The sequence below is a fragment of the Alligator mississippiensis genome, chromosome 3 (genome assembly GCF_030867095.1).
Source record: "Alligator mississippiensis isolate rAllMis1 chromosome 3, rAllMis1, whole genome shotgun sequence".
Taxonomy (NCBI): Eukaryota; Metazoa; Chordata; order Crocodylia; family Alligatoridae; genus Alligator; species Alligator mississippiensis.
In genome coordinates this window covers 194,457,383-194,525,603 of record NC_081826.1, presented here as the reverse complement: position 1 = coordinate 194,525,603, position 68,221 = coordinate 194,457,383, and the positions used below count along the sequence as shown (strand labels likewise).

Below are 68,221 nucleotides of genomic sequence, written 5' to 3'. Positions count from 1 at the left end.
GAAGTGGCAGTTTTTAGGTGTACATGGTTACCTAAAAACTGGATGATCCAGGCAGCCCCTTTCAGTCCTAGCTTCCTCTGTTCCTATGCCTTCTCTGCAACAACTGGCTGCACAGGTCTAGGAGCTCTGAGAGCACACATTTGGTTCTGCTGTAGCTAGATTGTATTTCTATGCCCCTATGTGGATTTTAGAAACCTCAGCTTTTTAATTCAGTCCAGATATATCAGAGAAACTGCTGGACCTCACACTGGAGACATGGATGATTTGCTGGGAAAGTAATCTTTCTGAGTAGTTGCAGAAGAAAGACAGCATCCATTTTATTTATTTTTTCATCTCCTGGGATTGGTATCAGTGAAGACATTCTTAGCGGAACACTTGTAATTATATAAAAGGCTTGAATTTGTTTAAAATATTTGTGGGGTTTTTTTTATTTTATCTGACCTGCTTCACTCATCTGACAAGTGACCCCTGAAAGGGTGCTTGGAAAATGCCTTTGTGGCATATTTGGTCAAGCTTTATATTTAGGATACATTTATAAATAGTTTATAAGGGTTAATTAATGACATGTTGCCTATAACTACTGGATTTTAGAGATAGGTAGTTAACTGTATCAGTCTGAAGTCAAGCAGAAAACAGGGTAAATTTGCACCTTTATAGACTAACTAAATTGAAGATGTATAGCATAAGCTTGGGCTCTTTGAGTAACTGATTTTTTAGTTTAGTCATGAAACTGAAAAATACGGGGAAAATAATAAATTTGTGGTCAATCTAAAATTTTTTTTTAAATAAAAAAAATAAGTTTAATTTCTGGTCAAATAAAATGTTACATTGTCAGGTATTTATCTTATTTCCTATTTCTTTTTCTTTGAAAATATCTGCCAAATTCTAGTGAAATTCATTCACAGTTTTGGTCACCCAAAAGCTGTATTCTTGATCAAATAAACTTTTCATCTGAAAAATTCATCCCAGATGTATGTGAAACCTATTCTAACACGCACTGCTCAGGTCTATAGCATGCATGTAATATCTGTAAATCCTTTATAAATGTTTTATAAAGATTTATAAATGCTTTATAAATCTATCCTGAATATAATGGGAACTCATTTAAAATGGCTGATAGTCAAGTACTGTAAACTGATGGGTTTTTTTAAATTGTGCTGTAAGAACTTAAAAAGTTGCTCAGAGGGTTTCAGTGGCTCCAAGTAGAGTAAAAAATGGATTCTGTTTCTGCTGTGGGTGCACTTTGTACAAAGTGGGTGTAAAGTGCTGCCAGTCTGATTGTGGTACTAGTTTACATCTAAGCTGCATTCTGCCCAGGTTTAAATAAGTACACAATATGCAAAAGTGTGCATGTGTGAGTATATAAATGCTCTTACCCTGTTTTCAATTTTTTTTTCTTCTAGTAAGAATACCTATAGCAAAAGGACCAAGGTTAGGATACTACCCAGATTATAGTTCATTGGCAGTGCTTAATGTATACATTGTAGATTATTTGCTACTTCTATTTTCTCTTTAAATTTCTAACATGCACAAAACTTCCATTAAGACCTTGATGCTAAGCAACAGGCTCTTCTGTTACAACAGGCTCATAAAAGCACATTTTCTGGAGCATCCTTTTCATCAGCACTCCCATAGAATGAATCCAAAGAATGAACATGTTATGCAATTTATGCATGGTACTTTCATTCACCATTCCTGAATATTTAAGTTTGCAGAACTGTTAGGAGAGTAGTGCGGTGTGGTAGGAAATCTGCAAGACAGCTATATTCATATAATGCCCAACACAAGAGACCTGAGTCCTGACAGAGGTACCTATACAGTAACATAATATAAATATTAAATCATAATACTGATTGTAGTGTATCTAAAAGGACTGCTGGTTGAAATATATATACCCCCTGACCCAGAGTCTAATTTCATCCCACTTTGGTAACTAAAAGAATCTATCTTCCTATTTTAGTCTTCTGTTTTCAGGAGTCTGTAACTCTTTCATCAGATTACCTTATTTCAGGGTGCAGTGAATCACATCATGATCTTTTACCAGGTCTTTGGTTGGTTGCTTTCATTCTAATTGTCCACATCATATGGAAGTTGGCCTCTACACATATTAAGAATATACATAAAATAAACATTCTTGTGTGAAATTCCCCACTTCTGAAAACCAGAAGTAGATATGATATGTCTTGCTTCTAAGCAATGTTGGGTGCTCAATCCCTTCTGTAAAAAAAATAAAATAAAAACAATACAGATTAAATCAATAAGTGACAAAGCTTTGACAATTAGCCCCTCCAAAGGATCAGTCCTGCAGGGGTGAGGAGGGCAGGTGAGGGGTTGTAAGGTGGCAGGGTGGTTTTGCTAGTTACTTTTTTATTCATAGTCAAGGTGAAGTGATGTTAGGAAAAGGGATACTCTAGTTAAGAAGAGGCTAGCAGAAAATTTCTACATCAGTGACTCTCAGCCAGGTGCCTTGTGATCCCTTCAAGAGTGCTATGGAGCGTCATGCAATGTTAGGGTTGTTGGTTATAGCCGCGTTGCTCTAGGGACAAAGGCTGACAAGGTTCTTTGGGTAGATGTGATATCTTGTATTAGACCAATTAAATAGTTGGAAAAATTGTTCTTTGCAAGCTTTTGGGCACAAAACACCCTTCTTCAGGCATACACACCAAAAATCCATCAAGGACAAAAATACTTGATTACCTGTCGGTGCACACTGCTCACAAGACAACCACTCTCTCTCCAGTCTCTCAGTTCTAATCCTCAAAGGGAATTTACAAAACACCTTTCATAGATGAACCTATGAACTTCACTTCATTAACCTACTGGATATGAAAAATCATGGACTAAATAGAGACTTTGGATTTATGGCACATTATAACCTGCCTTACATCTGATAACCCCAGGTAACCTGTCTTCATTTTACCAGCTACATTCTATCACCAGTTCAACATTCCCCTTTCCCCCCCACCTACCTGTCTCACACTTATTGTCTCCCATTCTCTCTGAACCTCACTGCTACATATTTGCATTTTCACAGACCTGCATTTTGCATAGTGGCTTCCATTCCACCCAGGAGAGCACACAAAACAACACCAGACTCTCCATATGCCTAAAGAAGGGTGTTTGTGCCCAAAAGCTTGCAAAGAACATTTTTTTTCAACCTTTGTAGTTTATCTAATAAAATATATCACATCTACCCAAAGAACCTTGTCTATCTATGCAATGTTAGTACTGTTAGGTGTGCAAACATGATTCGCAGGATAAACCCAGAGATTTCAAATAAGAATCCACAGTGTTAAGGAAGATTAAATAAGGCTTGTTTCTGAGGAATCCTGAGGCAGAGCTTCCCCTTAAAAGCAGTGTTGATTCAGTGATATGGGGTCTTTCTGAGTTCTTTGCAACAAACTGTTCTATTATTTTTTCTGTAGTCAAAGTGTGAAAACTAGCCTTTCAGAGGGCTGCCCTGAGTATACTGAGGAGTCCCTCAAATCTAAAAGGGTTGAGAATCAATGCTCTAGAGGCTTAGAGGTACTGACTAGTTGTTTGAGGAGAGATACTGTTTTTGCATAACCCCTAGGCCTGTTTCTATATTTGTATCTGTCCTCCCTCTTGACAGCAGCTCTTAAGCTGTCTTGAATACTCTTCTATTATTGACTGGCAGTATGAGTAACTGAAAGTGCTAAAGTCGTCACTAGGCATATTGTTTGTATCCTTTGAGTAGAGATTGATAAATGACTCCTGGCCATACCGCACCTCTACCCCCATCTTGCCCATTGCCCCTCACTCCCCATTACTCCCTTTAGTAGGACCATATACGACTCATTTGTCTAAGGCAGACAAGGTTCTTTGGGAAATCTTTTATTAGACCAATTCAAATAGTTGGAAAAATTCTTCTTTGCAAGCTTTTGGGTATAACTACCCTTCTTCAGGCTGAAGAAGCATCTGCAGTTGGTGTGTGTCCTTCCTGGATGGAATGAATAGTAAAGAAGCCAGAGGCTGGTATGCATGCAAAAAAGCTTTATTAATTTTTCTTTTAATAAACCCAATCTAAATTTTGAACTTAAACATAATTTCAAAACAGAATTACAATGTTTCATTCACACATATTGAAACCTGAAGAAAGCTTTCTTGCATGTATAGCAGCCTCTGGCTTCTTTACTATTCATTCCACCCAGGAAGAGCATACACCAACTACAGATACTTTCTTAGCCTGACAAAGGGTATTAATACCTGAAACCTTGCAAAGAAGAATTTATCCAACTATTTGAGTTGGTCTAATAAAATATATCAGATTTACCCAAAGAACCTCGTCTGCCTATGTCCTTAGACCAGCATGGCTACAACCTATACCCCTCATTTGTCTAAGCGTGATGTATGGGTGACATTCAGCTCTGGCAAAGCACTAGTATAAGGCATATGCACCATGTAAGTCCCACTTAAGTAATAGAAGGTTTAAGTGGAGCTTAAGGTTTCTACTATGCCCCTGAACGGATATACATATCATCCATTTCCCTAGCACCTGTCTGTACAGCTGCTAAGCAACCACTTAGAGCCTACAACTGAAACTTTAGCTTTTCTTTCTTTCTTTCAGGCTGCTAAGCACTCTGGGGGATTGAGCACCTATGGTTTTTAACCATTAGTTTTTCAGCATCCCTAAAATGTGTTCTCAGACTGCGGATAGATGGAACTGCTGAGCATGTGCAAAGCCTAGTTAAACCCTGGGGATTTTAAGCATTTTTTTCCTTGAAAAAATAATGAACAGGCTAGTTCCTTAGCAAAGACTTGCTACCCACGTCAGTTATTACGTGGACATCACTTTCATATGTATTGTAGGAACGGCTGTATATAATACGTGTGTAAATAGATAAATACTATACTCATCCCAGCTGCATTCCATTTTTACTCACTACTGTGTACAGATACTAAACAAATCTATAAATAACATATTAATGTCATTATGATGAGCTTCAGAAAGCTTATGTTTATTTATAGTGGAAACAAAATTTCTGTGTTACATAATTATAAAACCAATAAATACATCGCAGACATTATACTCCTATTACCTACAGAACAGATTTTAATTTTTAACACAAAATGCAAAAGCAACTTGGTTGCCTTAACAATGAGCAACTCTAGACGTGATCATAATTAAATAAAAGCACAAGGCATGGAAAAAATCCCCCAGCCTGGCTCAGAAAATCACACCATCCAAATCAACAGCATGAACTCACAACATAAAACCCCAGGCCAAAAGGAAAGTCACAAGGATGCTGCAGAGATACTGTACTTTACACGTTGCATTTATGTTAGAGTTACTCTGAGTGACTCACAGTGAGTCACAGACAAAATTGTACATTAGAAAGTGAGATGCCACCTACACAAAACAGTGTTTTAGGATACTGTCAGCCCTCCCCAAGCCTTTTTCAGAAATAAGCACATAGATTTGTTTGCATTTACTGCTGCAAGACTGCTATTAGCACAGCAGCTAAGTCTCCTGATTTTGGATTCTTTCTGTATATTTTAAATGTGAAGACTTTTTCTTGCAATAATATTTGGAAACAACAAGAGAGCTAAATCCACAGCAGTTGCAAAGCTACTCCCCATCTTCAACATTGGGGAGGAAATCTTGTGGAAGAGATGCTTCATTCAGAATGGTTATAACTTGATAAACTACAGAGCCACTGTCAACAAGAAAGAATAACTGAGAGAAAAAAGCAGCAACAATAAACTAAAACATAAACCTAAAGTCAATGTATTGAGAAGGTCTTTTCCTGAGAATACACACAGCTCAGATAGAGTTTAGTGGGCACTCTCTGAGTTGAGAGTTCATAAAATTGTGGAGGTTTTGGAATTTCTTGAACCCCATCCCTAAAGTGCAAACTGCTTTTTAATTAAAGCTGCCAATGATGTTTTTGACCTCTCCCTTAACACTTTTGAGCACAAGGCATGGTAGCAAAGCTAAAGCCTCATCATCAAGGCATGGTAGCAAAGCTAAAGCTTCAGTGGAGAATTCTGTGGCAGCAAAAAAATGTTTTCTACATAAACAATGTCAGGAGGCTAAGGAAAATAAAGCAATGGTTTTATCAGACTAGGGCTAGGGACAGACATTACGCATAAACTGGTTTAAGTAATCAGAAACTCGTTTAATCCTGTAACAGAACAGATGTTCAGTGCACATAAATCAGTTTGAAAATGACTGAAACCAGTTTGAGATAAACCTGATTGAATGTAGTATCAGACTTAGATGATTTGGCTCAAACCAGTTTATGCAATGTCTGTCCTAAACCCCTTCCTGGTTCAAGTTAAATCAGAGTATCCCAGCATCCCGGCATGCTCTCTGGGCTGGGCAGGGCTCTCTGCTCCACATCAGGGCTGGCCCCTCCCCCTCCGCTCCCTGACTGGAGCTCCGCACAGACTTGCAGACGCAGCAGGGTCTGCTGGCTTCCCCGTGCCCCTCTCTCCCCTTCCTCCTCTCTGCCACAGCAGGGACCATAGCTAGCCTGTAGTATGCTAGCTAATGCCAAGAGGTGTCTGTGAGTCTCTCTCTCCAATTTTACTGGGATAGGCAGACAGAACAGTGACCACTTAAGGCTTTTGGAGCTAATCAACAGGTCAGCCAGTAAACTGTTTAAGAAGTTTGAAGTAATGTGGAGAGAAGCTATTGTTTTGCTAGTCAGGTGTTAAAGACTGTTATCCAATTCACCCACTGCACCCTTCAGCACCAATCAGGGAGCTCCAAGAATGAGATCCCTCTCATGGGTGACTGCTGCTGCCTTAGTCAGGGGGCACACATGCCCCCACAGCAACCAGTCAGCAACTGGGGGGGGTGTCCCTCGTGGCCAATCCAACTGACTGGGGGAGGGGGGCGATGGGGGGACCCTGCACCTGATTGTGAAGCAGCCAATTACTCCAGCCAATCGCTACAGCCGCTGCCGGAAGTGGCTGCGGCCGCTTCTGGGAGGACAACAGCGCTCCATTTCCCAGACAGCACTTGCAGCAGGTGGTGCTCCCACCTGCCCCCTCTGCCCATCGCCTAAGTAGTGAGGGCAGTCACTCAGGGGGTACACATGTACCCCCATGCACTCCCTGCACATCACCACTGCTCCCTCTGCTGCCTTTCCCCTCCAACCATTCTGAAAATAGCCAGCACTGGCAGAGAAGCATGGCCTTTGCTATGGGAACCTGGCTGCAGACTCCCAGCCTGCAACTAGATTCTTCTCCCCACTAGAACCAACAGTGAACTTCTGTTTGCTCTAGGCTACCAGTATAACTCAGAACACTTTGCAGAACATGTTCTGAGTTACAGCTGGGAGCTGCACTTCTGTCTGTACCCGTAAACTGCTTTCAAAGTCACCAAAACTGGTTTAAGTTACACCTGGATGGATGTAGTATCAAACTTAACTGATTTAGGTTAAATCAGTCTATTGAACTGCTGTCTCAGATCCCCTACAGATTCAAGTTAACTCACAGTCCCTCAGCATCCCAGGATATTTTGTACCTCCTCTATAAATCCCCCCTCAGAGGGTGGGCAGGCTAGCTTTAGCCAAGCTGTCTACTCCAGCTGAGTAGGAAGGCGTACTGTAGCCCTCCAGACTTCTGGGCTGGGCCACTGCAGGCATGTGGCTGCATTTCTGGAATCAAAATTGAATGTCTGTTCACTTGTTTGATTATCAGTTTCATCTATATAGTTTAGATTAATCTGTGAAGATTGCACCAGTTCAGCCTCATGCTTTTTGATTGTCTGTACTTAGCCTATTAGTATTGGAAATACCAATAACAGTGTGTAAGGAAATTAGTCAGTCTGTTTAGCTATTCTGTTGCCATTTCCCTCTCGTCACCATTCACTTCTTCCTTTTACCTTCCTTCTGTACTCAACCTGGACTGCTGTGTCTCTTATTGTGTGATATCTAGGCCTACCTGGGTGCCTTTAATATTTAAAATGTTTAAAATATTTAAAATGCTTTATTCACAGTTAACAATGGACTAAACCTGGAAAAGGTACAATGAGCCAATGAAAATAAATAACTCTTCTAATCTGGACTGCATTTTTAACAAAAAAGCAAAGACTTGGCTTCAGTATTATTCCTGTCTTGTAGACTTCTATTCTTTTGCTATAGACACTAGAGTCAGCAACTACTCAGCCAAGCAGTAGAAACTGGGCAACCTCATGGCCAGTAGCCATACCACAGAGAACACTATTAATTAAATGGAGCATAAATACTAGAGAGAAGGGACTTAGGTACCAGAACAAGAACTACCTTCTAAAGACCTAGATAGAGAGACAGAAAGAAATACATAATAGTGGGTATAGATTTAATTAATTTTAAAAATTTAAAAACTCCTATTAAAGGGCTTCCCTGAGAACCTAGAAAGTCATGATTCATGCCCCAGAGAAGTTACATTTTGTATACATAACTGTGGATACAACAGAGTATGGTGGTGTGTCCAATAGTAGAAAGAGTATGGGGAGAAAAAAGACAATGTTGATAGCAGTAAAATTATTTACTTACTCCAAGGGGGAAAGAGTGGCTGAATGTGAATATTCAGAAATAATATAATAGGTTAAGGAAAGTCAGCAACAGGTTATTAAATATAAAATTTCCCCAGCACTATTATAACAGTTATAAATTAATCTTCTATTGATTGGTTATATAATTAGTAACCCCAGCTCTGAGGTGACTCCTCAGTACCTCCAGCTTTCCTCTCTCCAATTCCCTTCCTTAGGAGCTTTTAACATCCTCTGGGCCATCCAGTCATCCCTGCCAGCTGGCCCAGTCTCCCTAGGCAGGCAGATAATCCCTTTCTAACTGTCTGCAGCCCCTGAGCAATGCACCCTGCTTCACTGCACAAATGTTGATCAGTTAGTGCTAGCTTCTGTTTGCAGCAGTCATACTTCATGCCATCAGGGACCTGGAGGGCTGAAACATAAGAATCCCACCTCCACCCCACCATTCTGGGCTCCCCCCTGCCCCCCAGGGCTCCCCTGGTTCCAACCCTCTCCCAGGTTTCCCACTCTGCCACTTGGGATTTCCCCTCTGCTCTCCCCCCAGAGCTCCCCTTCCCCCACCCCTTACTTGTGGCTACCTATACTGTCTGTCCCAGAAGAGCAGGCAGAGAAGGGTTAACCTGCCTGTCTGGGCCTTGCTGCCACCACTGCAGAGCTGCTGCTCTTCTCCAGGCTGAGCCTGGCTAAGACAGTAGCAGCAATAGTGCAGTGGCAGCGGCTGTAGCCGAGCAGGCAGGCTAACCCTTCCATGCCTGCTCCCCTGGGACAGACAGTATAGGTAGCCACAAGTAAGTGTAGAGAGGGAGCTAGGTGATGGGAAGGTGGGAGGGGGCAGTGGAGGCAGACTGAATTCTTTCTTCAACATGAAACCCCAACATAAAGTATCTTTGCACCACCCACAATCTGGACACTGGCATCACCTCAACCTGATTATCACCCAGTCACGAAACTTCCATGATGTAATAATTATGTGATCCTATCAGAGTGCTGACTATGGTACTGATCATTCATTGGTATGCACTACATTCAAATTGCATCCCAGGAAATTGTACAAGAGCAAGAAACTCTCCTTACTACAAATAAATGACACACGACTGAAAGCTGAGGACACATCATCTCAATTCATTAAAACTCTCTCCAGGGCTCTATGATAAGCCGTGTAATACTGCTGAGAGAAATGGGTTTGGTGCAAAAGAGCCATTTGTCAAACTGTCTTGTACCCTTGTGGAAACTCAAATGACTGGTTCGATGAGAACTCATCTGAAATGATCCCACTCATAGAAAAGAAATGGTGGGTTGTCCTTAAATATAAGTGTGAGTGACCCTAGCCACTCCAACTTGCAGGCACTTTGAGAGATCCAGCAAAAGATCAAACGTACAGCAAGATGGTGTGCAAACATTTATTGGCTGGCTACAACTATGCAAATGTATCCAAAAAGCTTGTGACAGAGGCAATATGCAAGCAATGTATAGGTGCATCAGGAAAGCTCTTGGGCCTGTTCTGAGGAAAACTGTTCCTTTAAAATCTTCTGCAGGTGAAGTCATCAATGACCACAATAAGCAGATGGATCAACGGGTTGAACATTACTCAGCACTCTAGTGAAAATGTGGTCTCTGACTTCAGTCTCAGTGCACTTGAAGACCTCTCAACCCTGACAGTGCTTGATCATGAACCTGCTGTAGACAAAGGAGAAAAAGCCATTGATCAGCTTGCTTGTGGTAAAACCCCAGGTGTGGATTGCATATTGGCTGAAGTTTAAAGTGCAGGAAGTCCATCCTCCTCTTCCATCTGCACAAACTAATATGTATGTGTTGGAGAGAAGGTAAAGTTCCTCAAGACATGAAAGATGCAAACATAGACACTCTGTATAAAAATAAAAGTGCTATGAGTGACTGCAATAACTATTGTAGTATATCCTTACTTTGCATCATTGGGAAGCTGTTCATCAAGGTCATCCTGCTAAGACTACAGACCTTTGTGAACAAAGTCAATGTGGCTTCAGATCTGGTAGATCCACAATGGATATGATACTATCCTTGAGACAGCTACAAGAAAAGTACCAGGAGCAAAGGAAACCTCTGTACATAGCATTTGTTGGTCTCACCAAAGCTTTTGATCTTGTCAGCAGAGATGGTTTGTTCTGAATGCTGACGAAGATAGGCTGCTTGCCTAAGCCCCTGAGCATCATCAAGTCCTTCCACACTGGTACGCATGGAACAGTGCAGTTCAATGGGTCACATTCAGAAGAATTTGAAATTGAGTCACATCAAACAGGACTGTGTCCTAGGTCCAGCACTTTTGGGGATTATCTTTGCTGTTCTACTCAAATATTCATTCAGTGGCTGTTCAGAAGGAGTATATGTTTGGACAAGATCTGATGGGAAACTCTTTAACCTTGCTCATCTCAAAGTGAAAACAAACACCTGAGAAGTTCTTGTCCATGAAATGTTCTTTGCCGATGATGCAGAAATTACTAGTCAATCAGAAGCAGGACTGCAAAGTCTCATGGATCGCCTTTTTCATGCTTACGATGATTTTGGTCTGACCACTAGCCTAAAGAAAACAGTTGTCATGGGTCAACAAGTTGATCACCCTCCTAAATTTAGAATAAATGATGACAGCCTGGAAGTGGTTGAAAAATTCACTTACTTGAGGTCCACTGTCTCACAACATCTTGGCTTGGAAGCTGAATTTAACGCTCACATTGGAAAGGCAACACCATGGCTAAACTTCAGAAGAGAGTCTGGAAAAACAGAAAGCTCACTCTGTTGACAAAGATGTCCATCTGTTGACAAAGAGCTATATACTTAGCTCTCTTTTGTATGGCAGTGAAATGTGGACTCCTTACGCCAAGAAAGAAAGAAAACTGAGCAGTTTCCATCTTCAGTGTTTCCGCTGTATCCTGGGCATAACATGGCATGACAAAATCTCCAACTCCACTGTTCTGGAATGGACCAAGATACCTAGTATGTTTATGCTCCTGAGACAGAGATGCCTCCATTGGTTAGGACATGTGAAGCATATGAGCAACGGCCAAAACCCCAAGGACATACTCTATGGTGAGCTGATCACTGGCAAACATCAATTTGGATGGCCCAAACTCCGTTTTTTTGATGTCGCCAAGAAAAACCTTCATGAGCTGCGCATCAATGGCCAATGCTGGGAATCAATTGCTTCAGACTGCTGCAAGTGAAAAGCCACTGTGAAGCAGGACTTACATCACTTTGAGATGGAAAGGATCAATGATGAGCTAGAGAAGAGGCATCAGAGATAGGCAAGACAAAACAGTAATCGGCATGCCAGTGCAAGCTCAACTGAGTTTATACATGAAACGTGCCAGAGGGTCTGCCTGTAGCACATTGGACTCCTCAGCCATTCAAGAAGCTGTGGTGGTACCTGGTAACCTACCAAAGGTGCAATTCCCATGGTCTCCCAAGGCTGATGGCTGCCAATGATGATCCTGCTGTGGAATAAAAAACTCCACAGTAGGGCACGTGTAGATGTTGGAGAGCCTGGCTGGGGCACAGGGCTGCCTGCCAGCTAGGCCTGTACTAAAGTTCCCTTGTGCCCCAGGCAGCCCTTCCACAGCACATTGAGCCAGGGGGAGCACTGGGTTATTGGCACCGGGCTATTGCAGCACTGGGTTGGCAGGCTGACCCCCAGAGCCCTCTGTTAGCAAGGGCTGCTCCACCCTAGCTCGACATGTGCACCTGTATAAACTGCGGAGCTTATTGTTTTACAGTTAATTGCTCTTGGGCGCACATCATGTCCAGGAGCAATTAACTCCAGAGCAATAAACTCCGCGGTTTATTCAGGCACCGTAACTGCACATGTAAATGTGCCCAGTGTAGCTTAGAGTGGCATGAGATAGATAACACAGATCAGAGATCATTCTGCCTTGGAGTGGCATAACTTTGAGATGCCTAACAAATGCTGAAAACTAATTTCAAGTGTTAATATGTGGACAATTCAGGTATCAAGAGCTCCAGGAGCTGCTCAAAATTACCATGTAACAAGGCCCAAAAATAATACTAGAGTTCTATATGGCTTCGTTTTCTCAGCTGTAAAGTAGGGATGAGAATAAGAAGACAACGTCAGGATGTTGTGAGGCTGAATTAAGTAATTTTGTATAGAACAACTCACTTAGTAATCCTCAAACAAAAATTTTATTTGGATTATTTAAATAAAAACATCATGGCAGCATCAGGGCAGTTAGATAGTATAGGAGATATCAAAATACCAGATCTACACCTGCCTCCATCTGTCGAAGCACCAAAACCTATATACATGCCATGACAAATTAAAGTGGGAGCTTGGTCACAGCATACATCTCACCTAAAATCCAAATGTTTCAAGTTTCCTGTTCACAGAGGAATGAAAACCAAAAGAGCAGTTGTTTGCTCAGTCAGTCAGTATTAGGAATAGACTGGGACTCTCCCTTTTTAGCTTTTTTTTTTAAGGGAATATTATTCACTGTAATCCCTCTTTGTATATGTTTACAGCTGAATTTGAACTTCAGAGTAACTCTCCTTGTTACTTATTCATTATTTGTCTTTTGTTTATTATTAATGACTTCTTATGTATTTATTGCTAAAAATCTGGGCAGATCTCCAGCTGGTATACATTGCCTTAGGCCCAATGCAATCAAGTTACATTAAACTGTGGATCTAGCACACAAAGTATGCTCAGCATTCTGGAAAGTAGTGAAGGAGAAGCAATTCCTTGAGAAATAAGTTTACTCAGTCTAGCAATGAACTCTAATGAGCGAACCAACTGAATCCACATGGAACACATTGCAGGATCATGTCCTAAGTAGGATACAATAATCAGCATGAACAACAATGACCAGCTGCATTATTTACAGTTTAGTAGCCTCTTTCCTTCTTCCCTGTGTTTCTTTTCCAGTGCCAACTGGCACACCATGTTCATTGTTTTATAACAACACTTTCTATCCTTCTCTGTTGTGCCTGTACCAACGTAATAGCCTAACCAAAATATTTTCATATGCAAATGCTAATCTGTAGAATAGAAAAAGTACTCAATATAGCAAAAAGCAGTAATGATTGCCATATTTAACCTATGCTCCAGAACCAAGTTTTGAATGGAGATTAGGGCTTGAAGTGTTACTTCTTCAGCTTAGCAGGGAACAGTTTGTATAAACTGAAATGCAGCTTCCTATCTAAAACAGGTTATTTGCAAGCAAAATAGTTTAAATCCTACAACTTCATGGGTTCAAAAGGGGTGGGTCACCCAATTAACAAATTCAGGTAGAAAAAATCACAGAATGCTTGAATGCCTGGTGACATTTTCAAAAATAACACAGTTGATAGTAAACAAAGAAATAACCAAACCTGTATTCTTTCTTGTTGTAGGCAATGTTGGGCCGAGGGAATGGAGAATCATCCAGAAAAAAGGAGGAAGAGGAAGTTCAGAGCAGGCACAGGCTCATCCCCCTCGGAAGAAAGATATACGAGTTCTATAATGCACCCATTGTTAAGTTTTGGTTCTACACAGTAAGCTATTTCTTCCCAATTATCTTACTAGTGATGATATGAACACTTGTATAGCAGGCAGTATTGTTTGTCTGTTAGAATGTCTGTTAGTAGTAGCACAAATTTTCAGAGGATCTCCATCAGGACATTCACAAACAAGTTGTGGAAACAAACCTATGTTTCAAAGCCTAACCAAGACAGATTCATACACAGATGATAATGTGCATACACAAGTAGGTGAGCTTGTACATGATGCAGAGTCATTTGTGAAACAATTAGTGAAAACTTATGCTACTGTGTGTGTATATGTGTGATGGCGAAGCTTCGGTCCCTGATTCGATTCAGCAGAGATTCAGCCTAATTCGGTGGCTGAATCTCTGAATCCAAATTGACTCAGAGGATCCTTTAATCTCTCCGAATGGAATTGAACCCTTTGAATCAATTCAGAGAGATTTGGAAAGATTCGGAGATTTGGATATAAAGACAGCTTTAAATAAAGACAGCTTTTTTTCTACCTACCTATAGGTAGCAGGGGCTCATGAATGCTGTGATGCCGGGGCTCATAGTGTGTCCCACAGGAGTGTGGGGCCTGCCCAGTGCACTTGGCAGCAGACCCAGAAGTGGACCAGAAGCACTTCCGGTCCATTTTTGGGTCCACTGGGGAGCACGTGGGGGGGGTTCCCCCACCCCTCCTCCAGCTTGGTGACTGGTGCCTCTGGGTCTGGGGCGGGCACCCGGCATCCCCCTGCAGCTGATCACTGAGCTGGGGAGGCATGGGGGCCCCTCCAGCGTGCTCCCCAGCAGACCCAGTCCACTTCCAGGTTCACCACCAAGCACATGGAAGGCCCTCCCGCACTCCTGTAGGGTGCTCCATGCACCCCAGCATCGCAGTGATCACAAGCCATGCCTGCTACCTCAAGGTATGTAGAAAAAACTTTTAAAGCTGTGTTTGTGTCTGAATCACTGGTTCTCTGAATCAGCATCGAATCTTCAGATTCAGATTTGGCCGAATTGAATCAGGGACAGTGATCCAAATCAACTAATCAAACCACCGTCCCTGATTCAGACCAAATCCGAATCTGAATCCAAATTGAATAGGGCCCACTTTGCACACCCCTAAATATATACACCCCTATATATATATATATATATATATATATATATATACACACACCCCTAAATATATGTGTGTGTGTGTATACACACACACACACACACACACACATATACATGTGTGTGTGCTGACAAACAGTATACCAGCTGAATTCACTGTTGAATTCAGTGGATGATTTGCCTGACTCAGAGCTCCATAAGTGAGTCATAATTAATTAAAACAGGGAACAGCTAGAGCAATGTAATTTTTTAGAGATTTCTATCTTGCTATATTTTATTCTGGCTAATTTATAGACTATCATTTGCTAAATTGCTGAAATAAGTGGAATAAGAATAAATAAAATATACAGCAATAATAAATGGAAAACCTCACTCACAATACCTTCATCCCAATCTCAGCAAATCACAGTAAAAGGATTCTCTTCCTTTTTCTGAGATGATTGATATAAAAGTGCCTTCTTGCTATGGCATGGGTGGTATATGCACAGGCAGACAAACAACTTTATATCAGCAAAGATCAAACCATGATAGGTAACATATACTAGTAAATAACTTTAATCTGGCAAGTGTCATGGAACAACATACTACTAAACTATAACTCTTAAATATTAATTAGTCTGATGAATCCAAAAACTGTTCATCAGCAGTCCATTATCATATTATATTGCTATGAGCATAATATATGCCCAGAAAAATATTTTCACTGTAAACAGAAAAAATGTCCTGGCTCTCATTTAACTAGTTTAATCCTGAAATGGAAAAGGAAGATCAATACTGAATTTCCATTGAGACCTATTTCTACTATTTTATGTCCTGGGGCAGGTCTCATTCGAGGTCACCTACTAGTGCTTGGCTACGTTCAACTTCAAAAGCAAATTAAGGTGGATTTGGGGTGTGGTACCAATACTTAGTATACTTGAAAGAGAACTCCAGTTTAATGAAGAGACAAGCAACTTCAAAGTAAGGGCTAAAATAGCTGACCTCAGCCCCACTCACTTGTTATAAGTATAGATTTAAAACAACTGAGAATATATCCTCAACTTATTATCATCTAGAGTCTTGCAAGTGAAAAAAAGTTCATGAGAATTATCATCATATAGCATAAAAACTACTCTGTTATTCTATGCCAACCTCCCACACAATCATGATTAAAGTATTTTGGAGTGGTTTAAATAGGGGTTTCTGAATTACTATATTTGGTTCAGTATGAAAACTAAAAATTCAGGTTGGATCAAGTCAAAATAAAATAATTTTATTTCATGTATTTCATACCAAAGCAGTATTCCTCTCCCTTGCAGGTCCGGCAGTTTTGTGACATGCTCCATTCAGTCCAAAACAGATTGTTTCTTTTTCAGGAATATGTAATAAGATCTAGATTCAGTGCTAGAGAAGGTGATGGTGGTGGTGACCTTTATTTTTTTAACTATTTTTAACCAGGAGCCCATTGTTTAGGGCACTTATCCAGGATATAGGAGATATCCCCTTCTCTGTCTGAATAATTTTAAACCCACATCCACTATTGCCCAGAAACATGTCCCAACCACCAGGCAGTAGGGTATTCTGAGGATACCCTATTGCATTGTCAGAGGCATAACAATGTGGCCAGGTGTACAAGGTCAGTGCCACACAAGGAGGCAGTGGTGATTGTGTGGCTGTAGCAGCAGCCTTTTTTTTTCTCCCTCCTCCTCCACCAGTTTGGCACCTGGGCCCAGATGCCCCAGTCACTCCACCCTAATTGCGTCATTGTGCATTGTATTTCCCTCAGTCTCGCCTGCTGGAGCTGTTTCACGTTTATAATTTGTAGAGAGAAAATAAAAACAGCTCATCAACCTCACCGTTAGGGACCTTGTCTGGCAGGTGAAATATTGATCTTTTATACAAATAAGTAGTTATAGTATACTAAGTGGAAAAGCATCAACAGGAGAGATTGAAAGTAACCCACCTTCAAATATCCTAAAGCAGGCAAAATGAGGAGGACACTCTCCCTGGAGGTAGGAGTTGTGGGTTCAAGCCTCCTCAGGCAGACAAGATAATTGAACTTGGGTTTTCCACATCATAGGGAAATTCTCTAGCTACTGGACTATTGGATGAAAGGGGATGCGAGAATGATGGCAGCATCAGTAATGATTTGACTAATATTTTGGCAAATATTTTTTCTAATAGAAACAATTCCATAAATGAAAGTTACTTTCACAAGTAAAAGCTCTGTTATCCAGCATCCCCCAGGAATGGGGGATGCCAGATAGCAAAATATGCCGGTTAATTGAGTGGCCCCGGCCGTTGCTTCTCCCACCGCGTTTGGGGTGTCCCTTCACCCCTCCCACGGCATCACCACCCCTCCTGTGGGCCCTGCAGGACAGGGAGGCAGGCCCCGCACAGCCCCCGAGCCGTAGGGGCTTGGAGAAACCAGAAATGCTACAGTGGGCACTTCTGGTTTCACTTTATCTTACAAGCCAGCATGCCAGTTAGAAGAGCATGCCAGCTTGTAAGATGTCAGTTAACAGAACTTTTACTTTTGAAATGACCAAAACCACTTTTTTCAGCAAATAACCCATTTTCCCAAATATTATCCAGTGTTGTAGCTCCTACCATTGAAATGGACTTCGTTTTTTCATGCTAACTTTTAGCAGTTAGTAAAGGAAACTAAATCCACCCCCTCCCACCTCCACCACACCCCCCAATTAGTAGGAATAGTTGTTTAGAACAGAAGAGATTTTTGTAGTGGGTATATTTTTATTTAAAGGACATTAAGAAATAAGATCATCTGGCTTTTTATATGGTGGTTAATAATGCCACTGCACCTGAGTGAGGAATGAGTCTATCCTAATGTGAAGCCATTCTTTTATATAGATAGGAATGCTTTCCAGTCTAGCCTCCTCTATGGAAATTGGATTTCTGCTAACTCAGCTAAAGTCTCAGACCATAGCACAGGATAGCATGGCTCTCCTTTTTCTTTAGAGGTGTTAAAAAAGGATCAAGAGAGCACTAAAGACCAACCTTTTTGTTAGGCATGTCACAATTTAGCCCCACACCCTCCTTGGGTGCCACTCCAATCCCCTTCTCCTGCCTGATCTGCTGCTCTGTTTTCTGCTTCCTTCCCTGTGCTCCCAATGTTGCTTTCTACTCCTTGCCACATGTGCCACTGTGCTCCCTGCTTCCTTTCCAATGTGCTGTGTACCAGGCAAAGAGGCTGCCCGTGCCACCAGTGACACTCGTGCCACAGGTTGCCCCCCTCCCCACCCCGAGAAACGTACCAATCCATCACAACACTGAAAGAAAGGTAACTTAATTTCCTCTTTTGTTTTAAGTAGAAAAGAGGCAGTGATCCAACTGGCCATCTTAGCTCTGCTCATAATTATGGTCAGTTTAAAGATTTCATTTGGGTGATTTCCAAACCAATGACTGCAAGTGAAGCCAGCACACTGTGAACTTTATGCTTTATCAAACTCCAAGAAGAACTTATAGAAAACTACAGGCTTAATTCTATAAAGTGCTTATTACCTCCTGTGAGATGCTGAACACTTTCAACTCCAACTGAGGTCATTCAGCCCACAGTACACAAATTCCACTTCATCTTGACCTTGATACAGTATAGACAGTCAATTTGAAATAACATTTGATTGACAAAAGGCAAAGAGTGAAATGTAAACAAATGCAATGAAATACCTGCTGTGATTGTTGTCATATGACTCTGTGTCTAGCACTGAAGAGTTACTCTGAGGAGCTTGCCTTGAAAAGCTACTTTGTTATAGAGCTGCTGCTTGAAAAGGGAAATGCTCACAAACACAGAAAAGGGAAGAGAGGGCTGCAAAATCTGGCCAGAACCACATGTCGTTGCTCCATTGACATTCTCTCTATGACTTCTCCTAGTTGACTGAACAGATTAAGGCAGATGATGGAAATATTGAAAGGAGAACCAAAGCCATTTTAAAAATGGATAGGTGGGTAATAAAAAGATTAAATAGATAGTAAAGCCAAAGCACTGGGTCAGAGAGATGGTAATAGCATAGAAAAGAACCAGATCAAATGAAGTATTACTTTCAGTTAGGAGAGAGAAAGGCAAGGTAGTAGCACCTTGGATATAAAAGGATCCAAGTAAGGAGGGCTTTGTATTAAGGGGTGTAGCAGGTCAGGTGTTCTTCTAAAATAGAGGGACAGGAGTTGGTAAGTATGTAATAGCAGTGTATAGAAAGGAAATGAAATAGGGTAGAAATTGGTTGCACAGGTAAGTCAGGAAGTGTAGGGTTAATAATGGCAAGCGGGAGGGATTAGAACTAGGACTGATCCCACCATGGCTACTGGAGGTTCAAATGGAGGTTAACAATGATGAGAGTGGCTATATTGGGAAGTTGTTGTACCTGAGGAAAGGAAACACTAACATTTATTTTATAGCTCCTATTTGGTATGCAGATTTAATTTGTAGTTCCCACAGCCTACAGTTAATGATGATATACTCCTCTCTGTTTACAGAAATATGATATTCACAATTTGAAATTAAGGTTACAAAGCCATCTTGGTGGTACTGAGTTCCCTATTATTATTTATTATTATTGTATGGCTATTGATGCCAAAGGCAGTTTTCTTTGTCTTACAGCTGGCATATATCGGGTATCTGATGCTGTTCAACTACATTGTGTTAGTGAAGATGGATCGCTGGCCTTCTACACAGGAATGGATAGTGATCTCTTATATTTTCACACTGGGAATAGAGAAAATGAGAGAGGTAAAATCAGCCTGAGAGATCCAAAACCAGAAATAAGCTCACATGTTTTTCACATTTTTAGATATTCATTGTTTTTCTCTGAGCATACTGTTGGGGTGGGATTACCACAAACGTATTGTTTTTTTCCAGAAAAGCAGAGGAGGCATTGGCATTTTTAGTAGGTTTTTGAGGGAAACTTGGGTTTCTGAGGCAGGGGAAGAGATTTAAGGATGAGATATTAACAAAAACCCCTCACCTAAATAACATCCCTAATTTATGAAACAGCTTGGGGGTGACTTCCCTTTATTTATTGACATATATTTATTCAATAATTGTCTCAACTAATGGCATGCATTTCCCAAAAGATTCTAAAGGATGCAGAGACAAAGAAAAACATATTTATGATTGCATTAAAATGCTATAAGATATAGGCTGAGCAGAATTTTATCATCCTCTACCCCTCCTCCCTCTCTCCCCATAGCTACTGCTGTGTCCTTTTCACTTGACCTAATGTGTATTTATTACACAGTGATACCAAAGGCCACATTCTGCTCTAACATTAGTAGATGCAGCTTCCATTGAGTACCATGAATGGGGCACATTTATACCCCTGGGCTGAATTTGGTGTTGTATTTGTATTTTTCACCAGTAATTGTATTTTTAAATGCCTTTGAGGACTACTGAAAAAGATATTTTAAAACAGTTGCTTAAAACTGAATACTGCCTTCAAAAAGATTTACAGTAGATTATAGTTATAAATAAAATAAATAGAATTACAGCGTGATGGGGTAGGACATTGGTTGAGTGAATTGTGATGAACATATTTCATTAAAGAAAAAGATGTCAGTAAGCAACCACAAGAGGGCTCCACAGCACTGGTAAACAGCTACATTGGAATTCAGTTAAATATTTTTTGTGAATATTTGTTTCATTTTTTTTTTCTAATCATTCACTTCAGCTGTTCTTTCCACAAATATTCCAGCAAGAATGCTTGTGAAGCTAGAGTTCTCAGTGAATATTGGAGATTATTCATAGAAAAGTAATCTGAAATCCATACTGAAAACCTAATTCTAAGAATTGCACTTGTTCTTTTCAAGGAGCAAAAATATACCATACGAGTCTGCTCAAACATGCTCAAATTCTAAATATAGAATACTCAAAGCAAGCTGCTTGCAAACAAGCTAATGGCAAGGAATTATTCATGGAAACGGTTTGGTGAATGGCTTCAAATGACAAATAAATTCAGGAAAACAGTAACCTGCTCACAGATGATTTTGCAAAGAAGTGGCTAAATTCACAGAATGAATGATTTTCATGCATTATTTTCCCAGCTGTGGAACACTATTGTCAAAGGTTTGTTCAAGTAAAAGCATCAATCTTTTGGATGAAATGCAAATTAAGATCCTTATTATTCATCATAAATTCCATGGTACTTTTATGCAGTTTTTGAGCACTTTTTTGTAGTTTCCATAAATATGAATTTTCTGCTGCAGTACATTTCCAGCTACCTAATTCTGCTTCAAATTAGGATCAATCAGTTTGAGAATTGGAAAGGGATACTGAAATTCTAGTCCCTTCTCATGGATTTGAGCGATATATATTTAGTTTTGTTTTATTCGACCTGCACATAGATTAGAGATGGAACATGATTCCCTAGACCATCCAATTTCTAAAGAGGCACCAGAAACTTGTAAGATATCCATAAACATCATCGGGTTCTATCAGCTCGCTTTGGGACTGTGTGATATACCAATGATTGCCTGGGGCTTTCTCTAGCACTTAAAGTGAAGATGGTTCAAATCTTGGTTCTTTACCTCTTCCATATCTTTTAGATATTGATGTCAGAGCCTGGGAAGCTGTTACAGAAGGTAAAGGTGTGGCTCCAGGAGTACTGGAATGTCACGGATCTCATAGCCATTCTCCTGTTCTCTGTGGGGATGGTGCTTCGCCTGCAGGATCAACCATTCCGGAGTGACGGGAGAGTCATATACTGCGTGAACATCATTTACTGGTACATACGTTTGTTAGACATCTTCGGAGTGAACAAGTATTTGGGACCATATGTGATGATGATTGGGAAAATGGTAAGAGAAGTCTTATTGGTCTTTCCATGCTTTTGTTTGACTGTTTCAGTTCAACTCAATACATTCTTTTTGTATATATTTGACAGAACAGTATTTTCATGTAACCCCAAAAATCAGTGCTTTCCATTATAACTGCAGACAAACAAACCAGAATGCCCAAGGTTGTCCTCCAGTATAGGAGAAGAGGATCTTTCTCTCCTCTGAGCTTCTACCGGTTATTAAACCAGGCTTTTATATTTTTCATGTCATGCTCAAAGACTCCCTTTCAACAGAAAATTTCTTGCATACCTCAGGTTACCCATGCATAAAGTAGAGGATCATAATTCTCACCCATGTTGCATGGGTTTGCGAGGAGGTCTCTGTTGCTGCTGCAGAGCATGGTTCTATCACAGGGGCAACCTGCATCCCCCAGGAACCTCCAAAAGGATCCCTTCCTGTGATATCTGAAAATCCACCCATGTGACCACAGCATCTCTAGCTCATCCATAGTGCACACACCTAGGGTAGGAATGCTGTACACATCTGATACACGATATCAAGAGGATTAAGTTACAAATGGTGTGAAAACCATAACTGAGCTTTTGCATTTTGTTAAATCTCATCAGAAATGTGGCCTTAATTTAGGTTTTAGGTATGTAGGAGCACATTTTCAAAATGCAAAAACTCAGGTCCAAGTGGCCAAAGCCAGCTATAGTTTAGTACACTACTGCATGTAAAACTGCCCATGTACACTGTATGGGTACTTAAGTGACTAGCTCTTTGGGGTCACCAGTTTACGTGCTTATCACGTTTTGTGCACAGGTCCCTGGCTTTTATTTTTAAGAATTGGTTCGTGTATTTCAGATCATTAAACCACACTTTAAAAAATCAGTGTTGAGTACATCTTGGCCCTATGCACCATGAATATGGGCAAAGTAAATATTAATTTTGCAAATAACACATATTCATGTTTTTATTAATAGTAAACCAAATAGTATATTATAATTCAGAAGTACTCTTTTGTAAGCCTAATTTTCTATGTTATATACTGAATCAGACTCAGCTCAGTCAAGTTACATGAAGACTGAGCATATCTCTTCTCTCATATTCAACACATGCCCTTCCCCCCAGTACTTCAAGACGAGAATACCAGAAACACCCCATGATCTATGATACACAAAGACTCAATACAAGTCCCATTATTGGCTCTCTTCCTGCCAGTGTTACAAATGCAATAAGGTCACTCTCTGTTTGGTGCATGGGAGTAAGTCCCCAGGCTGATAGTGTAAAATCAAAGAGAAAGAATGTTTTTAAGAGAGAGAGAGAGAGACCAGACCACAACAGAGGCTGTTTGAAAACTAGCATTTCCTGAAGGATTTTGAGAATCTATGACTTCCACAAGGGAAGCCAAGGAAACCACGATTACATAGCAGGACCTCCCAGAACTGCAGTTACCTACAAAGCACTCAGTAGTTCTGTTCATGCAGCTGTAGATTGCTAGAATGAGAAAACAGGATTCAAAGATAAGAAGAAGGACAAAAGGATCTGATACAAATGATCATTATGTCTGATGCTGTTTGTTTCATAAAGCTAAAGAAAAATGCCAAATAGCTATGTATTCCTCTGTTTTACCATTAAAGCTAAAACAGGCACTCAGTTATGCTCATATTGTTAACAACAGCAGCCTGAAAACTAGTTTAAGAATAGATAGATTGACAGGCCCCTAATGGCTCAGGCTCTGACAGTCCACATAATGATTGATTGACTTAACTGCCACTGGGCCCAATTCAGCAGTGACAGAAATGATAGTGTATATTGTACTTTGGGTGCAGGAGGGCCTAGAAATGGGTAAAAGTAGAAAAACTGATGTAATTAGCATCTCTTTGACATCCCTGCATGTGCACGATGAGTATTACTCTACACCACCTTGTTAATCTATAGCAGGGGTGCTCAACCTCTGGCCTGCAGGCCAAATGTAGCCTGTGGAGCATCACATCTGGTCTGCGGGGCTCCCCACAGGTTGGGATATTTGGAAATGGCATTAATATGGTCAGTTCTCCCCCCCCCCCCCTTTTAGTTGAGTTCAATTTAGCTCTCAAAGCACAGGAGCTGTTATGGACACAAAGTAGAGCGCCTGTTTTATCTTACACCCTCTTGCTATTTAGTTTTTCTACTTCATCCTTAGAATCATAGGATCAAAGAAATGAGGGTTGGAAGGCACCTTAGGAGGTTATCTAGTCCAACCCCTGCTCAAACCAGAGCCATCCCCAACTAGGTCATCCCAGCCAAGATTTTGTCTAGCTGGGTCTTAAAAATCTCCAAGGATGGAGATTCCACAACCTCTCTAGGGAACGTGTTCCAGTGTTTTACTACCCTCCCAGGGAGAAAGTTTTCCTAATATCTAACCCTTGCTGAAACTTGAGAGCATTGCTCCTTGTTCAAAACCAGCCCCAGGACCAACCTCTGGGGCACTCCACTTGATACTGGCTGCCAAATAGACATTGAACCATTGTCTGCTACCCTTTGAGCCTGATGATCTAGCCAGTTTTCTATCCACCTTACAGTCCATTCATCCAACCCATACTTCCTTAATTTGCTTGCAAGAATGTTGTGGGAGACTGTATCAAAAGCCTTGCTAAAGTCAAGGTATATCACAACCACTGGTCTTCCTGCATCCACAGAGCCAATCATCTCATCATAGAAGGCAATCAGGTTGGTTGGGCATGATTTGCCCTTGGTGAATCCATGCTGACTGTTCCTAATCACCTTGTTCTCCTCCAAGTACTTAGAAATGGATTCCTTGAGGATCTGCTTCATGATTTTTCCAGGGACTGAGATGAGGCTGACTGGTCTGTAGTTCCCAGAATCCTCCTTTTTCCCTTTCTTAAAGAATGGGCACTATGTTTGCCCTTTTCCAATCATCTGGGACCTCTCCCAGTCACCAGGAGTTTTCAAAAAATGGTGGCCAGCAAATCTGTAATCACATTAGTCAGCTCCCTAAGCACGCTCAGGTGCCTCCTGTCCAGCTCCGTGGACTCGTACACATGCAGCTTTTCCAGCTAGTCCCTAATCTGTTCTTTCTCCAGTGTTGGATGCTCACCTCCTCCCCAAACTGTGCTCCCACATTCAGTAGTCTGGTAGCTGACCTTGCCTGTGAAGACTGAGGTGAAAAAGGTATTGAGTACTTCAGCCTTTTCTGCATCCTCTGTCACTAGCTTGCCTCCCTGCATTTAGTAAAGGATACACACTTTCCCTGATCCTCCACTTTTTGCTGATAAACTTGTAGAAACCCTTCTTGTTACCCTCCACATCCCTTGCTAGCTTCAGCTCCAATTGCACTTTGGCCTTCCTGACTTCATCCCTGCATGCCCAAGCAATACTCTTATACTCCTCTCTAGTTGTTTGTGCAAGTTTCCACTTCTTATAAGCTTCATTTTTGTGTTTTAACTTAGTGAAGAGTACCCTGCCAAGCCAAGTCTGGTTTTCTGAAGTCCAAGGTCCTTACTTTGTTGCTCTCCTTCCTTCCTTTCCTCAGGATCCTGAACTCAAATTATCTTGTGGTCGCTTCTGCCCAAGTTGCCATTCATTACTACCTTCCCTAACAATTCTTCCCTGTTTATGAGCAGCAGGTCAAGAAGCGCATGGCCCCTAGTTGGCCTCTCCAGCACTTACACCAGGAGGTTGTCCCTAACACTCTCCAAAAACCTGGATTGCCTGTGCACTGCTGTATTGCTCTCCCACCAGCTGTCCCAGCATAGTGATTGAAGCCCCCCATGAGACCCAGGGCCAGTGATTAGGAAACTTGCACTAGCTCTTTGAAGAAACCCTCATTCACCAGTTCCTCCTGGTTTGGTGGTCTGTAGCAGCCCCCCAAAAAACCCTTGTTTTTATGCACTCAGCCATTTCTGGCATATTCATTTTACCCACTCACTGACTGCCCAACTGGTGTGAGTGAAACAAATTTGTAAATCACACGTTTTCTGGCCAATATAAAACCTGTCAGCCCTATTCATATCATGCATACACTTCCATGGGATTTGTGCCTGCTTGCTCTAGGCTGTTTGATTCACTGGCTACATTTTTGTTCAATCTATGGTTCATTTTAGTTCCTTGGGTTATACCTAACATCTTTCATTGCACGCATGTGGGATGCACTGGCCATCATGATGGAAAATTTAGTGGATTAAATATATTGTAAGGACAGAGTCTCAAAAATGTGTAGAATCTGGATCTGCACGTTGTTTATACTTACACTGGAATTTAAATTATAAGCAAAGTTGTAGAAACTCCAAGCATCAGACACCTCTCTCTGGCCTCACTCCTCCACCTATTGCATTGATTTCAATGTACATGAGTAAATTAAAGACTGCCTCTTTATCTGTGTCTGTACAGAACCAATTCTTTGGGTGCTACTACAGGATAGATAAAAAATAATACGCATTGCTGATTATTAAAATATTAAATAAACATTAAACAGTATATGCAATTTTTCAATTAAGTTTAATCAAGAAAGGGAGGGGCACATGTGAGTTAAAAGTGATGGTATAAAACAAAAGTAAAGAGATGAAAATCAAGTGCCTGAGAAATACCTGAATTTTCCATTTTCTACTTCTTTCAGTGATTGAATATGTTCATCAAAATCTACCTCTTTGATTTTTAGACGATAATATAATTACACCCTTTCCATTTGCGGGTAGAATGAAATGGCTCTGACGTGCTGTCAAGAGAGTAAGAAATGAGTTAGCTACCTTTGCATACACACACCAGCCTCCAAACTGTATTTCTTTGTCAACAAGTTAAGAATTGCAGTGGGGCTGATTTTATACATTCAGAGCTCTATTAAGTGTATTGATACAGGACTATAGGCAGACAAGGTTCCTTGGGTGAATTTGATATCTTTTATTAGACCAACCCAAATGGTTGGAGAATAGTTATTAAGCAAGCTTTCGGGTTCAAAAACCCTTCGTCAGGCTAAGGACGCTCCAGCAGTTGCTGCGTGCTCTTCCTGGATGGAATGAAAAGTAAAGAAGCCAGGGGCTGGGCTGGACTGGGCTGGGCTGGGGAGTCAGTTGCCAGGCAGATTGTAATGTATCAAAAATCCAATGTCTATGTTTAGTCCCTGATCTCAAGTATCCAGCAGGTTGATGAAATGGAGCTCATAGGCTCGTCTCTGGGAAGTGTTGTGTAAGTTTCCCTTGAGGATCAGGACTGAGAGATTGGAGAGAGAGTGGCCCTCCTGTGAGAAATGTGCCCCCACCGGTAATTGAGTGTTTCTGTCTTTGATGGATTTCCAGTGTGCGTTCATTCTGGTGCGCAGTTGTTGTCTGGTCTCTCCTACATATCTTCCATCAAGGCATTTGGTGCATTGGATGAGATATATTACATTTCTGGAGGTGCAGCTGTAAGACCCTGGGATGCTGATGGCTCTGTTGTGGGGTGTAGGAATAGTGGAGGTGGTGGAGATGTGTTGGCAGGTTTTGCATTTCTTGTCATGGCACGGTCTGGATCCTTTTGGTGTGTTCTGGGCTTAAGGAAGTTTGCTTCTGGTGATGAGGTTGGCGAGGTTTGGTGCTTGTCTGAAGGCTAGGATGGGTGGCTCTGGGAAGATCTTTTTAAGAATAGGGTCTTTTTCTAATATGGGTTGCAATTTTTTGAGGATTTTCCGTACAGGTTCAAGGGATGGGTGATAGGTCCTAAACCTCTTAATACAGGACTGAGTTGCATTTTACCAGTTCCAGGAGCTGGAACACAACAGGCAAACATGCTAAAGTCAATGGAAAGACTCATCAGATTCAACAAGCTTTAGACTAGGCCCATGAAAAGGACTGAAGATACCTACTGTGCTCCTTATGTATAAAATGACCACACAAAAAAAGAATTCTTGTTTCTATTAGGAAGGGTACGAGCACCATGAATGCTGGTAAATATCCAGGAGAAGATTAAGAGATTTTCTGTGATAGCTTCAGATAACCATCAAATGTTTTGGTTACTTGCCTGAAATGTATGTCCACCTGCCTGAACTCAGAGAGAAAAAACTGGCAATGTGCCTCCCTCCACCTTTTTTCTCTGGATATCAGTAAAGACTGAGGTGTGAAAAACTGCTGGGCCTCATCTTTCATCATTATCTGAACCACTATGGTTTCCACTATGGGCTAGAAAATGGCCTTTCTCAAGAGATTAACACTTCAAGGAGCACAGGAATAGAAGGGCCATCTGTGGTCATCCAGTCCAATTTTCTGCCATCACAGGTAATCCATGTCACATACAATCCCATTCATAAACTGATTGAGCTCTTTCTCAAAACTGTTTAGGTGTTTTGCAAGTATTGCTGCCAAACATGTTTTAGCTCCAAGTGGTTCTTTTATCAATATTTTTATGCAGAACAAAACCCTCCTCCATCACCACCCAGAATGTGGGTCTCAGACGCTCTCTCTCTTCTTCCGCAATAGCATTCCCTTAGGTTTGCACATACCAATACATACAGTAAAATATGCTAATCACAAACTGTCCTTTACTGTTTAAATATATATTCTTTATACTTCATCTCTCTTTAGTTCCCATGTTCCTCCTTTTCCTGTCATTCCATCTCAATATTTTTTTTTCATTTTTTTCATCCCTTTTGTTTTATTTATGCATGTATTTATTAGACTTGCACACAGTCCTTCACCCAAAAAAAGCTTAGGGAGGCTTACTGGGAAATGTATAACTGATAAAATCAGATAAAGTATTTAATGAGACATTTACTTTTATAATAAAAACATCCCAAACAATACCCCAACTTACCTTGCTTGCTAAACACCTGCCCAAATAAAAAGGTTTTGGAAGATGTCCGGGCTTGGGCTCTGATAAACTATGATGGGAAGGAAGTTTCAAAGCAGAGGAACTACTACCAAGAATGACTTCCCACTTGTTCTGTGAAGTGAACTTTGTGCACCTATGATACTTGCAGGAGGTGGCTCTCAGCTGACCATAGGAATTGAGGTGGAACCTAGACCCTTTAGGGCCTTATAAGTCAAAACCAACACCCTGAATTGTGCCCAGAAAAGTATTGGGAGCCAGCGCACACTGGAGTAATGTGTTCCTAATGGCCCAACCCCATCAGAAAGTGAGACATTCCTCAATTCTTTCCTTTCAAGCTCCTCATAGTCTCTCCAGACAGCCCCTTGTCCCACCTGTCCCTTCCCTTCACTCTGGCCTGCATCTCAGTACATACAGAAATGCGTTTATCCTTTCTGTATGAGTTTCTTGCTCTGTCTTCGCTCTCTCCTCTCTCTCTTTCTCCCCCGTTGCAGTAAAGTGAGCTTTCCGGACACATTTTGACCCCTTTTCTCTATTTATTTGAGGTATTTGGCAGCAATTCCAGCACTTCCATATATGTCACTGTAGTGCTGTGCTCCTCTTCAGCCTCCACTAACCTGTCTCATACTCCTCTGTATCTATCAGCCCTTGAACTGAGCTTGTCCACCTGCAGGTGGCTGCAGAGAACCAGGGAGCCAGTTTACAAGGGATGTGCTGTAATGCTAATTTGAAACTGTAAGTGCACACTTCTGTATAATTTCCAAAGCAATTCCCAATTGCAGCTAGAACCACAAAGCACAAAAGTGTCTTGAAAACCTTCCCCTTCCTCCCACGTGTTAACCAAAACTTTTTTAAGCCTCAAAAGTAGTTAGGTCAAGTTTTGGGCAAAGATTTGGGTTGCTTTTTGTTTATTTGGTGCAATTTGCATACTCATGATAAGCACATGTAGGCCATGTCTACATGAGATGCTGAATGTGCAGTTGCTACTGCACAACTATTTAGTACTTGTTTATACTGGAGTACTAATACATACATACATACTAATACATACACTACATACTTTGGTATGTATACTGGAGTTACTGCACATTTGCACCAAGGAATGGCTTTTTTGTGACACTGACTGCATAGTAGATCATGACTACTGCGCAATAGTATCATATCATGCTTCCAGCCATGCAATGTTACTGCACAGTAGTCACAGGCTAGTGCACAGTCAGCATCTCATGTAGACGCAGTCATAAAGACTACAGGACTTTAAAGAGAGCTCTACAGTTGCTCCCCAGTTTTTTATGTTCAGATATGTTGTTACCTTAGTTATTTTTCAGTTTATATAGCACTTACGAGAGATGCTACAGGCACTCCCAGGAGTTTCCCATCCTCTAATGCTTTCCCTTGGGGTTCTCACACCTACAGCTAACCAGTACTTCTTGTGCCTACTGTACGCATTTGGGACACTGAGAATATTCAACTTTTTCTAAGCACTTCTCTGAATACATTCTGCAGCCAATAAGTAGTGATTTTCATACTCTGATGAGATGCCAGACAGTGGAGATACAGAGCTGAGCCCCCTGGATTACTTGTACATCACCTTTTGAAAATTTTCCCTTCCTCTGAGCACTCCATCCTCTGCTAGACACTTAGTAAATATACTAATCTCTATTTCTGTCAATATACCAACTTTGTCACCTTACCAGTGACCAATGTGCCTGTCCATAATGTTGCAAGAGGCTGTTCTGCCACATATTATTCCTGCTATGACCTTAGCCAATGCACCATTTGCCACAAAAACGTGTGCTTCATTTTGCCAAGACTGAGCCATAGGTATCAGTGAAGCTCTAATCATCCCTGACAACTTGGGCAGTCAAAAGGCATCTTATCTTACCAAGCCTATGGGTCCTGAGCATTGAAAGTCCAGATGCAAATCAACTCAGGCAAGAACAAAGAACCCAAAGTCCCCAATCCCCACCTTTGAACAGCTTGTATGTGTAAAGTGGTAGTGTTGAGGTGATATTGTTGCCATGATGGTCCAAGAGATATACAAGAGGGAAGAATTCTTGTGGGTTATATCTTATATTGGAAGAACCACATATCTGGGATAGACACAGGCAAGATTTGGGATATCACAATACCCTTCCTCAGGGTATATGCTGTAATTACAGTGCATCAGAACAGACTCGATTAACCAAGTCTGCTGGAGTGTGCTAAATAGCGTGCTCCAGCCAGCCTCCTCATCTCATGTATCAGTGTCCCCACACTTCAAAATAGCAGTGGGGCATTTTAAAGCTTGTAAAACAAACTTTAGCTAAAGTGCCCCCGCCGCTATTGTGAAGCGCAGGGACACTGATACACAACATGCTATGGGCGCTTTAATTAAAGCGGCTCTCAGACCACTATAATTAAAGTGCCCCCCACCCCTGGAGCATGTGTAAAAACACCCTTAGTGTCTAAACTGATACATTTCTGTGCAGATTTTATAAAGGCCCACAAGAATTCTTGCCTCTATGTAAAACTGAGGTAGTAGTCTCAGAAATAATTTTTGAAAACCACACTCTTGAACTTTACAAACCCTTTTTCAATCATACCATAGTTTAATTGTAGCCAAATACCTTTCTCTAATACTTCCCCCTCCTCTCTCTCTCTCTCTTTTTCCATCCTGTACTATTCAGATGATAGACATGATGTATTTTGTCATCATTATGTTGGTGGTTCTGATGAGCTTCGGTGTTGCAAGACAGGCAATTCTCTTCCCCAATGAAGAGCCTTCATGGAAGCTGGCAAAGAACATATTTTACATGCCTTATTGGATGATCTATGGGGAAGTGTTTGCAGACCAGATAGACCGTAAGCAAGTTTATGATTCTCATACTCCAAAGTCAGGTACCAAACTTTGATCAGGTGATGTCTTACAAGATTGTTTGTATGTTTTCAATAAATGGCTCGGGGTAGAGGACTCATTCATCACAGAAGATGCTCATAAAAAAGCTATTAGCAGTGGCTATTAATACTGGGGTGTCAATTTTAGAAGGTGTCAGTGGCACTTTCTAATGACTTCATAATAAATCTCTAATGATAAATTTATCTCATATCATTTAAGAGATTCTTCTTTGATGTTAGGGGGAAAATCCTAGGTATCCATGATAATTTCATCGGTATAGCTAGGGAATAATAATCCACTCCTTATTTTCATCCATTGATTTGATTTTGGAGCTAACACATTTTACTCAGCTTGATATTGAATATCCACTGTGAAAATTCTGGGCCAGGTCTTTGGCTGACGTGCTGGACTGAATGGAATTGCACTGCTTTACCCTAGCCAAGGGTTTGATCCATTCTATTCCCCTTCCTCTGTGACCTTGTTCACTACCATTGTCACCCCTCATGTTAAATTATGTGATATAACACTTTGCGGACCACAAATATACTATTATAATTCTATTTTATTACTTATTTATTGAAAGGTGAGTGTAAATAGAATGAAGCCACTATCTCAGATGTGCTCTCTTCAGGATTCATTTGCCTGGCAATCCAGAAAATGCCAGTTTTCTATTTAAATTAAATCTCCTGGTGCCACCTGGTGTAGCTTGCCACAGAAAAGAAGTAAGCATGTGAAATGAAGCAGTGCGAGGAATGGAACAAACTAAAAATCAGATATATCATATCTTTAACAAACATTGACATGCAGAAATACTCAGCCCCTTCATTTCTGCTTAAACATGCATAGTTCTTGGCAGCATTTACAAATTAATATCTCTTCCAACAACAGATAGAATATGTTCAATCTACATTCGTACATCAGTTCTTATACTGGATACAGCCATAAGAGAGGAGTGTTTTTCATGATAAAGTGTGTGTTCCTTCAGCACTGGAAGAGTGAGAACAAAAAGGTGTTTTGACTCTTCCTAATTGTTTAGCTCCAGAAATAATCAACATCTTGGTAACTCAATTAATTCCCCACCACCACCAAGAGTGCTCAGATATACAGTATATGCTACTTGAAAGGTCACACAGAGAGCACACATATTTGCATTCTGTCTTCCTCCTGATGAGCACACCCTTCTATACCACCTGATGAAAATGGAATCTCCTTTGCCAATCACCTCTCCATTTCATCCACAAAGGCAGCATGGCATGTGTGCAAGCAAATTAAAAGCCTGAAACCAGGGAATTTCTCCATACATTTAGCTTTCCACTTGGTTCCATCTTTCATTTATTTTTTTCCAGAAATCCATTACGTTCCAAGAGCACTGTAAGGGTATAATAATTGGGAGGGGTGATATTTTCCCCTGTAAGCTGTGGCTTGCTTTCACAAATGGAATTCTGTCTGTCCCTCTACAAGTGGCCATTTATTGATGTTGTACTAAGAAACTAGCATAGTGCAACAAATGTGGCAATCTGGCTGGATAAAAAGATTTTTTTTTTTTTTTAATGAAGTGCTGATTGTAGTTTAGAACCCAGAAACCCAAGAAAGAAAGTAACTTTTACCTCTAAAACAGTGTGGCAGGTTCTATTTCCTTGAATGAGGCCACAGGGCTTACCTGGTGAATCACACAAGTATCCAATGCCTAAAGGTACCAACGTAATTAGTGCTGAGTCGTAGAGAGACACGTGTCATGTTCACTTCAGCCAGGTATAAATGGAGTTGCATTATCTCTCTCTCGCAGGAAGAGGAACTTGGAGGTTGAGACAGAGGAGGTCTGCAGAGAATCCTTGGGCACTTGTGCACGTGACAAAAAATGCCCGTTTTTGAGGTTTAATTGCATCACGCTATACAAGTGCAGGGTTTTATTACAATTTAAATGAGTTTGTTACATAGCAAACTAAACAACATCTGCATGTAGTTTAGTTTGCAACGTAGCTATTTGTAACAATGCAGCCTTTCGACAGCTTGAGCTCGGGGAACAGTTGGATTGGGATGGGTGCTGCCTCTGAGTTGGGGCACCACCCGCCCACTACCCACCCACGTGGGCATCCCTGAGGGGTGCTGCCACCATGGAGGGAAGGACCAGGGGCCCCCACAGCTCAGGGCACACCAGAAGCTCACCCCACAGCTGCAGAAGAGGCAGACAGGTTCTGCAAAAAAAAAAAAAAAAGAGGATTGGGCCTCTTGCCCTTTTTTTTGTTTCCTGGTGGAGCCTGCCTGCACAAGCTGCTGGTGGGCCAGATAGGCCCTGAGCTGCAGAGGGCCCCTGTCCTTCCCTCCACAGTGGCAGTGTCCCCTGGGGCCACCGAGTGCTCCTCAGCTTGGAGGCAGCAGACCACCAGATCCAGTTCTTCCGCAAGCCCACCTGCTGGAAGCCCACAGGGCGCTGCTCCTTGGGTGGGCTCAGGGAAGCCATCTGGTAGGAAGCTCAGGGAAGCTCATCGGTAGCCATCTGGGGGACAGTGATCACCTAATAATAGAATTTACCATAAGACAGCGAGTGGGTAAGGTAACTAGTAGGGTGAAAGTGCTAGACGTTAGGAAAGCTGATCTCAATGAACTCAGGCGATTAGTCAAGGAAGCACTGCAGAGTAGGAGATTTGAAGAGATGGAAGCCCAAGAAGGGTGGCTGTGCCTTAAGGAAACGATCCTTCGGGCACAAAGCAAGACGATCCCCGAGCGAGGCAAAAGAGGGAAAGGGGCCAGGAGGCTTCCCTGGCTGACCAGAGAAATCCAGAGCAGCCTAAGGGACAAAAGGGGAGCACATAAAAAGTGGAAACAGGGAGAGATCACCAAAGATGAATATACCTCCTCTGCTCGTGCTTGTAGGGGGGCAGTTAGACGGGCCAAAGCTACCATGGAGCTGAGGATGGCAACCCAAGTAAAAGACAACAAGAAATTCTTTTTTAGATATATAGGGAGTAAAAGGAAGGCCCAGGGAGGAATAGGACCCCTGCTAAATGGACAGAAACAATTGGTGACGGACAGGGGGGACAAGGCTGAACTCCTCAATGAGTTCTTTGCCTCAGTGTTCCTAAGTGAAGGGCATGACAAGTCTCTCACTGGGGTTGTAGAGAGGCAGCAGCAAGGCGCCAGACTTCCATGCGTAGACCCTGAAATGGTGCAGAGTCATTTGGAAGAACTGGATGCCTTTAAGTTGGCAGGCCCGGATGAGCTCCATCCAAGGGTGCTGAAGGCACTGGCCGACATCATTGCAGAGCCACTGGTGGGAATATTTGAAAGCTCGTGGCGCACAGGCCAAGTCCCAGAGGACTGGAAAAGGGCCAACGTTGTCCCCATTTTCAAAAAGGGGAGGAAGGAGGACCCAGGCAACTATAGACCTGTCAGTCTCACCTCCATCCTTGGCAAAGTCTTTGAAAAAATTATCAAGGCTCGCATTTGTGAAAGCCCGGCAGGAGAAATTATGCTGAGGGGAAATCAGCACGGGTTTGTGGCAGGCAGATCGTGCCTGACCAATCTAGTTTCTTTTTACGACCAGGTTACGAAACGCCTGGACACAGGAGGAGGGGTGGATGTCGTATACTTAGACTTCAGGAAGGCCTTCGATAAGGTATCCCACCCCATACTGGTGAACATGTTAAGAGGCTGTGACTTGGATGACTACACAGTCCGGTGGGTGGCGAATTGGCTGGAGGGTCGCACCCAGAGAGTCGTGGTGGATGGGTCGGTTTCGACCTGGAAGGGTGTGGGCAGTGCGGTCCCGCAGGGCTCGGTCCTTGGACCGATACTCTTTAATGCCTTCATCAGTGACTTGGACGAGGGAGTGAAATGTACTCTGTCCAAGTTTGCAGATGACACAAAGCTATGGGGAGATGTGGACACGCCAGAGGGCAGGGAACAGCTGCAAGCAGACCTGGACAAGTTGGACAAGTGGGCAGAAAACAACAGGATGCAGTTCAACAAGGAGAAATGCAAAGTGCTGCACCTAGGGAGGAAAAATGTCCAGCACACCTACAGCCTAGGGAATGACCTGCTGGGTGGCACGGAAGTGGAAAGGGATTTTGGAGTCCTAGTGGACTCCAAGATGAACGTGAGTCGGCAGTGTGACGAAGCCATCAAAAAAGCCAATGGCACTTTATCGTGCATCAGCAGATGCATGACGAATAGGTCCAAGGAGGTGATATTTCCCCTCTATCGGGCGCTGGTCAGACCGCAGTTGGAGTACTGCGTGCAATTCTGAGCGCCGCAATTCAAGAGGGATGCAGATAACCTGGAGAGAGTCCAGAGAAGGGCCACTCGTATGGTTAAGGGCCTGCAGACCAAGCCCTACGAGGAGAGACTAGAGAAACTGGATCTTTTCAGCCTCCACAAGAGAAGGTTGAGAGGTGACCTTGTGGCTGCCTATAAGTTCATCACAGGGGCACAGAAGGGAATTGGTGAGTATTTATTCACCAAGGCGCCCCCGGGGGTTACAAGAAATAATGGCCACAAGCTAGCAGGGAGCAGATTTAGATTGGACATTAGGAAGAACTTCTTCACAGTTAGAGTGGCCAGGGTCTGGAATGGGATCCCAAGGGAGGTGGTGCTCTCCCCAACCCCGGGGGTTTTCAAGAGGAGGTTAGATGAGCATCTAGCTGGGGTCATCTAGACCCAGCACTCTTTCCTGCTTATGCAGGGGGTCGGACTCGATGATCTATTGAGGTCCCTTCCGACCCTAACATCTATGAATCTACGAATCTATGAAGCGTTGGATCTGGTGGGGTAGTGTCTCCAAGCTGGGGCAACCCTGGCTTGCTAGCAACCCCTCCAGCTGGCCCAGGGGGCACTGTCACCACAGAGGGGAGGACCAGGGGCCCCTCTGCAGCTCAGGGGCTGCTCAGTCTGCAAGCAGCCTGCCTCCTGGCTGTGGGAGACACAGGCTCTGCAAAAAAAAAAAAAAAGGACCAGGTCCCTCACCTAACAGTGACAGAAGCCCTTAAATTGAAACAGTGGGTTTTTAATCATCACAATTAAAAACTCACTGTTTCAATTTACGGGACTAAACCCCCGTCATGTATACAAGCGCCCTGTAACAGCTAGTCCTACTTCCGTCTTTCTGAGAGAGAGAAAGAGAAAGAGAGACTATGGAGGATTTTAGAATTTGCCACTCTCTCTTAGAGATTTTCAGTACAAGTTATATGCGTGTGAAAATAAATTGTCTAGAAAATGTTATCCAGTGGAATCAACTAACTCATGCAATTGACACATGTTGTGTTAACTTTTTGGACACTTATTTTTCCGCTGTTTGGAAATTAACTGCCATATTTTTCCCCACACTGTTCTAAGCTAAATCAGCCACTGTATTCTATTTTAAGTACTATAAAGTATTTGTACTTTCTCAAATGTGATTATACGCCTGTTCTAAACACTGTTGAGTTAACCTCTGAGATATAACCATACTTCACAGCTTGGGACTTTTCAATTTAATATTTAAAATAGAAAAGATTGTTCTGGGGTTTTTTTCACGTGTTTATTTTGACCCCATATTCTGGATGCAGATAGGGTGCTGGGTGCTGGCCTGCTCCATTGTGGCACTGCGTTCTAAAGGGTCCTGTTGTCTACTTGAGAAATGTACAAATATTTATGCTACTCAAAAATATTTTGACTTCTTTTTCTTTTGATCACTTTCTGTTGATTTGTGAAGCATGCCATAACACTGACAGATCCACTATCTGGATCCACTTCATGGGGGGGGGGGGGGGGGGGGGGGGAGGGGAGCCTGTCCATCCATTGGATATGTTATTTTTAATTTTATCACAAAATACTGTGCTCTTAAAACACTAGCTGTGTGTATTGTTCTAATCAAATGCATGCTCTGCCTATATCTATATATGTATGTGTTTTTCACAATAAGTGCTTGTGTTCATTTCATGTGGAAAAAATTATCTTAATTGAAACATGCATAGATGCTCAACAATGCAGCATGGACATCTAATCTCACTTGTAATTCAAAACATGAGGTCAGAACTCCTCACTTCTGGGAGTAAATACTAGTAATATATTATCATTACTATCATATAATAATTATAATATGTTATTATATGTAGGTTCTATTGCCTATGAAACACACACACATACAAGCATACACACATACACACATATGTGTGTGTGTCTGTTTATGAGTATATAACTACTATACGTGTATTGATTGCTGTTTATCAGTCAGTCATAAATAATAATAAATAGAGAAAAGCTTTTAGGACTGTATTCAGAACAGATTTCAATTTTAAAACAAGTTAGAAACAAGAAGATGAAGTTGGCCCAAAAATTCAAATTCAAAAGCAGTTTCTCTCAGCCAAGCACAATCTTCACAATATTGTTTGTTGGTTAAAAAAAATGATACTTTAGTCAGGGAACTGATGATGCGCTATGGATGCTCTTCACTTTTAACCTGTCATTTCTAATCCAGTGAGGATCAACTGATAGAGATAACCAATGGCTAAGCAACCAAAAAGATGGCTAACTTTTATTCTAATGTCCTTCCTGGTGGACATGTATCCCCATTATAAAATTGCCCCTTGCAATTTGCACTTTTTGACACCATTGTTGGCAATCCCAACAGAAACACAAAAGATTCATTTGCCACAGAGAATCAGTTTTCCTCTTACCTCCAGAATATGAGGCGGGGGGATATTATGAGTGCGATGTTGTCCACAGTGCACCTGTGAATAAATAGGAGTTTGGTAGGTAATATTAAATGTGGAGAGATAATAACTATATGACATTTTGATGGACAACAGCCACCATTAAAAAACCAAAATTTATCCCCATTTAGCATTTTTCCTGAATTTAGAATATTGAATAACCTTGAATGCTGTTGATAGATATTGAGGGGGGTTTTGAATAGCAACTATTGTATTTTAGCTCAGTGTCTTACATACTGAATTTGTTCAGTGTGTAAATCAAAACAAGATACTTTTTTCCAATTGAGTTGAAGAGAAAATTGTGTCTTGTAAATAGAATTCTATAGGAAGGATACATTGCTTTATTATATGCCATGGACCCAGTTCTCATGTGCCCAAACCTACTTCACAACTTTCTGACAGCCTGAGAGGGCTTTAAAGTGAGCATAAATTACATTTCCATCTGCCTTAATGTCACCTTATGCTGTGAGGCAGGGGCAAAGGGGCTACTATAAATAGGCCTTGTAGATTTTATCCTAATTTGCATCCTGTCATATTGCATTCCTATAGACCCCTCTTCTCCTTCTTTTGGACTTTTACTTAAGCGCCACCATCAACACAGAACATGAGGACTAACATGGCAATTTTGCACATGACTGAATAAAAGACATCCTTGATCTTCTCTAATTACTACATATTAGCTCTGCACCGCCAACAGATTTATTTTGGTATGCTAGACAGATGCACGGGATAAAATTCACACAAGGCTATGCTCCATTTCAGTCTCACTGTGGCCATGTGCACAGGAGTGATTTTCAGCCTCCGAGCATTCCTTTGACCTTAAAATTACCCTTAGGTGTTTTGTTTTGTTGTTATTTTTAAGGCAGGAAGAAGAGAGGCAACAAAAATTAGAGGGAGCAAGTGTTGAATCAGTAGACTCATTATAAACTGAGACTAAAGGCACCAACCATGCAGGACAGAAGGAGCACTTGAAAGAAAGTTTTAGCATGACCCAGGGTAAAAAACGAATTACAAGGATCACAGTATTATTCGTTTTCGATTGCTAAGCTGAATGCCATATCCCATTTCCCTAATAGTATTTTCTAGGGTTGTGGAGCCAACCTGTGGCATACATGCCAGGGGCAGTTGCTGTGTGTGGCATGTGAGACCCTAGCATAGAGGTCAGCAGCAATTTTGGGCACAGTGCCGAAAACACCTACAACTTCAACTTGTAAGATGTTGGTGTGCTAGGGGTAGCTGACGGGGGAGCCACAAGGGGCCCAATCTTTGCTGTTGCCATGTAGCCCTGGCCCCTTCCTGCCATCCACCCAGAGGCACGTGTGCCAAGCAAAATGCCTTCAAGTGCCACACTCTGGTACCCATTCTGGGGATTGCCTACCCCTGCCCTAGCACTTCAGTCAGTGCTTCCAGTGGAATAGAGGCAAGGGGGCCTTAAGCCTCCAGCTGCATGAAGCAGAGTAGAGGCAGGATGCTGTTATGAGAGCAGGTCCCAAGTGTCACCACCAAGAACCAGATTAACCCTTTTCTGGCCCTGCAGCCACTACCAAATTCAGGGCTTTGGCTCTTCACTCACTATATAAAGCTGTGGTGGTGGCATAGCCAAGGAGGGGTCAACCTGGCTCTTTGCTGTGACACCTGTCTTGGATCAGTGGCCTGCCTCTACCCTGCTCTACTCAGCTGGAGGCTTAACCCCCCTCCTCCATTCCAGCACCCCAGGATGCAAACTATGTTGGGTATGCTTCTGGGGAACGGGGATCAGAGTGACACTTGGAGAGGAGGTGGCAGGGCTGAACTTGTGGCACACCTGCCAAAAAGGTTGGTCACCACTTTTCTAGGATCTAGAACAGCCATGCAGGATCAAGGCCTTCCACAATATCTTCCTTTCTCTGTCACTGAATTCCTGTGCAGCCTTTGGCAAATCACTGATCCTTTCCATAGGTCCATTTTTCTGTTTGTGAAATAGAGATAAGTGCCTACATCACAAGATTGTTTAATTAAATGTAAGTTGCTTTCAGATCCTTGATAGAAGGTTCCGTAGAAGTGTAATGTTTATTATTAACATTGATAAAGGACTTAGCTATTCAAGAGACTCTCTTTTCATAAATTTCAGAGCTTCAGACTTAATCTTTTTTTTTTGTTACTTGATAGTCATCTTTTTGTTTTCATGTTGAAACACATGGCCATTAATGCACATTAAACAGCTCCTTTTAATAAAAAGTAGCACACCTTGCATTGTAACATTCTTATCTATCTTTTAAATAGAAGCTTTTATTCAGCAGGTAATTTGGGTACTAAAGGAAATTCTTGCCTCTCTTTTTTTCCCCCCACCTTCATTTTTGGAGGAAGGAAGAAAGGAAGGGGTGTCGCACCCTGTTGGCAGAGTGATTTGCAACTGGCCTTTCACAAGCCTCATTTCATGCATATTAAAAATGAGCAATGCCCATGTCATGGCTGTTGTAATTATACTAGAGAAGCATGTTCTGGGTGGGAAGTTAGCCATAGGCCAAAATTCTGCAGGTGCTTCAGGTCTGAAACACTAAGAGATGTGGATTACAGCTGTTTATTCTCATGTGATTAGCTGACCTGAAAAGAGGAAAGGCTGGGTAAGTAAGAGGAAGGAATCAAACAGGAAGCTTCTAAAATGAGCCTGGAGAGGGAGAGAAAAGGAAGCGTAGGGAAGGGATTGTAAAAGAGGAAACAAAGGATGAAAAAAGAACTTGTTTCTGCAGATGTCAGGATCTATTGTCCTAAACTTCAGTAAAGTTGTATATGTGTAACTTAGAGCTGGGTCCTGACGAGACAGATTTTTAAAAATGTGGCTCTCAGATGTGGCTCTTGTGTTGCATTGTCATGCTTTCATTAATAGTTAACCTGGTATCCAACTAGCCAACTATACGTGCATCAGTACACACATATATGCTTCATTAATACATCTGTTTACATGTACCTCTGAATCAGGCCTACAAGCGAACAAATGTAAGTGCACAGTTTCATACCAATGGTACAATTTTTTGTTGAAATAAGTTGTCATAGTGATTTAATGCTGCTCTGAAATTATACAAAAATTAATGCATTTATCATAATCTATTTTGAAATGGCCATATAAAACCCTGTAACATTTTCTCATGCCAACATTAATAAGTATCCAAAAACAGTTCCATTTGTGTTATTAATGTTATGCGTAATTGTTTTTAAAGAGTGGCGCAGTGCAGTGCACGAAGTCACAGTTACATTTCTCTGCACTTTTTATGGTGCAAAAGAGTGGAAGCAGCAGAATCATTTAACCTGTGCCATATATCTGTCGTAGTGAAAGCTTGCATGCCTTCACATCCCATTGCATTGCTGCACACCCCTCTGCCACATAAATAGGACATTTCAGACCACAGATCCAAATGCATGGATCATTTTGCCTCCCATTTAGAAAGACTATGTTTACAGACTTATCATGTGTCCCAGATGTCATGATACATTACAGATTTCAGGTGAAGCACGATTAGTAGCTGGGAGGCCATGAGTGTTGTTTACATAATTTAATGCCCCTCACAGGCATTACTAGTGAGCACAGCCTTAAGCCCCTTTGCTCACTTAGGATGGAGAAAAGTTTCATTTTGCTCATTTCATAAATAAGTTAACTGACAGCTGGAGAAGCTCATGCCAGACAGAACTAGGAATAGAATTAAGGTCCTGAAGTATAATACCTCCATCTGAGCGGCTCTACCCTACACAATGAGCAAGTAAGTCTTCTGTATTTCACTAGCCTGTCTTCCATGGGCGACTGGTCTCTCCCAAGTCTGGGGGGGCACCAGTGGGGAATGACTGGGGGGGTCCCTCAGTAGCCAACCAGAAATGGGGGGAGGGAGGGGGGCATCCCCCAGCGGCCAGTCGCCAAGTGAAACTGGCAGCACAGCAGCAGCAGAAGTACCACCAACAGAGCCAATTTCAGGGAAGGCACTAGTGCTCTCCCTGCTCCCCTACCCGTGCTAACCCTACATGTCATCTACGCAATCTTCAACCATTAGAACACACTCCACCACCAAGCAAAATAATAAAATCCAGCAAGCCTGATTTTCAGCCTCATGATGATCTCTAGCAAATCCTTTTACAACCCTCTGGCAAATTATGTGCTATTTTCTCCTTTCTGCTGGGTCATGCAGATGCTAACACTGCTTTAAAAATGGCGGAGATCTATGCTGGTGACCTAAAAGCTATAGTTTATGGCTAGGGACAGACATTACACAGAAGCAGGGGAGAAGCAGGGGGAAGAGTCCCCCTCTAAGGCCAGGCAGCCTTACAGAGCCCCCCTCCCCACCCCACAGCAGTGTGGGGGGGCAGGGAGGGGGGGGGGAGAAGACCCACCCCCCCAGCACTGAACAGGGACTCCTCCCAGCCCTGCACCAGTTGGGAGAGAGAGGAGGAGGAAGAATTCTCCTCTGGGGCCAGGCTGCCCTGTGTGCTGGGACTGTCCCCAGCTGTCAGGGAGCCACTGGGGCTTGCCTACCAGAGCCTGGCCACATCCCTCCTCCTCAGCTCAGCTTCCCTGTGGAAGGGAGGGCTGCTCTAGCACCCCCGGGCTTCTGGTTTGAGCCACTGCAAGCATGTGCTTGCATTTCCTGAATAGAAAGGGAACGTCTATCCACTTGGAAACTGATTCATTCTCTGCAGGTTAGATTAACCTGCAAAGATCAAATCAATTCAGGCCCAGGCTTTTTGAATGTCTGTCCCTAGCCTATGAGTACACGCACATGTTACACTTACATTGACCTAACTAGAGTTAGGTCGATCTAAATGCCCTACTATGCAAACATTCAGGAAGGTTTAAATCAGGGGTGGGCAATTATTTCAGGTGGAAGGCCACTTACTGAGTTTCAGCAAGCCATCAAGGGCCACATGACAGGCAGCCAGGGACAGATATATATTAATTTTCTAAATTTTTAGGGGCCCCATGGGCTGGATAGAATGGCCTGGTGGGCTGCATCTTGCCCACCCCTGGTTTAAATCGTGACAAAAATGACAGGCCTGATTTAAGTTAGTTCATTTGAATAGGCAAATTAACTTAGGTTAGGAACAGGTTAGCCTGATCCAACAGATGTCTGCACACATTCAGAACACAGCTTTAGAGTTGGGAAAACCTAGCTGCTCAGTCCAGCCCTGGAGCTTCATCCTTGGCACTGTCAAATGATTGTACACACCACTCCCAATCTACATGTGATCACAGATCAGGTACAGCAAACATTTATATGTACTAGGGGTGTGCGAAGCAGGCAGTATTCAATTCAGATTCAGCCCAATTTGGGGTACAGTGATTCAATTCACTGATTCAGATCACTCTCCTTATTCAATTCAGCTGAATCTGAATCTGAAGATTCAATTCTGATTCTGAGAATCAGCGATTCATCCATAGACACAGCTTTTTATGTTTTTTCTATGTACTTCGAGGTACCAAGCACCACTTGTGAATACTAAGATGTTGGGGCGGAGGGAGCATCCCATGGAAGCCACTTGGCGGAGGACCCGGAATTGGATCGGAAGTACTTTTGCAGATCGCCCCATGCCCTCCTGGCTCAGCGAGCAGCCACGGGGGGACCCTGGGTGTCCCCCGCCCCAAGACCCAGGAGGCACCAGTCACTGAGTTGGGGCGGGGGGTCCCCTGTGCACTCTGTGGTAGACCCAGAAGTGGACCAGAAGTACTTCTGGTCCACTTCCAGGTCTGCTGCCAAGCCTGCGCTCTGATGGGACACTCCCTCTGCCCCACTATCTCATCTTTCATGAGCCATGCCTGGCACCTCGAGGTATGTAAAAAAAGACATATAAAGCTGTGTCTATGGCCAAATCATCGAATCTCTCTGAATCAAATTGGAAGCTTCTGATTCAATTCAGAGAGATTAATGGGTCTCCTGATTTAATTCAGATTTGGAGATTTGGCCACCAAATTGGGCCAAATCTCCTCCAAATCGAATCAGCGACTGAAGCTTCGCACAGCCCTAATACACACTATGTATGGCATGACTCTGGTACCTGCACATGGTGGAACTTCTGTTTATTTCTAGTTTTCTTTTTAAACAACTGGTTTACATAACCAACAATAAAAAAATCTTCAAAAATAATTTCATAGTTATAAACAAAGTCAATATTATGAATTGGAAGATGCAACATAATACTGCTTCATATTTTGCACATCTTTTTCAAATTGGTTTTTTTTCTGCCATGAAGTAGCAGATTTGAAGGTTGATGGACATACATATTTAAAACAGTTTAGCTGTGCACAGACTACCATGGAATATTCATATTCAGTTATCACTTTAAAAGTTTCCCACTCGAAAATAGTGGACCTAGACAGAAAGAATTTGGCAACCTGGACAGGAAAAACCAAACAGTCGTATAAGTAAGTTCCTTTGAAATAAAAGGGTGTGGAGACTTGTCTTCATGCTAATTCTAATTTGTCCATTGTATTGTGTGGCACAAATTGATGAGGTTGCATTAATAGAACTCTAAATCCTCTGTGAGAGGCTATCTGTTCTAACAGAGGTTGGAAAAATCCTCTTTGTCTAGCTATCAGTTAAAGATGAATTTCTAGTTAAAATCCTCTTTTTATCCTCTCTCTCTCTTTTTAAAAAATGGAATAAACATAGCCAGAGTTGGAACTAAACTTTTGATTTCCCTGATCTGTAGTACAAAATAGACTTTTGAGAAGCATCTTTCAATATTAAAAAGAAGGACAATTTTCTCTGTGCTATTACTCTTCATTATATTAACAGGTGTTAATGCATGAGATCAACTGAGATTTTTTTAATTGTTTATTTCATTACTGTCCTGGAGTCTTTATAAGACCAAGTTATGAATTCAAGCTTTTTTTTCTGGTAATTTGATTTGCATGTGAGCAAATCAACATTTCCCTACAACCAGAATCTTAAAAGTACATTGTTCACCTGAGGGGTGATCTTGAGACATGTTAAGTGCCCCAAACTTCTGTTAAATGGAAGATGAGGGTATTCAGCACTTCACAAATTCACAGCTGAACCCCTGATGCCTAAAGGAAGTTTGGAACACTAAAGCAAACATGAAAATACTAAAGCTAATTGAAAAGATCTGTAAATACCATGTTGTTTGAAGAATAACTTCCTTTGAATTCATCCCAGAGAGAAAAGGCTTTTCTGTATGTGAGGAAGTTTAATAACAAGCATTAACATATGCACATGTCCATGCACGCAATAGAGATTTTTCAGCCAGACACTGAAGAGAGTTGCTGATGTGTGTAACATGGCTTGTATTGTTGATACTGTTCTTTTTATATGGTTGTTCACTTTACATTGGGATAGTATGTGTCTGAAGTAGATATGCCAATCTCCATCTCTCCCACACAAATGTATCAAAGAAAAGATTTGATCATTTAATATCTACACATAGTGCCCCAAAACAAGGTCTCAATGCCACTTGATTCCACATAACTGGCAATACAAAATCATCCAAAGTTGACTCCAGTGGTCTGTGGCAGTGTTTCTCAACTTTTTAAGTAGCAAGTGCCCCCTAACTTCTGAAAATGTTAATAAGTACTCCAACATTCAATTTTCCAGGGAATTTTATATTTACAGGCTAATGCATGCCATATGTTGGGGGAATGACTGTGTATATAAGGCCGTGATATGACAGATGTCTGATCTGGTGTGGATAGGGTTGTCACGTTTTATACCAGGGGTGCACAACTCAAGTGTGTACTGGGGCTACAGGTGATGTTGGCCAAAGCTAGGAGGGCTGAACACCAAATTATTACTGGGGAATTTAATTTTTTTAATTGCATGAAATTTTTTGCCTTAGTTTTGAGAGGAAAAGAGGGTGAGAGAGAGAGAGGAAAAGAGGGTGAGAGAGAGACTGTTGGGGTATCCGCGTATAGCACCTGCCTCTGTCTCGCGTACCCCCAGGGGTACGTGTACCACAGCTTGAGAAACTATGGTCTATGGATCAGTCAGAGTAATCATATTGGAAAGAAATAATATTTGATATAGTAGAACACAGAGTCGTTATGGCAGGATTTCTAAAGCATTGCCCAAGTCCTGCTCCAGCAGATTTTGTTTGTCTGTTTTGCCTTTCTTTTAGAAGGGCTGTGGGAGGGATATGAACAATATTATATGATGTTCACCCTGGAGGACTATCTGTAAGCCCTTTCAACAGTTTTCTTGAAGAACCAAAAATGATGCGTGCTCTGGATGAATCCTAATACATCGCCTGAGACTTGAAAGGCCAACCAGAATAATGAATTGAATCCATGAGAGTGAGATGGGGATGAATAGGAATCTGCCAAAGCATATTGGAGAATTTTATAAAACTGAATTGTGTGCTATTTCCTCCCCCTACTTCCAAAAAATGAATATGGGATATATTTGATGTTTATAAATTTAAGGACAAAACAGGTTGCAGCTCCACTGTTCGTTACAAAAAAAATACTTGAATGTCTTCCACATTGTTCCTAAGTCTATAGTCCAAGGTCCAATAGCAGAGAGTCATTGGCCAGGTACAGACATTACACTTTTATTGGTATAGGTGATTGGAAACTGGTCTATACCTAGGGTGACCATATGTTCTGGTTTTGCCAGGACACTCTGGGATTACGCGGCCTGGTCCCAGCCAATTGGTTAAAAGTCCTCGCCTGGCATCCAACAGGGAGGCAGAGCAGATGGAGTGCCTGCTCCAGTCTGGAGGCAAAGGTGGTGCCTGCTGTAGTCTGTAACAAGGCGAGCAGACTGGAGCAGGTGCCACCCCACCCACAGGACCAGCAGTGCCTGCCCGGCTGCCTGCCTGGCTGCCTGCCTGGTACACCGTTCTTCTCTGCCTCCCTATTGCACTCCAGCCCGGGACTTGTGAACAACTGGCCAGGACTGGGCTGTGGAACCCTGGAGTGTCCTGGCCAAACCAGGACATATGGTCATCTTATCTATATCTGTAAAAGAACAGAAGTTTGGCACACAAAACTGGTCTGTACCCATAACAGAACAGAAGTTGGCACACACAGACTAGTTTAAAAATGATGGAACCCAGTCTAAGATTTGTGCACCCCACCAAAGGGTGAATGTGTTCACTACTGATCTAAACGATGCCACTTACAGAAAACGGTGTAACTTACAGAAGACTCAATTTCACCTCGGGCTTTTGGAATGTCTCTACTTGCCCATTATGAACTTGCCCCATTGTTGTTTTTTGATTCTTTTGTACTGCAATGATCAAAAATAGCTTATTTTACATGTACATTATTTATTACCACCCCTTCTCTCAGTGAGCAAAAGCCCAAATATTTGTATTCAGTGAAAGAAAAATGTTGGCTGTACATAGGAGTAAGCAATTTGGTTAGCTCATATTAACAGCATCTACTTACCACTGCTACATAGCTGTGTTTCAGAAACAGCTGGATAGGTCAATGAAAGACAGGCAGCTGCAACTCAATTTACTCCTGAAATGTCTCAAGGAAAATCTTGATGTTGCTAACAGAAGATATCAAGAGCAGTAGCTTTCATAACTTTGACAAGTGTTTGATCACAGCATGAGGCAAGTGCATTATCAAACCTCATGGGGCAACATCATCCCACTGTGGTTTGAAAGATTTAAAAAAAAACCCTTTATAAATATTTTAGCATGTGTGTAGGAAGCTCTGAAAATTAAGATTCATTCTCATTTGTTTCTTCCCAGCTCCTTGTGGCCAAAATGAAACCAGAGAGGATGGCAAAATAATTCAGCTGCCTCCCTGCAAGACAGGAGCATGGATCGTTCCTGCCATCATGGCATGTTACCTCTTGGTTGCAAACATCCTTCTGGTGAACCTTCTTATTGCTGTCTTTAAGTGAGTAGCAGGCTTTTGGGTACTTTGAGTTTGGAGTGAGCTTTAGGGGAGGTGCTTTGTGATAGTGAGAGTGGCAGAGTAGCTCATCTCCAGTAATGTGATAGCTATGTAGCTCTAGTAATTCACTGTATCTCAAGTATGGTGATCCAGGGACGCTGACAGCAATGAAGACCTCTGGGTTCTAATTTCAGTTATGGTATGGGTTCACATTGTAGCCTTGGACATTGTACAGCTACTCCTCACTTAATGTCGTAGTTGTGACTTCAAGCAAAACAATGTTAAGCAAATCCAATTACATCACAGTAGTTACCTACTAGCTGGGGGCAGCCAAACAACGTTATAACCGAACATTGCACAACTTTAAACAAGTATGTTCTCTAATAGATCAGCAACATAATAATAAAACAATGTTAACCAGGATGACATTAAGTGAAAAGTACCTGTACTTAATCCTTCATTGTCTCATTCTGCCAAAGTATAAATGGGGATACTATTTCCTGCATTACGGAAACGTTATACAGTTTATTGTTAGTAAAGCATCAAGCATTATTTTGATGTTCTCGCAATAACAACCAATGTATCTTTTAAACTGCTGCTATGCTGTTATGCTTTCATGAGGAGATAATAGCATTTTGTCTACTTTTTTAATGGTAGAACTAAGAAACCATACATGAAAACAGTCTAATGAGCATATTGTCTTTTCAAGGTGGAAGTACCCAAGATGGTTTTGATATCACAGTATTTTCCTTTTCTATTTCTTTTAGCAACACATTTTTTGAGGTTAAGTCTATATCTAACCAAGTCTGGAAGTTTCAGAGGTATCAGCTAATCATGACATTTCATGAAAGGCCGGTTCTTCCACCTCCTTTGATCATTTTCAGCCACATGACTATGATATTCCAACACCTCTGCTGTAGATGGCGAAAACATGAAAGTGACCAAGATGAGAGAGACTATGGACTAAGTAAGCTTTAAATATCTCCAGCTTGTAGTTACAAACTGGGACTTTCACATTCCCATTCAATTTTACTAATACTTTGCACCTCCCATCTATTCATTCTCTTACAAGAGAATAGCAACAGGGCATATATTTGCCCAGCTGCCATGTTTTTTTCACAATAGTAGTCTATGTTTATAGCTGGACATCCTCCACTCTTCCCCTATGCTTGGATGCCTCTTGAAGCCCTAAAGCATCTCCACATGCACAGTTTTAAATAATAATAAAATAATATGTGTGGCTTCCCTGTATACTGGAGGCAAAATATATCGGCACAAGGCCAGTGTCCTTACATGCTTTGATTTCTACTGTATCTAAACTGAAGATAAGAGGGAGCATTTAGGCATTATGGCCACTGTCAGATGTGGGGGCAAAAATGGCGCTTTACTTTCAGCTCGGTGCACCCCCACACCAAGAGCAGCACTTGCCCAAAAGAGGCATGTCAGTTGAACCCAGCTCACCCAGCATCTGTATAGATGGTGCACTTCAGCAAGGATTTCTGGTGCTTTTATATAATAGATGATTCATTGACTATTAGATAAAAAAGCCCCACTAAAGCATGTGATCTGTACATATTCTGGGGAGTTAGGTCAAGTTCATATGGTTCCTCTTCTGGTAAAGCACCATGTTTTTCCATGTCTGTCAGCAGCCAATGTGTTCGTTTCCTCCCTGGTAAATGTTCTAGCTAGGTGAGTTTGGCCTCCCATCGCATTAAGATGAATTCCCATTAGCATGAATGACAAAGATTCAGATACTTTTGGGATCCCTATTACACATCCTCTCTATGCCATTCTTCTCCCTCTCTCTTCCTAATCTGAACAAATCTTTCTCCCCTTCTGTTAACCCCTTTTACCAAACCTCAGCTCCATCTACTTCCACATCCAACAGATTGGGTGGGAGGGGGCAGGGGGGAGCAGGCAGTAGGGGGTAGGCACCAGGAGAAGGGTAAGTACTGGAGGTGACAAGTTGCAGGACAGAACAGGCTGCATTCTCCTCTGCTTTATAATTTTCCATATCTAGGATCCAATTATTGGGGGGGGGGGTCGTCTTAAATTCACAATGATCTTGCATTTGGGTAAATATGGTATTTAGATTTCACATAATCAGGGCTTCCCCAAACCAAAGGGCCTCAATTCAGCTTTTCTACCTACTTGCTCCACTTCCCCTCACCTATAATATATGCAAGCATACGCTTCTTATTTCCCCTTGGCTACAGATAACCATGAAACTTGATAGATTTGAAAATAACACATTGCTCAGCAGAGACTTACAGAAATACTAAGAATTGAATTAAACTTAAGTGGCCTTGTTTGATAGATGTTACACATAGGAATAATTTAGTCAAACTTCCCATGGAAAGTATTATTCAAATTTGATCCAGTATTCATGCCAGTTGTTTACTTATTTTAGCCAGTTTATCTATCTCTAATTATGATTTTGTTAAAAGACAGAGCTATTTTTTCACAACATTCATCCAGCTGTTAAAAGGTATAACAACAATATTGTGTGCACAGTGTTTTTTCCCTAACTGTTGATGTGTGCAAAAGTACAATATGTTTGAGACTGCTAGTTTGGTAGCTAAACCTGCCTATCTGATTTAATACAAAAATAACTGTATGATAGTCTTGACACCTTGCCCCATAAGACCTACAGTAATAAGAGATATTCAAGACCCATCAATGAGCCATTGTAGAGATGGCTCATCCTCGAACTGAGGGGTTGCCAATGATGAATAAAAAACAGGGTTTGGTTTGGTTTTATGAATTCATGTTTTATCAGTGTCTTTTCCCTTCTGGAATTTCTATAGAACTTTTCATAACGGAAGATGAATTGAAAAAAGTTCATGATTTTGAAGAGCAGTGCATAGAAGAATATTTTAGAGAAAAGGATGATAGATTTAATTCTTCCAATGATGAAAGAATCCGTGTCACTTCTGAAAGGTAGACTTTTTTTTTTTGTCCTATATGATCTATATCTTGAAATACATTGCTGTATTTTCTATTGTTATTCTCTTACTTTCCCATTCTTGGTGAGGACAGCTTGTTTGAGACAACTTTTTTAATTATACTGCAACATGTACAAAGAAGAGCTGACCGAAAAATGGTGAATTACTTTCATGAAAAATTTTTAAAATGTAAAACATTTCAATCAGCTGTACCAGAAAGTAACACAAATGGTGAGGTAAATTCATGTACTCTTATGACATTACACCTTTTAAAATTATAACCTTAGAATGTTAAGTGGCCAAAATACAAAGGTGAGAAACAATGTAGCTATTAAATTCATCAGTGCTTTAACACAGAAGTGAAGCCCACTGAGACTGAGAAAGATCCTTGTGTGCCTAGACTTCTAGAGTGGAAGCTCATTGAAACCATCATGGACTTTGCCAGTGATTTCAATAAGACCAAAATTTCAGTCACGATATTTTCAGGTCTGTCTTGCTACTGAAAACAAGGGTAAACTACATTCAGCTCCACTTTGTGTTAAAAAATGTGGTGTAACCCAAGATTCCTGTTTATCCATTGCCCTTCTAACAAAAGTATCTGAACAATTAAGTAAATTTTTGCGTGCAGAACATGGAGTAGATTCTGTTCCACCTATTAGGCATCCAAGTGGACTTAGGCACCTAAGTGCAATTCCATCCCAGTGCTTCTTTTCCAGGCCTGAAAACCCACTAATGCAGGGATGTCAGGTTGGTTGGAGGCTGCATTCCCTCCTTTTCAGGTGCCTAAGGGCCACACCTTGGCTCTCACACAAGCAACCCTAGTGACACCATGGGCAGAAGCTGCATCACCAATGGTAGGTCTTCCCATGATGGTAGCCAGCAACTGACCCTACGGGAGACCAATGTGAGTATCCTCGTGTGTATATGTGTGTGGCCGTGGGACCCTGTGCCACTGCGGCCAGAGCCAGGGCTCTGACCATGGTGGTAAGGCTTCCCACAGAGGCAGTCAGTGCCCTGGTGGGAGCTGGGCACTGGCAATCTGAGCAACACCACACATTCCCATGATGGCAGCCTGCATCCTGGTGAGATCCGGGGCATCGGTAGCCCCAGTGGCTTCACAAAAATGCTATCACTATGGCCAGAGGAAGGGCAAGTCTGTGAGACAGACGACCTAAGTCATTGGGCCATATCTGACCCCCCAGGCCATATGTTTGACACCCCTACACTAATACATCTACTTTTGTAACACATTGTCATTTTACCCTTAGGACTGAATTGCAACAAAGCAACAAAGCTTTGCAAAGTAATTGTGTTTCAGGGGCCCAAGCAGGGTGAACTAGAATTGCACTTGGGCTTATAAATTGGTTTATATGCCTAATAGATAGTGATGCTTCCTCAGCCTGACAAAGGGTGTTTGTGCCCAAAAGCTTGGAAAGAAGAATTTTTCCAACTATTTGAGTTGGTCTAAGAAAAGATATCAGATTTATCCAAAGAACCCTGTCTGCCTGTGTCTTTAGACCAACCTGGCTACAACCTATACTCCTGTAATAGGTGGAATAGAATTAAGCTCATGTCTGTTGACTTAAGGTATTGTCCCCAATAAATTTTGCATGGCAACACCTAGTTAATCACAATAAACTAATATGAAAACTCGTTAATCCAGGGGCGGGCAATTATTTTGGGCAGAGGGCCGCTTACTGAGTTTTGGCAAGCCATCAAGGGCTGCTGGACAGGCAGCCCAGAGCAGATCAATATTAATTTTCTAAATTTTTTAGGGGCTCCGCGGGCCAGATTGAATGGCCTGGTGGGGCACATCTGGCCCCTGGGCCGCATTTTGCCCACCCCTACTTTAATCCCTTCTGATTGTTTTTAAAAAAAGCAAAAAGAATGACAGTTGTGAATTTGTTACAAACACAACACTCCCTGCCACTTATGCCAAAGCCTGTCAGTACTACACCTGATGCAACAAGGCCAAAAATGGGTTTTCTGCACACACAAGAACATGTTTACAGTTTAGTTCAATTTTGAAACTAAATCTAACCCAAAGCAGGATTAGCAAATAGTACATTCCTTAGCCATCTTCATTCCTGAGAACAATACTCTCAGACACCACACTTCTATGAATATAAATTAAGGAGAAATACATGAAAAAGCTTATATGCTCAGGTATTATAGTAATGAGGACCATTCAAATGTCTTTGATAAAGCACATTCTATGAACTGGAATCTAACACAGATGTGTTCCCAACCACTTCAAACCATGGGAAAGTTTTGAGCTAGTCTGACCAGTATCTCTTTGTACCAAAAACCAAAGCTAATTTCTCCACCCTTTCCTTGGTTTGAGTAATGTTCAAATCTGGCTCCATAACCAAGCAATTTAATACAGGGCTGTCTCCACAGAAATTGGTCATATGTTGCAAGACAAAAGGAAACTAAGTGGGCATATAAGAGTATAGATTTTCCTTCCCAATGTCTGGTTATTATCCTGTACTAGACCATACTACATCCCTTGTAGAGGTGACATGGTGGGCCAGATTACCTTTCTTCACTGCATTGCACAAAGTGGACTTAAAAGGCTAGCGGAGAATTTCCCCTGTGTTGGGTAACTCGTTACAAGCAAAAGTTTTAGGAGGCAGCTCTACCAGCTCCCACACCTGCCACCTCAACTTCTCTCAGGGGGAAGAGCCTCAAGGCAGACCTTGTAGCCTATGGAATCACTATTATTCTGATCCTTCACTAGTGTAGAAGCTCTACAGGACCTTATGCTGGTGGCATAAGTTTGAGATGCTTCTCTGCTGTTCTGACTTGTGTACAGGTCACAGGCCTCAGAATGTGGAAAAACAACTGGTACTCTAGAAACCTCCCTGCTCAGGCTTGACTGAGCAGCTGCTGTACGATTCTTCTAAGATGATGCTTTTTCCTCTTAAATATCCCACTGAACATTTTATGCAAAATGTATACAGAAATCATTCCAAGAACTACTTTAAAAACTTAGTAGGTATGTGCCATACATGTAAAATCAAGCTAGTTATAGTGAATTAATGAATTAAATATCCCAAGAAGTCAAGAAGAGGAGATGTGTTGTGAGGATCTTGTGAGGGAAATGTAAGAGTGGAAATCTAAAACAAACTAAGATTTAGACTTTTGAGGTCTACCTGAAGGTGAAGCCCTATGACATTTGTATTTCAACAGACTATGCTTTACATGTATTCTTCTATGATATAGCAGATCATAAGACAAGAGTTCAAACGAGGTCTTAGTTGGTGCATCTACATGTGTGCTTTACTGCAGAGTAGACTAATTATCTGCACAGTGAAGTGTCACTATCTACACATGCTGGTATTAGGGCGCAGTAAAGTAAGTAATTCCACCGTAAGATAGTAATGTTGCAGACAGTACTGTCTTACAATGGAGTAAGTTACTGTGCTGAAACACCCAGCCAGTTGGGGCCTGCTTTACCCTGGTTCAGATGGCTGCTGTCCCGGGGACATGTGTAGACACTGCACCTGGAAGCAGCTGACTCCAGCTCAAACAGCTCCAGAGTTTATTGCATCACATTAATTACATGTGTACTTGTACCCAGTATATAGAATCTTCTTATTGTCTGACTGGTCCATCACAGAACTGAATAATAAAAAACTACATAAAGGAATCAATTTGCTAAACCAAGTGGTTCATGATACCTCACATGCCTCATAACTTAGACAAGTAGCTGATGCATGAGAGAACAGACTTTCCATTTTTTACATTAATATTTGTGAATTAACAAAATACACTCCAAGAACAGATTAACCTAAGGCAAGGGTGCTCAACCTCCAGCCTGTGGGCCACATCTGACCCATGACTGTGTGTCATCCAGCCTATGAGCCACATGGGTCCAGAAATTTGGCAGCAGGGGAGCAGTGCACAGGGCCAGATGGAGGCAGGGTCAATGCCAGGCTCCAGGTACTAATCCCAGGAGGAGGGGGCAGTGCTGGCTCCACTGGGATGCAATCCCATTGTGCAGAGGGTGGGAGGGGGCAGTACCAGCCCTGTAGGAACCAGTCCTGGCATGTGGGGGGTGGGAGGGAGCACTGCCAGCTTTCAGAGCCCAATCCCAGAGCTCAGGGCAGAAAGGCAGTGGTGTCAGACCCCATGCCACTCATCTGGCCCATGGGGACAAGCAGCACTGACCTAGAGGAAAGACATTTTAATCACCCAGGGACATAACTAGAAAATGCACAAATTACTTCAGATGCCTCTAGAATTAGCAGCATCTTAATAGATGTTTTGAGCATCTCCATGGTGCCTAAATACTGAACTTAGGTCTCTGACTTTAGGAACTTGAGTTATTTTCTGGATTTTGCAGCCTCTGGGCTGCATCCATAAATGCCTTTGTGGATGCAGCTCAGAGACCCAGATTCAAAAACATTTTTAGGCACTTAACTCCATAATCATAATTGCAATGATTTTTATAAACCCTTTGCAAACTTTAAACATAGTTATAAGTAGAGCAAGAGCCAGCTAATTCATCACTTCCAGTTAATTCTGATTGTTAGTAAGACACAAATCTCTCTCAGTTTCATAATTCTGATCCCATATTATCTAGCCACCAAACATCATGTTGAAATAATCCATGTTTATATTTTATTTGGAAGAATTATTGAGCTGCAGTGAAATATACCAGTACTTGATGCCCATATTACATGTAGCTTCCCTTCCTTTCTTTGTACCCATCTGTTAGGATGGCATGATGCCCTCTTACAAGTTGGATAAGAAGCTTGCTGTCATGGAAGGCACAGGTGCAACAAGGGCACCATCCATGGATATTTATGATATGTGCCAAATAATTCATAGTATCTTCGATGCATCTGAAAAAAATCCAAAACAAAAACTAGGCAGTATCTTATTTTTAAACTAGTCCTTTATTTCCAGAGAGATGCTGTGGGGCAATAGATATACAGCTGTTTCCATTTATTCACTGAGTGTAAATATCATTCAGTAGTAACCAGGAGTTTGCTGAATACCTTAAAAACCATTTTAAGGATGGGATTCTACTATCCTTAGTCTGACTGTGTGGAACCTCACACCAAGGGTCATCCCACGGATTCCACAATGTGTACAAGAGTGATTTGGGTACATCGACCACTAGGACTACTTCCTGAGTACAGTGCTACTCAGTGTGATTAAATGTGGCAGCCCTGAATACTAAAGAAAAAATGAGGGAAAGAATGTTGCCCTTTTAAATGTATTAAAAGTGTTTATTAAAAACCTGAGAGAAGATTGATACGTGTAAAATACAACAGAGTTCACTTGAATTAATATAATAGGTTGGGGTTTGCAAAAGAACACAACCAGATGAGTTTTACTGGCTTGATCAAGAACCAGTCAGAGCCCATTCAATAGTCAGAGCCCATTCAATACAGGCAACATCTTGTGCTTGTTAATTAGCTCTGATATAAACTCAGTTTGGCTAGATTTATAACCTTTATCTTGGTAAGTATGTACCAATGTCAACCCATTAACATCAACGAAACTACTTCTTTGAGTAAATGTTCACCAGCACAACTAAGGTTTAATATGGTTTAATTCATAATGAATTGCAGGGTTTACATTTTAGATGTTATGGTGCTGAATTTATGCAACAATACAACAGAGTATTATATCATTTAAAAAACTGTGTAACGTTTGCAAATGTCTCAGAGGAAACGCTCCATCAAAAATGGAAAGTCTAATTAGTTCTAACAAAATTTCATAAATGAGTTCTAATTTTCTAGGTTTTTTGTTAGCTTGAGACTTCTCAGGTAAAATCTTGGTTCCATTAAATTTAATGTCAAAACCCCCATGGACTTCATTGGAGCCAGGCTTTCACTCATACAATTCAATATGTCCTTTTGCCCTAAATTTTTAATTTTAAAGTCATCATCATAGAACATTATTTTTAAAGATTGAATGTGTGAGTATACATTCAATTACAGAGCAAGAAATGTATAAAACTTTCATTATGGGATAGCATTTTTGATTGGATGTTAAGTAAGATGAAGAATGATTGTAGGCAAACTCTCCTTGATTCAAATATATATTATTATCTTGAAAATCCTCTGTTCCAAAACTAAGCTTGTGCTAACAGTGGGGATGGGGCAGTTGGTTTTATTTGTCTGTCTTTAGGCTAGAGGACGTAGCTTAGTGAGGTCATTGGTGAAAGCATTAGATAATTCATCTTGTTGTTGAATGTATCCCCACCCTTTGAGAAGAAATCTTGGTCTGGCCTCAATCATGTAACGTAGTTGGCCTAACTGGTGTTCTCCCTCTGTAAGTTTTAGCAGATAATTATAATGAATTTACTGGGGTATGTAATGGAACTGAAGTAATATCAGGTAAGATAACTGATAAAATAATATTTTTTTATATCATAAAATAAAATAATCTATGGAGGAAACAAGCAAGAGAGAAACAGTAGAGCAGTGAAAAAAATGTTGTTGTACTCTGATTTCACATGCCCTCTTGATTCTGGGACAAACCACAGAAGCTCGACCAGTGGCAACTTAAAGCAGCCTTATAGATGAACTAACTTCTGCAGTATGGCCTACAGCAACAGTTATGGCAACTAAGGCTTGACAGATCAGAGCAAGACTCCAATGTCCTCTGGCCACATAACTAATAGGGCTGTGCAAAGCTTCGGGTGGTGATTCAATTCAGAGGAGATTCGACTCGATTTGGTGGCCAAATCTCTAAATCTGAATCAAATTTAAAGGGACTAATTTAAAGGTCTGAATCGATTCAAAGCTCTCCGAATCTTCAGAAAAGAGCTTTGATGATTTGGGCAGTCTCCGGTGGCTGCAGCTGAGAGCTGCAGCTGACTTGGAGCTGGTAAGTACCAGGGACAGGGGAGGCGGGGCTGAGGGAGGGGACCATGGAGGGATCCCTGCCAGCCCCCCCCAACTCCCCCCTCCCCCAGCCCCCTGCCATGGCTGCCCCCGCCCATCCCAGCTCAGTACTTTAAAGAAAAGCCCCGGTGCTCACCAGGTACTGCCAGGCAGGGGGGCGATCCCCACTGTCCCCCACTGCCCCCGCTTCACTCCCCCAGCCCCCCCATGGGTGCCCCACCCAGGCCAGCTCCAGCCATTTAAGAAAAAAAACAAAACAGAAAAGCCCTGGGAATCACCAGCTCCTGCTGGCAGGGGGCGATCCCCACTGCCCCCCATTGCCCCATGCCACGTGGGGCCTCTGCACAAGCCCCCAAGGCCGCACTGGGGCTTTTTTTTTGATCAAGTGCAGGGAGCTGGGGTGGGCAGGGCAGCCATTGCCGGACTGGGAGAGCAGGCAGGGGAAGGGCCTGGCTGATTCGGCGATTTGGAGATTTAGCAGCAGCCGAATCTCCAAATCAGATTTGGCCGAATCAAATTGGGACGGTGATTCGAATCACTGAATTGAATCACCATCACCTGAATTGACTGAATCCAAAGCGAATACCAGCCTCTTCACATGGACCTAAATTATCTAACATGTTCCCTATGTCAGGGTCAATGCACAGATCATTCAGGACAATTTTTGTTGATTCTACACTTCTAAAGAAACTTGCGATGTAGGAGAAATAATAGGGTGTCCACTTCATCCATTTGAACTATGTCTGCAGTAGGTAAAGTGATGTCAGTCAGAATGGAATGGAATAGAAGGATCTAGCCTACAGTTTTTAAAATGTATTTGTTCCCATATACTTTGGCTACCTAGCCTATAGACAATAGATCACAGCATCCACCTGTCTAATAGATAATAACCTATGCATTCTTCTTCTCTTGAAGGGTAGAGAATATGGCCATGAGGTTGGAGGAAGTAAATGAGCGAGAACACTGTATGAAAGCTTCACTTCAGACTGTAGACATCAGACTTGCTCAGTTGGAGGATATGATAGGACGAATGGCTACAGCCCTGGAGAAGTTGACTGGTGTGGAAAAAGGGGAGACTACCAAAGTACGATCTAGAACTTCCTCAGACTGTACAGATGCTGCTTACATTGTGAGACAGAGCAGCTTCAATAGCCAGGAAGGGAACACTTACAAGCTTCCGGAAAGTATAGACCCTGCAGGAGAGGAGTCAATGTCTCCAACCTCTCCTACTACTGTTCCCCGCATGCGAAGCCACTCTTTCTATGCGGTGAATCTGAAAGACAAATGTGGGTTAGACAGATTGGAAAGTATGTTTAAAGAAAGGTCTGTGAGCCTGCATCGAGCTAGTAGCTCGCAGTCTGTATCAAAAGAAACAAAGATACCTTTGATCCCTACAAGCACTTTGTCTATTGCCCCAGACTCCAGAAGGCCTTCATCTTGCATAGACATTTATGTTTCTGCCATGGATGAACTGCAGTCTGGTATGGAACCTCTTGACAGTTCAGTAAATATTCTTGGTACTGGAGACCCAGCTCTGCAGGCTCAAATAGCTTCCTCCATTCTAGCAAACAGTGCGTATGTTAGCAGTACACCTGGTGACAGAATTTCTGGCAGAAGTATTGATTATGAGGAAACCTCTACAATGGAAACAAGAGCATTTTCTGCAGATTACTCACACATCACAGATAGCCAAAACCCCTGGGACTCTGACCCTCCTTTATATCATACCTTAGAGCGATCTAAAAGCAGTCGTTACCTGGCTACAACCCCATTTATTCTAGAGGAAACCCCAATTGTGAAATCACATAGTTTTATGTTCTCTCCTTCTCGGAGCTATTTCAGCAGCCTTGGGGTGCCAGTCAAAACAGCAGAGTATACAAGTATTACAGACTGCATAGACACCAGATGTGTCAGCGCTCCCCAGGCCATAGCAGAAAGGTCCAGTTTCCCTGGAACTCATGGAGGCAAAGTGGACGACTTAGGATGCTGCCACCCAGAGAGAGAAGCAGAGCTAAGTCATCCAAGTTCAGATAATGAGGAGACTGAGGTCAAAGACAAGAAGGGGAGTGCCTTATCTCCTCAGGATAGCAACACTGCAAGAACTCTAACCAACAGCATACCACTTCCAAAAATAGAGCGAGCCAACAGCTACTCTGCAGATGAGTCCAACATGCTGTATGCACACACAAGGAAGAGCTACTCCATCAGCGATAAACTCGATAGGCAGCGTAACACAACAGCCTTGAGAAATCCATTCCAGAGGAGTAAATCATCCAGGCCAGAAAGTAGAGGGGACACCCTGTCTATGAGAAGACTGTCCAGAACAGGCGCTTTCCGTAGTTTTGAGACTAAGCACAGCTAAACATTGGCATGTGCAGCAGGAAGTCTAAGGGTCATCTGCTCTCCAGTCCATTTTCTTTAGCAGATTTAAATAACCTCACATCGTGATTTGTCAACTAATGTCAGTCCCTGCTGTCAGTCAGCCTAGCACTTTGTTAATCTCAGTGTCACACACTGGCTTACTGGATCTTGACTGAGTTGACATTTGCACTTAAGGAAAAAAGGGAGGGAAGAAAGTTTTATAAGACTTTTTTAAAAAACCACTTCATGAAGTCATCAGTAATTAGTAAATCTGTTCAGAAATCTGCCTTTTACTAAAAGGCATCCTAGGATGTCTGATGATTATTTATGAGTTTCTAGGACACAGGGAGAAATTGACAAAAAAGAAGGCATACAAATTATGCATTCTAAATTGGAGTTCTGATTTCTTTTACATGTTTCATCGTTGTGATGGCAGATGAAAAGCACCAGTATTTTTGTAGGAACCAGCAGCAAGTAAACCTTAGAATCTCCCCAGTCCCTATATCACTACACTTCTAAAACTGATCATCGTAAAGATAAACAGCAAAGTTAATAATCATAGTTCACCCATCTCTTTTTGTATTAACTGCTAGTGCCACAAAATGTTTATATTTTCAAGAAAAGAAAGGGAAAAGAAATGCCTTTTTTATTGCAACATAAATGAAGGAAGAATTTATGTAAAAAAAAAAATTGCTAAGTGATTTCCTGTATTAAGCAGGCATTCTAGCAACTTGAGCAAGCTCAGGATGAATGTAAAAAGTGGAATAGTATATATTTATTTTTTTAACTACCGTCATCAATACATTGTTTCACTAAATTAAAAGTTGCTATGGAACAATAAGAATAACGTGCTGCTGAAGTACTGTTCCATACATTTCCATTTTTTTTTATTTCTGTGAATAGCTTTTTCCTGAGTTGATACCATGTTTTTCTTGCTGTTCCATCATCAAGCTGCCAGTTTTTCACATCTTTCCCCCATTCAAACACATCATGTTTGTTTATTACTATCTGGTTCTATTTGACCATTTCGATATATGGTCTGATCTCAGATTAACGCAATTTGACTGAAGTTATTTAATGGGAAATGTTCCTGGCAGAGTATTTCCAAACATTCAAAAAAGACAGTGGAGGTAAGCTAAAGCAACAAGATGAAAATGGAGGTATTTGCTAACAGCAAAAGCCATCACTTGCAAGTATCTTTCCATTATACATAAAGCTACAACAAAAGCAATGTACATTTTGATAGAAAAAAAGCATTGCTTCAGAATGCACATAGGACCCTGCTGGGTGTTGTTACATGTTACAGTTCCCACATGCTAATTCTAAGGACTGTTAGGCAGTATTAAAGTTAGCACACACTACAAGCAGTTGAACTTAAGCGTTAATACCCTCTAATGTGCACAGCTCTGGCTTGCTGCTAGAGGGCTGGTGAGCAGGGGCATGCCTAGGAATTGCCAAGTCTGCCTTATGGCTGCCTGACTCTCCAACTCTCCAATGGTTTCCTGCTCACTTTCCTCCCCCACCCGCCATGAAGATCCCAGAAGATCCTTGCTCAACCCCCTTCCCCTCTCCCCCAAGACTCCCCACTCATCCACAACTCTCCAGGGCTTTGTCAGTCCAGGACAGTAGAGTTCTGCAAGACAGATCATCCATATGGAAGGGGCTGAGAGTGGTGCATCCTGGGATACTGGTGAACTTCAAATTGCTGGTATTGGCCCCATGGAGCAAACTGACATTACTGAAACATGGGCTGCCTAATGCCAGCTGGAGATACTCCTCACCGAAAGAGGCATAACTTTGAGCTGTTATGGGGACACTTAGCTCTTCTTTTCCTGCCTTAACTTGTGGACGCTTCCATCTTAAAAGCATTTAACATGTGGTAAAGGTAATGTCTAACAACACCTTCAGTGGTAACTCCACCTATGAATTCAGTTGCAAAATGTGGTCCATAGTATCAATAAGGAGTCATAGTACCAATAAGGATAGTATCAGTCAGTCCATAGTAACAATAAGGATCATCCTTTGTGAACAGAGATAATGAAGGAAAGACATTTCTTGCCATATGACAGTCCATGAAAATAATGATTTTGTCATAGTTTTACATTGCTCGTGAGCAGGAAAGGTTAAACTTGAAAACAATTTAAATTAATACCATGAACATTAGTTTGAAATAAAACAGTCTCAAAAAGTAATCACCATGCATATGGATTCAGGCCCCTTTTCTAATGATATTAATATCAATATAAGTAGGATTTTCGAGGCGCCCTCTGGATTTTTTGGTGGGACAACCCTTTCCCATTCATTTTAGTGGGAATTGGCCTTCCCAGTCTCTGAAGCAGCTTTGGAATTTTTGTCCTAAATTTGATACTTGGAGTCTCACTCCGGAGGACTCTGAGCTCTGTATGGTAAGCAAACAACTCCCAAGAGCAACAGAGCCCTGCCTAAAAAATAAAATGGCTAGCTAAAGAGTAGGGGCAAAAACAGTGAAAACGCTGCTCGCTTTGTGAAAAGTCGGTGAAATAAAAAAAATGCAGCATGGTAACTTAAAATACAAAGTATTGTGTTATTGCATCAATGGTTTCCTTTCCACAGCTTGTTCCATTAGGCCTTCAGTGAGCTAGGCTCAGCTCCATCCAGATACCATGTTTACTTGATTGCCTTGCAGTCTATGCACAGCTTTAATGTTTCATGATGTGACCAAGAAAGGGTAAAGTTTCTGACCCATCTCCAAGTGAATTATGAAGCACGCTTGTGATGGGCTGATTAAAAAATAGCACAAAGCCCAGGGACAAAGCAACTTTTGTTTAAATATCTGCTTCAAATGTGCCAACTTTTGTTAACAGTCTTTTCCTAAGGTTTCTCTACATTATTTTTTGCTTGTTTTGTTATTATTATTATTATTATTATTTAAAAATGTTTTCTGAAACTATTCATAGACTTTTCCACCTTCATCAGTATCCTTGGCATGTACTAGAGAAACTCAATGCTGAATTAGTTCAAGGAGCAGAGATCTCCTCTGGCTGATTCACTATTAGATTGTCAGGGTGGAGGGGTTTCCCAAACCCAAAAGCTGTATAATTAATTAGAATACAGCACTTTATTAACCTGGAGTATAAATTCCAGGCATAGTGAAGCAGGAAGCTTTATTTACCTCTTTTAAAATTTTCCATTATATATAAAATGTAAATTAAGATATAAAAAGGTGTGATCACAAAATGTCAGAACACAACTTTTCCTGAATGTCTCCCATTTACTTTAAAAATGTGGTATCTATAGAACATATTATGATGGATGTTAGAATATTTTGTTTATCTTCACTAGTTATTTACTTACACACTGCATGAAATCCTGCCTCTTTTAAGGCAATGATAAAATTCCCATTGACGTCAGTGGGACCAGAATTTCACTCCCTGCCTCAGTAGTGAATGATAGTTTGTTATAAATTCCTTAGTGGAGATAAAAATCTTACCATCCATCATTTTATAACTATAGCATGTGCCATATGATATATTATGTATTGAATGATATCTTATAACATCTATATATATATATCCCATGTATAATCCAGTATGGTTGTGACATGTGATCATGTTAGTGAACATTACAGGAGAGCTTTAACATCACATTATGAAGTCATGTGTTTATAAATCCGTAACATTCAATAAAATAGCACATGTTGCATTGAACATTAAATTCCACTTTTCAAGGTGTTAGCATACATATGGAATATGCATTTTTGGTCACAATCTGCAACTGCTGTATGTTTCACACATTCTTCTGTATAGCTCCACTGTAAATGTCTGTATGAGCTGATGTATAATTCTTTAATGAGCCACTATGAGCTGTGATAGGTGAGTTGTGATGGCGTGAAAGATGAACTGGCATGTTATGCAAAAGATTATAAGATACATTAACTTTAAATAATATTTTGAAACTAAATTGAATTTGTTGTTTGTTTACATATGCTGGCCAACTAAGGAAGCAGTGTACAGTATTTTATAAATATTTTCCTATAGTAATCCATTCTGTTGTTTCTAGTTTAAGTGATGCTATTCTAAAGTTGGGTATACACTTGTCCTAGTTATTGGATTTTAGCACATTATTCTTTCACAATACCAATGTGATATGACTGAAGTAGTTTCTCTTTCTTAAAGTCCAGTCTTTTTTTGTGGCAATGAAAATGCATGCATTGTTCCATGAATTTCTTTGGACTACTATGAGGCTTAACATTTTACTATTGCCTGCCTGTAATGATGAATCCAGTTAGGAATTAATTCAAGTTTTTAAACTTTTACATTATTTTCCATTATGTCCAGTCTTTAAGCAAAGAAAATTAATTTCTATTTTTTTTTTAATAGAGATAATGATTTCATGAAAAAATGAAGTACTAAACTCCAAGGTGTAAACCTTTAGCAGTCCTGAGACATTTAGCTCTCTGTTTTGGAACAGGAAAGGTGCTTCATTCCTGCATTTAGCACATTTGTGTAATAAGTAATGACAAGAAGATCTAAATTGTTAAAACAGAAAAAACAGTAAGAAAATGCCCATTAATTCATGTGGCAAAACTGCTCTCCACTCCAGTTATATATTATTATTTAAATAATTTTAGTGAAAATGGATCTTTGTCTCTGGAAGGGTGTTTTTGTCTTAAAATATGTATTTTTTGTAAAAGAAGAAAATGATTTGTTTCTCAGAAGTTGTTCAGCGCATGGAAAATGCAAAAGTAGAACATTTAACTTTGCAAACAACTGCTTATACAATATAATGAGTGCTGTTCACAGTACAGGGCCTTATTCTAATCCCTGCAGTTGGAATGACAAGGGCATCTCTCTCTTGAAAGCAAATGTTAGTGACTTTATACTGTAGAGTAAGTGTTGGAAAAAAAAGTCTCTCTTCAAACAGTTAGTGCAAGCATTAAAAATAAGAAGAGTTTTGATGCATTTGCTCAGGTTATGCTTTAAATGGACTCAATAAGTAGAGAATACAGGCAATGTGATGTGGTCATTTTGGATTTCAGTAGGGCTGGTTGTGATGAAGTGGTTGTGAGGTTGATTCATTTCTCCCCCTACTTAAACAAAAAGTGAGAAAGAGAAAGGATAACAATAACATTGCACTTTTGCACAAATAATCCTGTCTGACACAGCAGAAGAATATGAATCACATTAATGTAAATTTGTTGAAGGACAGAAAAAATTAGTTCCTGTTTTTCTAAGAAGGAAACAATGTTTTTCCTATCATGCTTTCTCCTTCATACATCTCTTGTAACTGAAATCACAATCCAAATGAAGAGGGAAGTCAGAAGTTAAGGAGCTGTGTTGGGATGTCTGTTTACCTGATGTCTCCCTTCATTGCTCCCCCTGGGAATGTACTGTTCTCTCCTCTCTGGTGCATCAACAAATACATCCCCATGCTGGCCCTGGATTTTGAAAGAGCATTTGCCATTTGGTAACTGTAATGCTGTGTTATAGGCAAAGACAGAGGCATGCTGCAGACCCATGTAATCTTAACCATGCCTCCCCTTTCTAGGATTGACTGTTGGTTAAATTATGATTTTAGTTGTGGTGGTGGGAATCTGAAGAAATTCCACTGACTTCAGTAAAGTTAATCTGAATTTACACCAGAATAACAAAGTAAAAATTGGCCCTGTATTAACTCTACTGCATTGCACATGTTATCCTAAACCAGTGTTTCCAGCATCAAGTAGACAGTCCACTGAAGTTGCCACTGGGCTAGGATAAAATTAGTTCAGATTGGCTAGGGAACCTGATTATTTCTTGCTCTTTCATTTTGGCATGTTGAGATTCCTTTCTCAGACTCGCATTGGATCCACATTAAGTTCTCATTTCAAAAGGCTATTGGGGAAAATGCCTGATTATGATATTGCTGCTGTTGTTGCTGCTGCTGCTGCAGAAGAGTAACTTTTGTTTATTTTTAGTATTTTAGAGTTGTCGGGGAGGAATGGCTATGAAATATGATGTGTGCACAGGAATAAACAGTATTAGAGTCATGTCCTCCTTCCACCATTGCAGTTGTCTTACATAGGGAGAGTCTATATGCTGCTACTGCTGTCTGGAACAGTGTTTAAAATATACTATACTAATAGCTATTTAATGATATATTATTTGGGTTCTCATTAATAAATGTTATACCAATAGTTTATAAAGGGAGGGAAATATAAAACAATAAATGTCATTTTAAATGAATTCCTATAAATATGAAGGTTTTGATGTTTGATTTGTTTAAATATACATTACTAGGAAAAGGGTCCTTTTTAAAGGTCTACTGGATTCACAATGCACTTTTAGACAGTGTTTAGATATGTAATAAAAAGCAGAAGTTGGCAGATACTGCAGTAGAACTTTCTGAAATTTCTGTAACAAATGTTTTGCAATAAAAAAGGGTGTAGTTCAAACTTCTCTACTTACTGGAGCATTTATTTGTCTTTGTCCAGGTTCAGCATCATGGTAAACACTGATGAGAGGTGGCAGCTGCCTTTATCCAAATAACATTTGATTCCTTTAGTTTTAGCTATGACCGTTAACACTGACTTAAAAACAGACGAGCTTTAGTTAAAGCACCCCTGCCACCATTTAGAAGCATGGGGACACTGAATATATGAGATACAGAGGCTGCTGGAGCACACTAATTAGTCATTACAACATGTCAGAGTAGAGTCCCCGCGGGTCAAGAGGCACCCGGGGCATCTATCTTCCAGTGTTCTAGAAATGTAGTTACAAAACAGAGACTAACCTAAGAGAAGTTATCTCACACTAAGCAAAAGCAAATTTGGGGGGTTTCACAAAAACCAAAAGCTGGCAAAAATATGAAATATAAAATATTATTAACTGGGAATAACTGTGTTCAATTACAAGTGAAAATGTTATGAAACTTGCCCATGCAATGTTTCCCATCTTGATGAGTCAGTTTGTAAATGGTAGCTTAGAAATTCCCAATTAAGTTTGTATTTGTATATACAAATAGTCAGGTAGTGTAAAATTCCATGGCCAAAACCTGAAAACAATAGTGACAATCTTTTACAAAAAGGCAAACATGTTTCTGGAGCTGAATATCAAGAAAGCAAGTCTGGAACAGGGGATAATGATGTGAAACCAAGTCCAGCACCTTGCAGGCTTCTGAAGCAACTATTTCACTTCCAAGTAATGCATCACGAATGTTCATCCCACAGAAGCATCGGGGTTCCTAATTCTGAAAGTAACTTTCTTAACAAAGAAAGTTTTATTTTTTTTTAATTATAGTTCTGGTGGGTCTAAAAAAATAAAGGCAGAATAAGCTATCTCCACCAGTAATAGCTTGATTCAGCTACACAGTCATTCAAAGAATATGACTGAATCAAAGAAGCAAATTGTGAGCATGGATCCTCTAAAACTCTCTGCCAGAAGAATCAATAGCAGAATTTGCAATTGCTTGTGAATGCTGAGTTTGTGCAAAGAAATGGTAGGATTCTCCAAGGTAGCAAGAGAGGCAAGAGAAGGCTGTGCTAGAGGAAAACAACACTTGCATTTTTTTTAATGTGATATTCTACTGGGACTAAAAGGGTAGAAAATTCCCATGAGTGTTAAAAGACTTGGGAATCTAACTCAGTAATCTGAGAGGTCCAGACTATGAAAATGGGGCAAACCTAAAAGGCAAAAAGTGGGATTAAAAAGATAATTCAGGCCATTAACAAGAAAGTGTTTTTGTCCCATACAATGCAACTTATTTGAATCTCATACTGAAAGATGCCATGGGCTGGATTAAGATGTGCAGGCACATGTGGTTTGTGGTGCTGCAAACCTCTTTGCGGTGCCACAAACTGTGCATGTTGCACAATTAACCATGCACAGCACTACTAATTAACAGCAGCACTAGAGAAAAATTTGCTACCCGGATTTCCCAGGAGCAAAAAAAAAAAAAAAACCCTGGAAAAAAAGGTGGCACAAAGCACACCAAAGTGCTGTGTGCTGGGACAAACATAGGAGACCCCACG

General features: G+C 41.3%; 1 protein-coding gene across 1 annotated transcript; it reads left to right on the top strand.

The window, feature by feature from the left end:
• Positions 1-13,871: 13,871 nt before the first annotated feature.
• LOC132243305 (transient receptor potential cation channel subfamily M member 3-like) lies at positions 13,872-66,640 on the top strand. Its single transcript, XM_019478171.2, has 8 exons — positions 13,872-14,017; positions 19,704-19,832; positions 21,644-21,895; positions 31,342-31,516; positions 47,915-48,065; positions 48,830-49,029; positions 50,870-51,002; positions 58,789-66,640. Exons 1-8 carry the CDS (start codon positions 13,880-13,882, stop codon positions 60,233-60,235), a joined length of 2,625 nt encoding a protein of 874 aa, XP_019333716.2. The 5' UTR covers positions 13,872-13,879; the 3' UTR covers positions 60,236-66,640.
• The last annotated feature ends 1,581 nt before the right edge of the window (positions 66,641-68,221 follow it).

Excerpts from the sequence above, each read along its gene's own strand:
- LOC132243305 (XM_019478171.2), top strand. The coding sequence starts at position 13,880 with ATGTTGGGCCGAGGGAATGGAGAATCATCCAGAAAAAAGGAGGAAGAG. Across the intron at positions 14,018-19,703 it reads TTAAGTTTTGGTTCTACACA|CTGGCATATATCGGGTATCT; the intron begins GTAAGCTATTTC and ends TTTGTCTTACAG. Across the intron at positions 19,833-21,643 it reads GAATAGAGAAAATGAGAGAG|ATATTGATGTCAGAGCCTGG; the intron begins GTAAAATCAGCC and ends CATATCTTTTAG.